This window comes from Elaeis guineensis, chromosome 1, assembly GCF_000442705.2.
Source record: "Elaeis guineensis isolate ETL-2024a chromosome 1, EG11, whole genome shotgun sequence".
Classification (NCBI taxonomy): Eukaryota; Viridiplantae; Streptophyta; class Magnoliopsida; order Arecales; family Arecaceae; genus Elaeis; species Elaeis guineensis.
Genome location: NC_025993.2, coordinates 106,310,573 through 106,382,661, shown reverse-complemented (window position 1 = coordinate 106,382,661; position 72,089 = coordinate 106,310,573). Strand labels below are relative to the sequence as shown.

Genomic DNA, 72,089 nt, shown 5'->3' with positions numbered 1-72,089 from the left:
TCAATCTGATCCTGATCTTGTAATGTCACCTCCTCCTGAGCTTGAATCTGTGCATCTATCTGTTGTTGTTGTTCATTGTAAGTATCTTCACTTGACTGCTGCTGTTGTGATTTAACAGTCTGATCAACATCTACAACAGTCCTATCCTGCTGACCCCGATCCTGATCACTTTGAGAAGAATTAGGCTGTAGCTGCCTTGAAGCAGTGGCTGTCTCATGAAATGTCACATCCCTGCTGACTAGAAATCCTTGAGATCCGGGCTCTATGCACCATAATCTATAGCCCTTTACCCCATATGCATATTCAATAAATATGCACTTTTTAGCCCGGGGTTCCAACTTTCCATCTCTTACATGTGCATAAGCTGGACACCCAAAGATTCTGAGTATTGAATAGTCTGCAGGTCTTCCTGTCCACATATCTTTCGGAGTCTTCATGCTTAATGCTGATGCTGGAGATAGGTTTATAATATAGCAGGTTGTGTGAGCGGCCTCTGTCCAAAAATCTCTACTTAATCCAGAACTAGATAGCATAGATCTGACTCTCTCTAATAGTGTGCGGTTCATGCGTTCTGCCACACCATTCTGTTGAGGTGTACCCACTGTTGTTCTATGTCTAATAATGCCTTCTGACTTGCAAAAGTTATAAAATTCTGTAGAATAAAATTCTAAACCATTATCAGTCCGAAAAATTTTTACCTTCCTTTCAGTTTGCCTCTCGACCATAGACTTCCACCATTTGAATGTTTCAAATACATCACTCTTATTTTTAATGGTGTATATCCAGACTTTTTGGGAGTAATCATCAATGAAAGTAAGTATATATCTTGATCCACCCTTGGATGTAATTGGGGCAGATCCCCATAGGTCAGAATGAATATAGTCTAATATACCAGTTGTCCTATGCATGCCTGTAGTGAAGCTGACTCTGTATTATTTTTCAATTATGCAGTGCTCACAGAATCCAAGTGCATCAATCTTCTGACCACTCAACAGACCATGTCTGCTCAGCTCCTGTAGACCTCTGTCTGAAATGTGTCCTAGTCTCTGGTGCCATAAATGTGTCAACTACTCAAGAGAAGATTGTACTGCTGATGTCTAACCAACAACTGTACTGCCATTCAGGTAGTAAAGGGTGCCACTTAATTTACCTCTCAATAAAGTTAATACCCCTTTATTGATAGTTATAGATCCTCTACCCCATCTGCCCTCATATCCTGCCTGTCAAAGGCATGTATTGAGAGAAGGTTCTTTTTTAATTTAGGAACATATCTGACATCATCCAATATCACCATGATATTTAAATTAGATTTAATTTGTATCGTTCCAATACCTTCTATATTACAGATACCATTATCTCTAAGAAGAACAGTACCACCTTCACAAGATCTAAAGGAAGAGAACCATTCCTTGTGAGGTGTCATATGGAAGGATGCTTCAGAATCCACGATCCAAGTATCAGCATGACTAACACTGCAAGCAGCTATAAATATTGTATCATCTGGTATACTGCTATGACTTCCTGAAGAAACTGCAATTGATGCTGTATCAGAGATTGTTCATTTATCTTTTTGTTCCTTTTCCCTTTTAGATTGTAGAAGTCTACATTCAGATTTTCAGTGGCCTGGCTTTTTGCAATGGTGACAAATACCTGATCTTTTGGGCCTAGATTTTGATCTATTTTTGGACTTACTTATACCCTGTCCCCCCTTTTTCTGTTCATCTCTGCCTCTAACAGTAAGACCTTGAGCTGGAGTCTGAGTCTGATACTGAAGCTGTATTTTTAATCTAAGTTCATTGGATAACAAAGTAGTTTCTACTTCTTCAAGATTTATTGTTTCTCTTCCATAAAGTATGGTAGTGGTAATATGCTCAAAGGACTTAGGCAAAGAGTAAATTAGAATCAAAGCCTTATCTTCTTCATCTAAATCGACACCAACATTTACTAGATCAAGCAGGAGCTTATTATACTCATCCAAGTGATCCTTAAGTGAAGTTCCTTCTGTCATACGAAATGTATGTAATTTTTTCCTCAAATATAATCTATTAGTCAGGGATTTTGCTATATATAAACTGTCTAATTTTTTCCAAATACTTTTGGCTGTATCTAGTTCCACAACATTGCGTAGGACTTTATCACTTAAACCTGAAAACAAGGTTCCTAGGGCTCTCTCGTTAATTTCTTCTTTAGCAGCTTCATTATCTCCCGGGATTGAATCCATACCCTTAAGGGCTTTTGCAACACCTTCTTTAACTAACAAATATTTCATCCTTACCTTCCATAGTGAAAAATCTCCCGTGCCATCAAAGACGGCCACTTCATGCCTGATGGTGGTGGAGTGAGAGACAGACGTCGGATCATTAGCCATTGAAAAACTTTGTTTCTTGTCACCAGCCATCCAAGAGCTCTGATACCAATTGTTGAGGTCACGCGCATCGGATTGGATCGACCTAGGCTTTTGATCTAAAATCTAATCTCTTTGAGATAATTCACCAAAATATTACAGGCATAAATAAACAATGACAAAGAAACCAAGATTTACGTGGTTCGGCACAAGATGCCTACATCCACGGGGAGGAGGAGCAATCTACTATAAATCCATCTCGAAAAAATAGGTACAATATGAGGTATAAGATACCTTTAACCGAAACCAACAAGAAGGCAACAGAGTATCGAATAGAAGGCAACCAAGATCCAATCGGATCTATCAATCTTAGCCTCGGCAATAGATCAAGGTAAGATAATACCTGAGGTGAAGATACCTGTCACGCCTCCGACCCGAGATTCGTGGATCGAGGGTCGCAGCAACCGCCGCATACTCATGAAGAACTCTCTCCATAAGCATGCAAGGCATCTCATCACGATATCAACGCATCGCAGCGGAATAAAATCAAATAATTATTATTCAACTGTAATTCAAGTAATTAAATCAAATGTCTTACATCCAATAAATTTTTTTTTAAAACAATAGATCTATAGATCTAAGTTCAATGAAGTTGACAATGCTAAATCTCGCCTCTAAAAGCTCTGTCCCAATATTTCTTCCCACGTTCGAAATTAATTATCTGAATCTGAAAAATAAAAAGAAAGGTAATGAGCTAGACAGCCCAGTAAGTAACAAGTATCTCTACCAGATATTCAGATATTATTTAATTTTCAAGAACAATGCTGCAAATAACATAAAAATATATTTCATACTGATTTAATGCAAATCTAATATTTTCAAAAAATTCACACATAATATAATCATAAATCTGATTCGATTCAAAACACTCGTAACTCAACAGCCTCGACTATGACCAACGTTTAACCCCCATTGGCGGGGTCCACAGAATACCAGCGCACAACCCCCACTGGCAGGGTCCAGAAATACCAGCGCACAACCCCCACTGGTAGGGTCCACAAATACCAGCGCACAACCCCACTGGCAGGGTCCAGAAATACCAGCGCACAACCCTCACTGGCAGGATCCACAAATACCAGCGCACAACCCCCACTGGCAGGGTCCACAAAGTACCAACGTATAATCCCCATTGGCGGGGCCCACTAAAACATAGTTAGGCTGAGAGCATAAATCCGATCTATATCAAAACACTTAGTACCACAATATATATCATAATTTTTCACTAAACATGTGCATAAATCGATATACCATAACATTTCAAAAGTACTTTTCTTTCAAAACATAATTCCATAAATCATGCATAATTTCAGAGAATAATTATTTATTTTCAGAATAAATATGGAATATCTCGAGAAGATGATTTATTACTTACCTTTCACGGAGCACTGAACGAATAGATCGACTAACTTCTAGGAGATTCTTCCGTGCCTATTATCCAAAATTATATTTTTATATTAATTTAATTCAAAATTAAATCTAACAAATCCCAAAATTAAAATCTCGCTTAAAATCAGACTCGTCTCTAAACTCGATCAGAATCATCAGATGAAGCCTTCCCCTATGCTAATCCTAGAAGGATAATTTTAGAGAGAGAAATCCATCAAGAGAGAGAGAAACAAGCTAGAGAGAGAAAATTCTAGAGAGAGAAAGTAGAGAGAGAAAGTCCAATTCCAGAGAGAGAAAGTCAGGGTTCAGACTGAAAGAAGAGAGAGAAACTCTCTCTCTCATCAATTTCAATTTTTTTATTTTATTTATTTATTTATTTATTTACTTATATATATATATAAATATATATATATATATATATTTATTATTATTATTATTATTTTTCTTTTCTTTTCTTTTTCTTCGTTTCTTTTTTTTTCTTTTTTTTTTTCTCTTTTTCCTTCTTTCTCTTTTCTTTTCTTTTTTTTCTTCTTTTTCTTTTTCTTTTTTTTCTTCTTTTCTTCTTTTTCTTGGTTCTTCCCGTGCCGGAACAGAGGACGATAGTCCTCCGGCCTTGACCGGCCGTTCGGGCCACGACCGCCGCGGCGGAGGCCGGCGGCCGACGGGGGCCACTCCCCCGGTCACGGAGGAGACATGGCCGGCGATCACTTCCGATCGCCGGTGCCGGAAAATCCAAGGAAAAAGGCCCAAAAACAGGGCGTCTTTTCCGACCGAAAGATCGGCGATACTCGTCGCCGGCAATCGTGCACAGGAGCATGGGAGGAAGGAGAAGAAAGAGGGGAGGAAGAGGAAAACTTACCTCAGCCTCCGGAGACCTCGCCGGCGAGCAATTACGGCGAGAAAATCGGATGGTGTCCGCGGCTCTAATTCGAGGAAATCGGAGAGAAGGATAGAGGAAGGAGGTCGATGTTGGGTCTCAAGAGGGAGGGGGTCTTCTTATAGAGAACCCTAGGACTCCGAGGGGTCCTAGGAGTCCTAATTTGCCCGGGACTCGCTGGAGAAGAAGACTCCTATCGGGAGTCTTCTTCCCGGTTTTGCATCCCCTGTTTTTTTTTTTTTTTTTTTGGGCTTTGATCTGCTGGCTGGGCTGGGCTATCACATTCTTCACTCCTAAAAAAAAATTTCGTCCTCGAAATTTTTCATACCTGTCACCATTGTATTGGAAGCCTGTGGATTCTGTTGAGTAAGCGCATAAACTCTTCCCTGGGTTTTAGAAATCTATCCGCCACCCTTATGTTGTCCTTCATGGGTTCTTTTGCCAGCTTGATTTTCAGTATTTAGCGGGCAGCTAGCAATTTTATGATCCTTCTGACCACATTTGAAACAAGCACCGGTATTCCAATAGCAATCCTTGTCTGCATGATTTTTGCCACATTTGGAGCACGGCTCACCATCAATCTGTTGAGTCTTATTGTCTACTGCTCCCTTAGCTGATCTTTTGATGTTTTTATTATTCTGCCCTTGGGGATCATTTGATTGTGTTCTCTTTCTTTGCCTTCTTTCCTTTTCCATGCGTTCTTCATTGACTTCCCTTTCAATTATCAGTGCTTTGTTTACCACATCTGCATAAGTTGTCAATTCATATGGAACCACTTATTTTCGAATCTCAGTTCTCAGTCCCATCTCAAACTTGTGAACACGTTCTTGCTCACTATCCACTAATCTCGGAGCAAATTTTGCTAACTCTGTAAATTTTGCTTCATATTCAGTCACACTCATACCCTTTTGCTTCAAATAAATAAACTCTTGCTCTTTCTGGATCCTTATACTCCGAAAAAAATACTGATCATAGAATGCAATCCATATCTTTCCCAGGTAAGTATTTCGCCGTCTTGTTCATGCTTGCGCTGTAGTCGCTGACACCAGTTGTATGCTTCTCCTTGTAGTAAATAAGCTGCATATCGAATCTTTTCTTCATCAAGACACTCTTGGACAGCGAAAGCCTTCTCCATCTCCATTATCCAGTTGTCAGCCTCCAAAGGTTCAGTAGTCCCTTTGAAAGCTGGAGGAGCAAGCTTTTTAAATTCTGAAATATTGTTCCGTTGTACTGGTTGCTCTCCATGTTGTGGTGGTGGATGCTGATGTTGTTGTGTATCTCGTTGTATCTGCTGTTGTTCAAACATTTGCTGCTGCATTTGTTGTTGTGCTTGTACCATCCTGATTAGGGTCTGCATTAACTGAGCCATATCTGGTTCTTGACGTGCTCTCGAAGTACTCCCATTAGGATCTACAACTCCCTCCTCCTGAGGGGTGCCACTGGTCAGATGGGGAGTGCCACCATCCCGTGGTTGTGATGTCTCTCTTGCAATTCCTTGAGTAGTTCTTGTCATTCTACGGGGAGGCATGGTAACCTTGTAGTAGTAAAACCTTATTAGATTCATTTATCTATTTGTTATGATGGGTTTATTATGATGCTCATATTCTAACGTCCCAATATTCCTAATGTTTACCCACCTACACTCATACTATGTCAAATTCTATGTGTCATAATTTATCCACTTATGCTCTGATACCATATTAATTGTCACGCCCCCGATCCGAGATTCGTGGATCGAGGGTCGCGGCAACCGCCGCATACTCATGAAGAACTCTCTCCATAAGCATGCAAGGCATCTCATCACGATATCAATGCATCGTAGCGGAATAAAATCAAATAATTATTATTCAAATGTAATTCAAGTAATTAAATCAAATGTCTTACATCCAATAAATTTTTTTTTAAAACAATAGATCTATAGATCTAAGTTCAATGAAGTTGACAATGCTAAATCTCGTCTCTAAAAGCTCTGTCCCAATATTTCTTCCCATGTTCTAAATTAATTATCTGAATCTGAAAAATAGAAAGAAAGATAATGAGCTAGACAGCCCAGTAAGTAACAAGTATCTCTATCAGATATTCAGATATTATTTAATTTTCAAGAACAATGCTGTAAATAACATAAAAATATATTTCATGCTGATTTAATGCAAATCCAATATTTTCAAAAAATTCACACATAATATAATCATAAATCCGATTCGATTCAAAACACTCGTAACTCAACAGCCTCGACTATGACCAACGTTTAACCCCCATTGGCGGGGTCCACAGAATACCAGCGCACAACCCCCACTGGCAGGGTCCAGAAATACCAGCGCACAATCCCCACTGGTAGGGTCCACAAATACCAGCGCACAACCCCCACTGGCAGGGTCCACAAATACCAGCGCACAACCCCCACTGGCAGGGTCCACAAAGTACCAACGTATAATCCCCATTGGTGGGGCCCACTGAAACATAGTTAGGCTGAGAGCATAAATCCGATCTATATCAAAACACTTAGTACCACAATATATATCATAATCTTTCACTAAACATGTGCATAAATCGATATACCATAACATTTCAAAAGCACTTTTCTTTCAAAACATAATTCCATAAATCATGCATAATTTCAGAGAATAATTATTTATTTTCAGAATAAATATGGAATATCTCGAGAAGATGATTCATTACTTACCTTTCACGGAGCACTGAACGAATAGATCGACTAACTTCTAGGAGATTCTTCCGTGCCTATTATCCAAAATTATATTTTTACATTAATTTAATTCAAAATTAAATCTAACAAATCTCAAAATTAAAATCTCGCTTAAAATCAGACTCGTCTCTAAACTCGATCAGAATCATCAGATGAAGCCTTCCCCTATGCTAATCTTAGAAGGATAATTTTAGAGAGAGAAATCCATCAAGAGAGAGAGAAACAAGCTAGAGAGAGAAAATTTTAGAGAGAGAAAGTTCAATTTCAGAGAGAGAAAATCAGGGTTCAGACTGAAAGAAGAGAGAGAAACTCTCTCTCTCATCAATTTCAATTTTTTTATTTTATTTATTTATTTATTTATTTACTTATATATATATAATTATATATATATATATATTTATTATTATTATTATTATTTATTTTCTTTTCTTTTCTTTTCTTTTTCTTCTTTTCTTTTTTTTTTCTTTTTTTTTTTCACTTTTTCCTTCTTTCACTTTTCTTTTTTTTTCTTCTTTTTCTTTTTCTTCTTTTTCTTCTTTTCTTCTTTTTCTTGGTTTTTCCCGTGCCGGAACAGAGGACGATAGTCCTCCGGCCTTGACCGGCCGTTCGGGCCACGGCCGCCGCGGTGGAGGCCGGCGGCCGACGGGGGCCACTCCCCCGGTCACGGAGGAGACATGGCCGGCGATCACTTCCGATCGCCGGTGCCGAAAAATCCAAGAAAAAAGGCCCAAAAACAGGGCATCTTTCCCGACCGAAAGATCGGCGATACTCGTCGCCGGCAGCCGTGCACAGGAGCATGGGAGGAAGGAGAAGAAAGAGGGGAGGAAGAGGGAAACTTACCTCAGCCTCCGGAGACTTCGCCGGCGAGCAATTACGGCGAGAAAATCGGACGGTGTCCGCGGCTCTAATTCGAGAAAATCGGAGAGAAGGAGAGAGGAAGGAGGTCGATGTTGGTTCTCAAGAGGGAGGGGGTCTTCTTATAGAGAACCCTAGGACTCCGAGGGGTCCTAGGAGTCCTAATTTGCCCGGGACTCGCCGGAGAAGAAGACTCCTATCGGGAGTCTTCTTCCCGATTTTGCATCCCCTATTTTTTTTTTTTTGGGCTTTGATCTGCTGGCTGGGCTGGGCTATCACAATACCTTTCTCAATTCTCGGCAAAAAATCAAGATGAATACCTCCTTACCAATCGAAGAAGTGTTCGGTCATCAGCACAGGGCATCCGTGAAACCGAGAAGGAAGAAGACAGGTAGAACACCAACAGAACACCAGCGGGAGAAAGTCAGGGAGCAAACCCGCACAAGAGCACCAGCGGGAGAAAGTCAGGAAGCAAACCCACACAAGAGCCCCTAGAACCTCCTCCGAGCACTCGCACCCTATTCCCAAAGAAGGATGCCGCAGCCTTCTTTTAAAGGAAAAACAAACTCATCGAAATAGAGATTCACCGTAATAAGAATTCTAAACTGTCATGGGAGATAAACAAGGAAAGAGTAATTTTGGAGCAATATAACAGAATCCATAGAATTTTAGGTTTATTCATCCAAACAGACCCTAATTAACTAATGTGTAGGTATCAATATGATATGTTAAGAGCTTTAATGTTATAATAGTCATGCTGAGTTGGCAAAGTTGTGAAGTCTGTTAAGCTGAGTTGGCAAAGTTATGAAGTCTATTAAATCTATTATAAGTCTGTTAAGCTTGTTAAGTCTGGACTTTTTTTTGGGATAAATACCAGAACCAACTATACATACAAAAAAATAAGAATAATAAAATTCCTATCTTCTTCTTCTTCTTCTTCCTCTTTTCTTAGCTTTTATCAATTTGTCTGTATTAATTGGTATTAGAGCTTGATCTTGGTACCAAATGGCTGATGGAACATGCTCTCAAGACTTGAAGAAAATGGATTCCATTCTCAAGAATCATGACAAATCCTTAATGGATTTAGGAAAGCATATAGATCAATTGAGTGTAGATATGAAGAAGCTAAAGAAATTGATTGCTAGGTTGAGCCTGCAATGCACACAGGCTATTTGTCAGAATAGGTGTGTGGTACCACAGACTCAAGAAACTATTAGTAGTACAGCTACTGCAGGGATAATGGTAAACAACAATGCAGTGGGGTATCAAGCACCAACAAGATTTGTCAAAATAAATTTTTTCAGATTTGACGGTGAAAATCTAAGGGAGTGGGTTTATAAGTGTGAAAGATTCTTTGAACTTGATAAGCACCAACAGAGGCTAGGTTAAAAATGGCAACCATTCACTTGGAGGGAAACGCTATGCAATGGCATCAAAATTATGTTAAGACCAAAGCTGGCGAGGAGAATGTGAGATGGAAGGATTATGTACAGGCTTTGGAAACAAGATTTGGAGAACAATCATATGATGACCCAATGGCTGATTTGAAGAATCTCAAACAAGAGGATAAGCTACTCAACTATCTCAATAGTTTTGATCATTTGCTTAATAAAGTAGAGTTGAATGAAAAGCATGCTTTGAGTTGTTTCTTGAGAGAATTGGTGGAGGAAATTCAGCTTCCTATTAGAATGTTCAAACCAAAGACCTTAAATGATACAATTGCCTTAGCCAAGTTACAAAAAACCTCACTATCTATCCAAAAGAACCAACCTAGAGTACCTCCAAGATCTTTTCTGTTACCAACTCTAAATCCTTCTTTCTTGAATAAATCTAACACTGAAAAGATTTCTGTGAATTTCCAAAAATCAGGCCTTCTGCCATTACTAAATACCACTTCTTTGAAAAATACCAATCAGCCCCCTAGATATACAAAACAGGTGACAAGAAAAGAAATGGACAAAAAGAGAGCCAAAGGTCTGTGTTTTTGGTGTGATGAGAGGTTTGTATCTGGGCATAAGTGTTCAAAGAAACAAATTTTTATGATAGGAATGGAGGAAGAAGATGAGTTAGAAGAAAGTAATGAAGATGATGTTGCAAAATATGAGATTGCAGAGGATTTGAATCCCTAAATTTTACTTCATGCATTGTCTGGAGAGGAAAATTTCAAAACTATGAGGATAACTGAAAATGTAGGCGGAAAGATGATCCAGATCTTGGTTGATTCTGGAAGTACACATAATTTCTTAAATAAAATATTAGCTAAGAAGTTGGGATGCCGAGTTGTACCTATTAAACCTGTGAATGCAATGGTGGCAAATGGGAGTAAATTGAGCTGTGAAACTGAATGTAAGAACTTTAGATAGAGAATGCAAGGGCAAGATTATGAAATTAATATCTTCTTATTACCTTTAGATAACTATGACATGATCTTGGGTATACAGTAGCTTACAACATTAGGAGATATTCTCTGAAATTTCCAAAAGTTGCAAATGAAATATAGTGTGAATGGGAAGGAATGTATACTTCATGAAAATCCTGCAACTACTATAAAAAATATTGGGCAAGAACGATTGGGCAAATTACTATAGAAAACTTCTCAAATTGCAGGAGTACAGTTGTGCAGTATACAAATGATTGCTACAAAAGAATTGAGATCTCAAGCTATTGTTTCTACCGACAATGAAGTCTTGGATCTAATATTGGAGTGTCTTACAATTATTCACTGATGTTTTTCAAGAACATAGAGGGTTACCTCCTCATAGGAAGCATGACCACAGAATTCTACTTAAAAAGGGGGCACAATCGGCAAACATGAGACCATACAGATATGCTTCTTTGCAGAAGAATGTAATTGAGAAAATAGTAAAAAAATTGCTTAAATCTGGAGTTATTCAGCCTAGCAATAGTCCCTTTGCCTCTCTTGTGGTGCTGGTTAAACAAAAGAACAACATATGAAGAATGTATATTGATTATAGAGGCCTCAACAGCATCACCATCAAAGATAAGTTTCCAATTATCGTTATTGAGGAACATTTAGATGAATTGTATGACTCCAAAATTTATTCTAATATTGATCTTAGGTCTGGTTACCATCAAATTCGTATGTATCCACCTGATATATATAAAATAGTCTTCAAAATACATGATGGTCATTATGAATTTGTAGTCATGCCATTTGGATTGACAAATGCACCATCTACTTTCCAGAGTTTGATGAATGATATATTTAGACCTTATCTTAAAAAGTTTATTTTGATATTTTTTTGATGATATATTGGTATATAGTAAGAGTGTTGAATAACATGTAGAGCATTTGTCCATAACTTTACAGCTATTAAGGAAGCACTTATTAATGGCCAAAAGGAGTAAGTGTGTTTTTGGAGGAACTGAGGTAGAATATTTGGGATATTTTATTTCAGCTAAAGGCATAGCTACTGATCCTAAAAATTATAAGCAGTGCAGTAATGGCCCATCCCTAAAACAATTAAGCAGTTGAGGGGATTTTTAGGCCTCACGGGCTATTATAGAAGATTTGTCAAGGATTATGAAAAAATTTGCAAGCCTTTGACTGATTTGCTTAAAAAAGATTTCTTTGAATGGAATGCAGAATTACTATCTCTTTTGAAGTCTGAAAGCAGGCAATGACCTCAGCTCTAGTACTTGCTCTTTCTGATTTCTCCAAAGATTTTATTGTAGAGATTGATGCATCAGGGGTTGGCATTAGAGCTGTTCTTATGTAACAAAGTCATCCCATTGCTTATATCAGTAAAGCTTTGTCAACTCAACATCAGCACCTATCAATATATGAAAAAAAGATGGGAGCACTACTTGAGAGAAAGGTATTTTATGATCAGAATAGATCATCAAACTTTGACGTATCTTCTGGAGCAAAAGGCTAATTTTTCTTACCAATTTAAATGGTTAGCTAAGTTGATGGAGTCTGACTATAATATATGTTATGGGAAGGAAAAAGAAAATACAGTTGCGGATGCTTTATTAAGGTTACCTGATTCTGATTTACTTTGTCTGTCCATTTCAAGTGTTTCTATAGATTTATTAGAAGACATTAAAAGGAGTTGAACTTTAGATGAGGATTTATAGCAATTGATCTCTCAATTACAGCAAAATTTTGTATCTAACCACAAGTTCACATGGGATAATGGGTTGCTGAGAAAGAATGACAAGCCTGTTGTGGGAAAAGATGAAGGCTTGAGGACAAAGATTGTGGGTTTATTCCATAATAGTAGTATAGGAGGCCATTCTGGTAGGTTTGCTACTATCAAAAGAATTGCTGCTATATTGTATTAGAAAAGGATGATGATGACAGTCAGAAATTATATCAGAAAATGTCTAGTTTGTCAGACTTGCAAATATGAGAATATAGCAATATTCAGTCTCTTACAGCTCTTACCTATACCAGAAGGAGTCATTACTGATGTTTCTGTGAATTTTATAGAAGGATTGCCTAAATCCAATGAAAAGAAAGTTATTATGATAATGATGGATAGGTTAAGTAAGTATGCTCATTTTATTGCTCTTTCTCATCCATATTCAGCTTCTACTGTTGCACAAGCCTTTGTGGATAACGTCTAAAAATTTCATGGCAACCCTCAAACCATTATAAGTGATAGAGATGCTGTATTTACTAGCAAGTTTTGATAGAAGCTATTCAGATTGCAAGAAGTTGATATGCATTTATTCACTTCATGTCATCCTTAGATTGATGGCCAAATTGAGGTGGTTAATAGGCGTTTGGAAGGCTATCATAGGTGCATGATTACGGAGAGGCCTTATAACTGGAGCAAATGGTTATCGTTAGCTAAACATTGGTACAACACCAATTTTCATTCAGCTATTCAGATTTCACCTTTTGAAGTTCTTTATGGTTATCCTCCTCCTATTCATATTCCTTATTTTCCTGAGGACACTGCCATTTTGTTGTTGATCAACAGTTACAAGATAGAGAAGATATGATTAAGGTGTTAAAGCAACAATTATTGAAGTCTTAGAATAGGATAAAGCAACAAGTAGATAGACATAGGTCTAAAGGTAATTTGCAATTGGTGATTGGGTGTACATTAAGCTACAACCTTACAAACAAAAATCTGCAATTTCTAGATTGGTATAGAAAGTATCTCCTAAGTATTTTGGGCCTTATCAGATCATTGATAAGATTGGCACAGTGGTATATAAATTGGCACTCTTCGCATTCCATGTATCCCAATTGAAGAAATTTGTTGGCAATCCAAACAATTCAAGCACATTGCTTGCCACTTTTTGTAATTCTAACATACTTTTAAGCCTTTAGCTATATTTGACAGAAGATTGGTAAAACGATAAGGTCGATCAGTTACTCAACTTCTTGTTTATTGAAAAAATTATTCTCCTGCGGATGCTACTTGGGAGTATGCTGAAGAGTTTCAGCATAGGTTTTCAGATTTCAACCTTGGGAACAAGATTGTTCTTTAGGGAAAAAATTGATACGTTAAGAATTTTAATATTGTAATGATCATGCTGAGCTGGCAAAGTTGTGAAGTCTGTTAAGCTGTTACAAATCTGTTAAGTCTGTTAAACATACAAAAAAATAAAAATAATAAAATTTTTATTTATTTATTTTTTTTTATTTTTATCAATTTGTCTGTATCACAATACTTCCAAGAATAAAAAGAATATGAAAGATTTTTTATAGACTTCAAAAAAAAAATATCAAATTGCACGTAAATCCCAGTCTTATGAACATTGGAGAGCATCCCGAAGTATTCGACTCCAATGATTTGGGGTCAAATCCTGCCCTCACCTTTAATACCTGTTTGGTTGGCCATTCTTGTTTCACCAATGCCTTGAGATTCGCGTGCATGAATCCTTATGCCCCATTGATACTTCGTAAGAACATCTAAATGCAAATGAACGACCAGTAATTAATCATTACCACTTATTCCCACTCTTTTTCTAAGCTGGCTCCAAATCATCATTATCGCTGTGGTCTAGCTGTCTTCCCCTTTTTCTAGTCCGACGTCTTGTCCAACAGGATCTCAATCATTCGCCGTTCTTGAAAACAAGGGAACACAAGTTCGACGGCCATGATGCTCTGCAACACGTCGATCCAGCTCCGCCCAGTAGAAATCCTCCACGTGTCAATAACCCAACTTAGGGTTCGGGTTGTATCTTTTGCGCAAAACAATGATCATGTTCTTTAGCGACATCGGCCGTCCGCGAGGTCCTCAGAGCAATCCGAAGATTCGGGCTGTGCAGATCTCGGGGCAACTATTGCGTGATCCAACGATTGATTCGCCTGAAGGAAGATGAGTCCTGCTTTCGCGTGGATGATACAACCCTGTCGCAAACCTTAAACACCCCGACAGAACAACACCCGTCTCTCCGTTCCGTTTCGTGCCGTTACGTCAAGCAACTCGGCTCAAGGGTATTTTCGTCATCAGATGCGCGTAAAGACCGCCGAGCTCTTCCAATCCCATCTCTTTCCCTCGCCTCCCAGGGCAGCGATAAGATGTGAGAATACTGGTCTCCCGGCGATGACCGGAACCCCTATACCCGGGCCCTCGAACCCCAATCTCGTGTCTTGAGGTGTCAATAAAAATTCTGGGCCCTCCTCCGATCTTAGGATTCTTTTCGTTCCTCTTCGCAGCGATCGATCGTTCTGATCTCGGCGGAGAGCGATTGGCCTCGAAGAACGCTGATCGTGGAGGGTCTTTCGCTTCATTTGGGTCGGGCGAAGGGGTGAAGGAGTGGAGAGAGGGATCTTGGAGGGAACGGCACCATGAGGACGATGGAGACGTTACAAGATCTGATCGAGGAGGCCAAGGTTCGAACCGTGTGTTGGGCCATCTGCGTCTTTGCGATCACTTACTTCTTGTCGCGTACGTGGTTCTTTTCTTCCCTTTAATTGCGCAACGTTTTTGTTCTTTGATACGTTTTGGAGCAAAGAAATCTTCTCTAGGTTTTGTATTCTTCGATTATAAAGCTAGCCCTGGAATTTGAAGTGAAAAAGGTTGAGCTTTTGGTTTTTTCTTTGTTTTTTTTTGCCCACTCGACTACTTGGCGAATAACATAAAGAAATCAATTTTATGCAAGAGTTCTTTCTTGAATGAAATTTGGAATTAAATGAGTGCAAAGAATTATACTATGAAATAATAATACGGAAAGGTCGTAATCGAAGCTGAATAGTCACGAGTTGGATATAGTACCAAGAATGCTTCTTTAACATTAGAGAATGCGCTTCTTGGGAAGTTGGTGTGAATCTGCAGTGTACCACTCGCGGGTAAGTCAAGTGCATCTCTCTCTCTCCCTCCAGAAAGAAAAGGTTATCTTTAGGTGGAGTATGCATGAGTGTTTTGTTGGGGAGGAGGGTAGCACCTCAAAAGGAATGGGAAAAAGTAGCAAGGTAGCACTATTCTCTGTTTGCAGTCCCCCCTGCAAAGCAAGTTTTGTAGTGAAGGCATGCAAGTTATTTGCCAGTTACAGGGAAAGAGGGGGAGAGAGAGACCTTCAACAATAAATTAAAATTGTTCGTGCCAAACTTCCTTTACTCTGTTTTATTCGGAAGTCACTGCTCATATAAGTCGCTCTGTCATTCTCCCAAGTAGGTACTTGATGTTATGGCTAACAAATACTTCATCTTGTAGAATGAGGAAAATCTAACCAAAGATTGCTTAGTGATGACCTATGAGAATCTGAACAATATGCCATGTAAAATCAATTTTTGGAACATTTTGCTGGGTCCTTGCCCTATGTATAATGGACCTTGTTTTGCCAAAATAAAGAAAGAAAAGAAATTATGTGCATGTATGTGCACATGTGACTCTGTGTTTTAGATTCATATCCACTCAAATTCTATAGTACTTGAAATGGATAAATAGAAGTATGGAAACTTATGAAGAAGAATATATGTACATTACCTATCAAATGGAAGCAACTTGTACGCTTGGCATCTATTTTCCTTGATACTTCAATAAATTTTGTAATCATGGAACTCAAAGATATGCATAGGTGTTTCTATAAAAACAGCTAATTTGAAACACAATTTTTAAGTAATTAAGAAGAAAGTATAATGCGAAACCTAGATTCTTTCTTTCCTCATTCAAATAGATTATTCATCATTTGAGAGACTGTGTGATCATATGGACTTGGTTCTTTCACCTAAAGTCTTTCATGTGGTGCATCCTCAGTGTATGAACTATTTTCTGTACATAGTGGGGCATTATAATGACATTCAGGTTTAATCCACTGTTATGCCAACTTGATCAGGTGAGTATACCTACATGTATATGTATCCCAGCATGCTCATTTTGTATTAACAATCTGATTAGTCATTATATGGGATAAAAGTATCATATGAATGTACAAAACAGTAACATACATAATTGTACATGAGTACCATATGTTACATGTATAAATAAATATAAATATAGCATGTGGATATATGTTTTAGAAACTTTACTAAATACTTAAAAACATTGGCATGTGAAGTATTTGTATATTGCTGCAAAAGGCCATTGGTCTTTAAGGTACCTAAGTTTGTTTTCTCTAATGGACTATGGCAAATTTACCAGACATATTCTGTAAGTGCGAGGAAACGAGCTTGCAGATTCTAAAGGAGACATTGTTGACTTCACTAGAGGTATTTGTATGTGTGTGCCTTTGTTTGTGTGTGTATACCATGTCCCTAGAACAATAAAATAGTGGTATGTGACCCTGTTTATTCTATTTGATTATGTGCAATTGCTACTATCTAGGATAATTTCATAATTCTTCTTTTCTCCATTCACCGCTCTTTCTTTATGGAAAATTCCCCAGAAAAGTTTTTTTTAGTGTCGTTTTCATCATGGGCCGTTGTTTTTTGTTTTTCACAGATACAAGTAAATCGATGTGGACAAATATTCCTATATCAATTCTCATACTTTCAGTCTTCCGGTTTCTGTCTTATGAGGTGGAGCTCCGCTGGAGGGTGCGTCCTGCCCATAAGCAAACATTTTTATCTCACTTGGAAAAGAAGCAATTATCTCTAGATGATTTTCGTCTTTCTACTGTGCCACCTACTTCAAGGTGGAGGCGGAAAATTGATTCACCCACTGTGGAGGCTGCCATGGAGGAATTCATTAACAAAATCTTGCAGGATTTTGTTGTAGATCTTTGGTATTCGTCTATTACTCCTGACAAGGAGGCTCCGGAACTTATACGTACCATCATACTTGATGCACTTGGTGAAGTATCCAGAAGAGTTAAACAGATCAACCTCCTCGAGTTGTTAACAAGGTGCTTTTGAATTACTTTTGTAAGTCTCCAACAAGCTTTCTGTAACTTATTAACATAGCTGAGATCTCCTTTTGCAAACAAATTCTCTTTATGTTCCAGGGAGATGGTTGACTTGATAGGAAACCAATTAGACCTTTACAGAAAATATCAATCAGAGATAGGCACCGATGTTATGGGAACTCTTTCCTTTGAGGAAAGAGATGAAAGGTTAAAATGCCATCTAATAGCTTCCAAGGAACTTCACCCTGCTCTGTTATCTCCGGAGTGTGAACATAAGGTGCGAAATTGAGTATAGCTTGCTCTTGTATTCTTATATCGATGTCTTTATAGCGTTGTATGTTTTATCTGTTGTTAAATCCAGGTTCTTCAACGTATTGTTGGAGGAGTTCTGGCAATAGTCTTGAGGCCACAAGAAGCTCAATGCCCATTAGTTCGCTGTCTCAGCAGAGAGCTGTTGACCTGCTTGGTTTTGCAACCCGTCATGAACTTGGCCAGTCCTGGGTAAGCTTTTTACTAACTTAACAACTCATTCATATTTAGTAATTTTGTTCTGACTCATGTTCTAAAAAATTAATAAATATCTTGAGCATGGTTCACAACATCGGTTTCAGTACTCATACCAGTATTATGCTGGCCTAGTTGGTACAAGTCAGTTTGTCGTACCAACACTTAGTATCGTTTCACTACCATGATCTTAAACAAACTTATTGGCAATCTGCTCAGTATTATCAAAATTTCAAAGTTGTTTTTTTTCATTTTGGTCAGAAAAAGTGGAAATTGCAAGCAATGATAATATAATTCCATACCAGGGGAACAGAAATTTAGGAAAAAGGGTGTTAAAAACACAAGCAAACACAGAGACTGCTATGAACTGAGGGCATGTTATTTATGCCTTTAAATTCTTAGTGATTGCCAAAGGAATAGTTATTTGAAAACTCTATATAAATGATACAATCTCTTAATGATAGTGAAACTAGTAAGGAAAATGAAAAAAAAAATGTAGTTAGAATGGCCCAACGATAATTGCTAGAGTTGGGAGTTGGTGTGGGTGCAGATATCTTAAGTAAGGAAGCACTTCGAAAATGGGTGCAGGATTGAGTTTCCAATGATTTTCTGAAGCAGGTACATTTCCCATATGAATTTTCTTGCTGCTAGGGTCCAACAGTCCTATGGCTTTAGTTGCATTTATCGAGGTAAAAATGATGGCACGATCATGTTAAATGAAGATCTAAGGAGGCTTTAGTTAGGCAAGGTGCTTCAATCCTTATTAAATGGTTTAGACAGAGAGACCTAAGCTGGCATGTATGGCAGCTCTGAAGATGGATACGAAAATGCTCACATTATAACCATAGGTAGCTCTCACATGATATTCATGAGGCTAAACGCAACTAGTTGATCCAGGCTTGATGAAAGTTGTGGTTATCAAGAAAGCTTTTGTTGTGGAGGGAGAGCAAATGAAAACTACCCTCCTAGGCACTATTTAGCAGTTTAAAATAGAGCATGTTAATACAATCACCCTGACAATGGAGGAAGGATTTGGTGGCACCAAAAATCTTCCAGAAAAGATATCGAAGCATCAAGGTGCTGGCCAATTCCAGCATAAATACCATGTCCACTGTTGGAAAGTTGTGATGTAGGACAGTCTAGATGTTGGAACCTATTTAGGTTGAGGATAGAAGGGCTGTTACAATGGTTTGTTGGAATGTTATATTTAAACCTGAAGTTTCAATAAAACTAAGCTAGAAAGTTAATGTCTTTGAAGGAAGGTAATGGATGATTATTGTGCAAACCAGAATTTAGGATTCTAGGTCTAGACTGTTTTCTAATAGGGTTTGTGTGATTAAACAATCAAAATCAACTTTGCTGGAATTTTCTTGTGAAAAATCAGAACATAGGAAAAGAATCAAATCAAGAAAACAGAATGATACCTACCGGCCTAAACACTAGCATGCAACCCACATCTCACACTCAGGATTTGAGGGTCTCACACCTTTGCAGAATCACATCACTAGAGAACAAGAGGACAATGTTTAAATCATCATTTTTCATGAGTCAACCATCCAACTAAAAATAAATCTAAGACCAACCATATTTATAGACTTCTAGAACTGATGGTTTGATAGGAAAATAAACTAGAAAGGAAATAAAACATATATCTAACCTATGCCTCTCATCGCTTAAGGGGATGGGTGGCCAGGATTTATTAAAGGACTGGCTGGTTTACTTTGTTTTCTTTCATATTCTTCTTATGGAAATGAAGAGGCTTTAAGATGGATACATGGGCTGAAAATATATGCTTTCATTTTCCTTTTAGAACTCCTAAAGAAGGAATCTTAAGTTCTGGTTGCAGTTCTTTGTGATATATTTTTTCCTTTGACTTTATATTGGAAGTACACTCAATGTTGGTCTCTTTTACAAATGATGATTCTCCAGCATGACCAAGCAACACCTTAGAGTTCTCGTTTGATTTTCAAACTGTACAGAAGTCCTAATGAGATCCGGTTCTGCAGTGACACCTTTTGATGCTGAAATGCTGTGAACTATAACTGGCCCTTTTATCTTCATTTTCTCCGTTCATTTGATCTCCCTTTATTTTTCTTTCTTGTATTATTTATCTTGGCTGCTTTGCACACTTCAATTCAGAGAAATTACTCCTGCATCAGGGTTTGTAATAGCTCAATGATGTACTAGATAGGGTCAAAAGCCCAATATATAATACAAGAACATATCATGTTCTTATCCAATTCAGGGATATGCATTGTAGATACATGCATGGTAATACTATGGATGATGCTATATATCTTGGGCAATAAAAGTCAAATGTCCTGATATATGAGCTAATCTTTTTCTATGGGTACCTTTACAAAACAATCTAACTTCATTGCTATTTTTCCACAGTTATATCAATGAGTTGATTGAATATATATTCCTCACCAATAAAGATAACAGAATCGGAGAGGCAGACTCTGATAGATTAACCAATGAAGATATTCTTGCCCATGATAATAATGTTTCTGGAGGAAATACTTGGATTGCTCAACCTGAGTCAAGAGCTACAGCTTCTAACCAATCGGATGTTTTGATAATGGCTAAAAGTGGTGGCGAAAAAGCACTTGCTAGTTCTGAGCATGGTCATCCGAAAACATTACAGGAAAGTTCTGAGCATCATATACAGCCTCATGCAGCGGAGTGGGCAATGATACTGGATGCTGCTACAAAAAGAAGATCTCAAGTCCTTGCCCCTGAAAATCTTGAAAACATGTGGACAAAAGGAAGAAACTACAAAAAGAAGACTGCTACTCTTATGAAGGCAGGAACATCATTGGGGTATCCGAGTACTGTGCCAGGAAACGTAGATAATACTGTTCATACAGGAAACACAGGGAAGGGAATGTTGACCAATATGAATGAAAGTACTATAAGTATAGATGATAAATATATGGTTCACTTAATGCAAGGATCCAATAATAACAACCGATCAAGTGTAGCAACAAACCATGAGCAGCATGTTTCTCAAGATCTGGTTAGTATGCAATCTAAAGAGGGGGGTCATTTTGGTGATGGAAGTGATGACAATGCCAGGAAAATTTTTGAAGGTAACAAAGGTCAGCTAAAGCGATCTAGTAGCACACCTGATATCGAAACAACATTAATGGGCAAAAGTGGTGAAAGTGGGATTACTGGTTTCAGGGAGAACTATAGTCAAAACTTGAGCAAGCATAAGGAAAAGAAAAGCTCTGAATTAGTTTCCAAGAATGAAGGATCTTTCTATGTTCCAAAGATAAGGTGCCGGGTGAGTATTCCTTTCATTTATCTGTGTCAATTGTGCAGCTTCTATGGCTTCTTGCAGAGTTGATGTTTCTGTCAATCTGTACAGTTGTTAATTTATCCTGCATAAAAAGGTTTAGGTTATTTTTGGATGTTTTATTTTGCTTACCATATGACACATATAGTCCTTCAAAATATTCATACTATGATGGATCTGTCATTTTGTGCTTTATCTTCTGGTTTCTCATAGACTAGACATCTGGTCCTCCTTAACTAACCTCCAAAATTTGCTGCTTATTTGTGCTTCAAAGCTTATTCAATATGTTGCTTCTGTAGAGGGCTGGAAAGTTCTTCACAGTCTTGTTCTCTCATCTGTTTTCTAAGAAGTATATGCTAGCTAACTTTGACATCATCCAAGGTAATAATTCTGCCTTCTTTGTAGTATCATCAACTTGAGATCATTTGATGTTACCACTAGTTCTATATCAATTCAAGCGGACTGGTGCAAGGAGGAGCAAATGACTATGTTTGGCCTTCTTTTCAAGTAGGAGGATGGCTTGTGCTTAAAATCGTGAAGCTGAATTCTAAATTTTGGTCACCTTGCATTTGCATCTCCCCCTCTGGGTGAAATGTGTAATCTATGTAGTCTTTTGTGTCATCCAAGTTTCATATCCATAAGCCACCACCATAACTCTTGAAATGTTTTCTTCATATACTGTGCCAATCTCTGTGAGTTCCCAATAGAGTTGCATAGACAGTATAACTTCAGAAACAAACCTCCACCCCCTTTCTTTCTTTCTTTTGGTAGCTGGATCTTGCCATTAAGTTTATACCTCTTTCCAGACACTTAAATCATTAACTCTTCTTCTGGTCCAACAGTTGTTCGCTTTCATATAGATATGATGTTATGGTTAAAATGTGTTATATATATATATATATATATATATATATATATATATATATATATATATATATATATATATGCATGCGGACATTATATGTAGATGTATTGCTATAGTATGCACACACACACAGATACATCTACATATAGCTATATGTATACATATACACATATACATATATATGTATATGTATGCATATGCTTGTGAGATTAAATGAGGCTTTATTTTTTCTGTTAGATTTGATCTGTTAGATTTTTCTGTTATGCACATTATAATATGTCAGATACTGCCATGCTTATCTAGTTACATATTTTTGCAAATACGGCCATCCTGCTTTTTAGTAGTTGAATAATTTAATCTCTGAATACCTCATGATTAAAAATGCAACAAGCAAACAGGTGCAGTGACATTTCACTGTGAGGAACATGCATGTTCTCTGTAAAATACTTGTTTAACTATGACATGCTTTCTACAATATTTGTTGCTAATTTGTTCCTGCTTGCAAAAGGAAGCACGATATGCAATCATATGGTGGAAATGATGGTCAAACTAGAAAATGTTTTCTATAATCTTTCTACTTTTGTTTTCTTTGCCAAATTTTAACTTATATCGTCATTGCATTTAAAATGTTTGTGCAGGTTGTTGGAGCATATTTTGAAAAGCTTGGATCTAAATCTTTTGCAGTTTATTCAATTGCTGTAACTGATGCAGAGAACAAGACCTGGTTTGTGAAAAGAAGGCATGCTTTTACCAAGACATCCCTGTAGGCTTTTGATATATTTGCATCCATTACTTTCAAAAAGAGGCATTCTTCATATATATTCATGTTTCTTTATGTATTCTCTATTGTCTTTGCCAGCTGAAGTCTGTTAATTGTGTAGGTGTTTTGAGACCTTGCTTATATTAAATTTCTCTTTATATATATTGGTCTACCTGATGTCAACTTTTCACCCTTTTCATTGGTTGTGTTCTATAGATTCGATAAAGTAAGAAAGAAGGTTATTTATAGTTTATTTTCTTAGCATATTGCTCCAAACCCTTCATGTCAGTAATGAGATTTTTTTTTTTTTTTAAATAACAAGGGCTTCTATTTATGAAGTTGCACCATTCATGTATGTGTACTCATAAATCTTGTTCATAGCATATTTTTGGGAAAATATGTTAGTAATACATATATGAATTAAATGTCTTGTTAATTCGAAAAAAATTCTTATATAAGATTCTTTAAAAGCAGAAACATTAGTTGTCATGTGTTATATGGATCGACTAATTTCTTGTATTTTTCTATATTGATAATATTGACAATTGGATTGCAGATACCGAAATTTTGAACGGTTGCATCGGCATCTAAAGGATATACCTAATTATACATTACATTTGCCCCCAAAGAGGTTTCTTTCATCCAGTATCGATGATTATTTTGTGCACCAGCGATGCATTCTTCTTGACAAATATTTGCAAGTATGGTTTGATGCTCTAGTTTGCAACTTTTTTACTTGGTATGTGATATGCCAGCTTGACATGTTTCTAGTTCATCTGGCCAGGATCTTCTGTCAATTGCCAATGTTGCAGAGCAACATGAAGTATGGGACTTTTTAAGTGGTTCTTCAAGGGTATAAATTTTCTCAATACATTTCCAAGGAAAGTTTGTTACTGTTAGTGGAAGTGGGGTTTCATTTTTAGACACTTTCAAATTCTCTGAGAAGTTGATCCCGTTTTTGTTGTTGTTTTTTTTTTTTTGAAGAATTACTCTTTTGGAAAATCGACCTCAGTGATGAAAACATTAGCAGGTACATGGATCTCCAAATCCCTTAGTTCTGACAGCTTACAAAAGAAAGTTTGATTTCGCCTTTATTTTATGAAACCAAGATCAACTTTATTAATTTCTTCATTTCGATTTTTTTATATGTTATGATGGTACAGACTTGGTTCTAGCAACAAAATATGATTTTTTCAATAATTTCTTGATCTTGTTTTTGCCCAGTTGTTTTGTACTAGCATATGTACAAAACATTCTTTAATGTTGTAACTCTTTGATGCTTATTTTGAATTTTTGATACTAACTACACTGTTTGGAGAATGTTCTATTTATTATATGCAACGTCATGATGTGTGATTGTTTGTCATTTTCATGCATCATAGCTAGATACAATAGCTTTATCCCTATAAATTGAGGCCAATTTATTTCTTTGCTGTCAAGCTGAGCTGCACATTAGTCGGGTATGGCTGGAAGTTGGTATTCATTGTTCAAAATTGAAAGCAAGCATAACTAGTAAGTAAGAGACATAACATTTACTTGATCGATTGAACAACTGCTGACACTGGACTGTGAGAAAATTAGTATAGTTGAGTGGGTTTAGCTCACTAGAATATCACTATAACATGTCGATCTACTGCTATGCTCCTGTATGATGAATCAGTAAAGCCCCTTTAGATATGTTGAATTTTAGAGTCCACCTATGCTTTTGAATGTTTGTAAAGGGACTCTCTCTTCAAATATTTACTGATTTTGGCTAATTATAGAAACATTAAACATGGATCTAGCAAATGATCACAAGCAGCTTAATGCGATCCATATAGTAAGTGCTTCCTTGTAAAAGAGTTTAAGTGACAACAACAATCCTTTCATCCTCTAGCCTTCAATTGACCCAATCAAATTTCTCCTTCCCACATATGTCACTGTTTGAGTCCTCATTATCCACAAGTTGTTTTAGAGAATGATTCTTATACTATCCTGTTAAAGTGCTAATGCAAAAAGATGGATCTTGGGAGTGCTGCACTCTTTTGTCAATTACAAGGGCATTATGATGGTGCAATATCCAAGGATTTATAAACACTTTTAACTGAGTGTTTATTGATTTTGGCTATTTTTATGTAAAATTATAGAGGATCTAGCAAATGATCATAGGCAGCTTAATGTGATCCATATAGATAGTCCTTGTAAAAGAGTTTGTTAAGGGATAGCAAAGCTCCTTTCATCCACCGGCTCTTAAATTGACCCTATCAATTTTCTCACACATTTATCTTATGCTTTGAGTCCTCGTTCTGTAGAGCTGCTTTACTGACTGATTCTTGTACTATACTGCTAAAGTGCTAATACAAAAAGATGGATCTTGGGGATGCTGCTCTTTCAACAATCATGTGGGCATCATGATGGTGCATTATCAGAGGATTTATAAACATTTTTTGCGGGTAGATTTTTCCAAAAAACAATCAAATGATGTAATTTAAGTGCTATGGTTATGGTTGTAAGCAAGATCCACAATCTTGACATATAGGTTTAGCACAGTGTGGTTGATATCATACAGTATGTACTTCTTACTCTCTTTTTTTTTTTTTTTCAAATCAATGGTACTGGACAAAACCTGGTGATACGGTTCTGTACTGAGTGAAGTTGCACGGTTCTGCTGGTTCAGACTGATTCACATTGGTACGGACTGGTTCCATACCGAACCAGCAAACTGATCCTGTTCCACAGCGGTTCAATATGGCATGCCTGGACTAGGCGGTTCGGGTTGGTTTTGCAGTCTTTGATTTAAGTATCTTGTTGTAATGTATGGTATGGTGGAGTCTTTTCCTGCAATGTCTTGCTGTCTTGATACCCAGCGTAAACTTGTAGGGCACATTATTAATTGATTGCCACTTTGTTCAAGACTTCTATCCTAAAACCTCCACTTAAGCTTTGATATACCAAACATCTTGCTGACTTATTTGAAAAGATTCAAATTACAACAATTTTTTTATATTTGCCAACATGCCCTTCATCCAAGGTTCGCAAAACTGGTATCAAGAACTGAACCGATATTTCACCAATTCGGGTATGATCGGTATAGTATTGTATGCACCTTGGATTGAGACAAGCTCTCAATGTTTTCTCAAGGACTGCAAAATTGACTTGAACCATTGGTTTGGGGCATACCATATTGAACCATTGCGGAATCAAGACAGTTTGTTAGTTCAGTATGGGAACTGATCTATATTGGTCCATACTGGTTCGAACTGACCGAAATCACCTGGTTTCAACTCGGTACTAACTTGTGCTGCCTTGCTTTGGATAATAACTTTGATAAGAAGTGAGAAAAAAGGGGCTAGGAGTTGTCTCAATGTGGGGTACATATTGTATCAACCATATTGTAGCGAACCGGTAACACATCGGTATGGTAATTGGTGCCAAGATTGCAAACCTTGCTTTTCTCACTCCCAGCCATGGTACTGCCCAAAACAAGGTGATATTGGGCGTTCATGCTAGGTTAGGGCCGGTCCAATTGATATACTGAATCGAACCTCGATATTGTGCTAGTACTTTATTAATATGGTATAGTGTAGTCAATAAGGGATGGTATGGGTCGGTATGGTAGGCCTTGCCTTCATTGTTAAGAGGTGATGATGTGTTGTCATATTACACAATACTCTTTTTTTTTTTTTTTTCAAAATAATATGCAGATGTGTGACTACGTGATGCACCATTCACATGTTACAGGTGAAAACCAGCTGCATGAGTAATTGTATTTTTAGGCTAATTTCTTGAACAGTAATTTGCTTTATTCCCACCTTCCTAAGATTTGCTCCTTGAGTTTATTAATGATTAGATGGATAATCTTGAAATCTTTTATATTGTCTCCAACCTAGAAGTGAAGAAAATAGACATTTGGCTTCAAAATCAGTCATCTCAATCAACACTAAATTGTTAATTAGGATCTTATTACTTGCGTTGGTGCAATAGTCTCTCCTTATGCTGAGGTTAGTCTGCGTACATCTGACCTCCCCAGATTATGCAATGGAGGTAGCCTCGTGCATCAGGCTGCCCCGTTTTTAGGATTTTATTACCTCTGTCCTAAAGCATTATTCTTGTCTGGTTTAACAACCTGATTGGATATCCATCTTGACAGCATCAGTTTGTACCTGTTTCAGGTAAAATTCTTTAGTAATATCACAATGAATCTTACGAGAGATAATTGTGTTCCCAAAGTGCTATATTCTCTTGGCTAGTGTCCAGGTACTAGAGTAGATCAATGGCTTATTTGATAGGTATCCATTCATGCACATTTATTTTGAGAAAGAATCATGAAAGACCATCCCCAACTGCTTTCCTCCACCAGGAATCCTAGTGAGACTTAAATATTTTGGCTTTTTTTCATTAAAAAAAATCTTGTGGCTTTTACCTTTGCCTAGTTTTTCTCTGGAGTGACAGTTTCCTGCTGTTGTTGACATGTATAGAGTTGCATGTGAGCATGCTTGCATGTATTCACACTTTAGTGGTCTGCAGATGGTGGGATCAAGAAAGCCACTACTAGAGGATGGTGTTGTAGCTTTCTTATTTGCAGGTTAAAGTAGATAAGTCTGATAAGCATCTTTACATGGAGGAGCCTAGTGAGCAAGAAATGTTGTCTCCAATCATATCTTATGTTTACTGTCATGCTTCAGCACCAGAAATATTTCTAAGTTCATCTGCTTATGTTTGTTCTAGGCAAAATTTAATACTGTTTGGTGTATGTTTCAGAAGCTGCTTGTCATGATCCTATTTCTTATTTGACAATATTCGATAGTTTTGTCTTTAATTGGATGGCACATCCTGTCTAATATTCTTGTTTGTAGTTTATCTTAACCGGTTGGTTTTGTTTTGACAGTCAATGTGGATGATGCTGTGGATGATATAGTTCGTCAATTTAAAGGGGTTTCTGATGGTCTGCGTCGTGTTGTTGGCTCGTCACCATCTCATGCAACTTCTGCCCCTGGAGCTGAAAAGAGCATGGCATTACCATGGACTGAAGAAGTGACAAATAAGCTCTATCCAGGCTATAGTAATATAGACACTTCCCATAGTTTGTCTGATGATGAACCCCATGATGAAGACCGATCTTCAGCAGTAAATAACGGATGGCACTCTGACAATGAATTAAATTCCAAAGGTTTTCCACCTCGTGTTGTCAAGCGCATTGAAGAATCTTCAAATCTGGATTCTCAGAGAAGCCAACATTCTGATAAATTTGACAGACTTGTATTAAATGCCTCAAAAACTTCAGTAGCATCTGAGATTTTTGAGGATCCGGTTGGAATGCCACCGGAGGTACAAATAGCTTGCAATCTCTATTTTTGACATATTATTTCTTTATTACAGTCTCTTTTTTTTATGTCACTTGGCTTCTGATATAGACACTTAATATTAATAATCCTTAAAATTACTCATGTAAACCTGCTAATATAATAATTAGCTATTTGCTACTTGGCCATTCAAGTGAAGGATTTGCTTGTTTTTATGATTTCATATTTTGCTATTGCATCAATTGAAAGAAAATTCATCCCATGTATTATTTTTGTTTAGATTCAAATGCTTGAGTAATTTATGACAATTTTAACCATCCTTCCACGTCCTTTGTCCTGAAACTTGGATTTGTTGGCACTTGGCAGAATTATGTCTCTTTGGCTGTGCTATGCTTTTAGATAGCGGGATTGATATTTCTGCATGCTATCCAAGAATAGTTAAAATCTTTCTCATTTTGTCACCCTAATCTAATGATATATTTGGTGGTTCATCACTGCTTGTCAGCAAAAAAAGAAAAAAAAAACTTAAATCAAGTGTTATTTTGATGTGCTATTCAGGGTCCTGGCCCATGATTCTATTCTTGGATTCTGATCATTTGAACTCTTCCACAAGTAATTTGTAATTATGGAAAAGACCACATTTATCTAGTCTCAAATGATTTCTGAGCATCCCATGGGCTGGTTGCATAAAATGAGATCCAACAACTTTACGGTTGATAGAAGAGAGTGGCTTTCTATAGGGCGATCATATCAGTGGCATTTGGGTGGTCTCATCTTTCAATCAGAATATCAGGAAGATGGACTTGCAATACTTGGCGTAGTGGCATAACAATGTTTCTTTAAGGAGCCTAGTTCTGCTTGCTTCATGATGGATGAATTGATGAAACCTCTTTCATTCATAAAACAGCTGCAATGATCAGAATCAACATAAGCAATGCTCTTTTACATGGTTGAAATATGCATTTGGATATCCTTGGCAGATAGAAGATTTGGTATTAACATTATGCTGACTTCAGAAATTAGAGAGGTGGATGAACAAGCCAAAGATGCTATCATTTAAAAAAAAACAATGTTGTTGGACAGTTGGAGATAACATCTTCCCAGCAATTGTGGAGGATGAACAATGATGAGTGATCTTATAAGTTATTCTTTTTTAATTTTCTGTGTTTTAACTTTTTAGCCTTCCTTCTATCTTTTTGTCTTGTATAGTGCTCTCTCTTCCTTCAAGCAAGATCATCTTTGCTGATGATTAAAAGGAGATAGTTTAATTTAATAATCAATTTTGGATTCAACTTTAAAACTTTCTAGAATTTGAACTTAATAGTATGGAAACTGTACCATTACTGGCTACCTTTGAAACAGAGTAGCAAGATATTCATACATGTCTGTGACTTGCTTTTGATATCCTATTATGACACATGCTAATTGAGGATTGTTTGATAACTTACTGACCGAACGGTAGAACTATAGAATTTTATCCACTTGGTGTCAGTAACAAATTTCAATATTTCAATGATTTTATGGATTTACTTATTATATTTGTTTTTATACCATGAAGATTTAGTAGTTTTGACATTTTTCTTTATGCCTTCCCGTCGCTATTTTGCAGTGGACACCACCAAATGTTAGTGTGCCACTGTTGAATCTAGTTGATAACATATTCCAACTGAAACAGAGAGGTTGGCTGAGGTGCGTTATACATTGCATTTTTATGACTCGTTTCTTCTAATGAACATCCTGAAAATAACTTTTTGCAATTTGTTCCTGCATTCTACACCTTGACTATTGTTGTTGTGTTTGTCGTACTCTCAATTACTATATTTTGCAAGGGCTCCAATTCAATTTTTCAATATTTTCAGCATTATCTTCGAGCAGATAGGGTAAATTTTAAGTTTTATTATTTAGAACTACTACAAAATGATTCACTGGAGTTTCATTTCCTATTTTCTGCAGAAGACAGGTCTTTTGGATTTCAAAACAGATTTTGCAGTTAATTATGGAAGATGCAATTGATGATTGGATTCTTAGGCAAATTTCTTGGCTACGGAGGGATGATGTTATTGCACAAGGGATTCGATGGGTTCAAGATGTAAGTAGAGAATTATATGTTTCTTCACCTTGTTTGCAATAGAATTCATCTCAAGTAGCAACTTTGTTGTACTTTAACAACACCCCTACCCTAAGGCATATCTAAGCGCTTTGTTCCAACCTCAAAAATAAAAGTTCCTAGAAATTGTGTTATTATCTTTGGCAAGGGTTGGCGGCTCTCTAAAATGCATTTCTATTCTTAGATCATATGAAACTTGTTTTCAGTGAAGTAGAAGATGCTTAAGTGAAGCATGAATTTTTGATGTGCTTATTCCTATTTTTATATATTAGGCTTTTTATTTTAGTTTAAATGCAATTATCAAAGTTTCAAATATTAATGAGATGGTGGGGGATAGAGGGTGAGCCTTGGTGCAATAGCAAGGATGCTTCATTGTGACCTAGAGGTCACGGGCTAGAAACATAGAAATGATCTTTTCAGATATAGGGGTATAGTTATGTACATCTGACCCTTCATAGACCCCACAATGGCAGAAGCCTCATATATACTAACCCACCTTTTTTTAGGATGGTTGAGCCACCCTTTTTTTGGTATGGTGGAGTGTCCGACCATCTTGAGTTTTGAGATGGAATGAGTCGGGAAATGAATTGGGGAGAGATGAGTCGGGTTGAAAATGGGTTGGATATTAATTGGGTCATGTTACCATTTCTGTAATTTTTTTTGTGATTTTGGTTTCTGTAGAGAACAATAAAGAAATGAAAGTCATCCTTGTCAGCATTATTGCTGATGATTTCCAGTACGGTTGAAAATGGGTTGGATAAAATCCAACCGCATCCGTTTCCCTATCCAATTCGGTTTGGATTCGGGTAAAAATTCTGATATCCGATCAGATCTGGATTTGAGCTCAGATATCTACTTATTAATCTTGCTGGATCTGGATTTGGATTTTAAAGATTTTTTGGATCCAGATCCTAGTAAAAAAAACTATAAAATAAACTGTAAATCCTAGGATTCGATCTAGTCTCCTAGTTAAATGACGGGCACTCAACCACCAAGCTACAATGTAGGTGGTTTATTTTGTTTATTCTATGTACTTACAGCATTAATTATTTAATGTTTTAATTATTATTTTTATGGAAAAAAAAAATCTCTTCTCTTTGATAAGAAAATAAAAAAAATATTATTTATGATGTTTGAAAACTTAATTGCTAAAATAGTTAAAAATGTTAAAAACTTTTTTGTATTCTTGTGTTTATATATATCTTTTCTTACAAGCTCAGTAAAAGTAGATAATTCATGATTATTTTTTGTTTATGCTGTAACTAAAGAGTAATTATAGTATTTGATGTAAAAAATATTTATATATTATATATTTTTTAATTTTAAATAAATTTTATTTTTAATATTTTAATACAAATTGGGTCGAATTATTGACCTGGATAATTGGCTTGGTTAAATACTTAGTTACTTGTGTGTCCTTTATGATTATATAATTAGTGTCAGTTTTCATCATTGATTTCTGCTCAAACCAAATTTATGTCCGAATAATATCCGACTTATATCTGTATTTGGATAGAAAAATATTTGGATATAACTAATATCAAATTCATATCCATGTGCATTTAGAGCAAATATGGATATTAATTTTGTTATCCATTTAACATCCCTATCTATATTCATTTTCCCTGAAAAAATATGGATATGAATAAGGATATTCTAGTATCCTAGCTGTTTCCAGCCATAATGTCCATTGATTTTGTTTCTGTCACATTTTCCTGTAAAGTATTGCACTGTATATTCTTCATCACATCCCTTTCTAATTTGCTTTTTCCTTACCATTAGTTCATTTTTACATTTCTCTGCCTTTCTTCAATATACTTTATCATATTGTTTTGAGAAATTTGAATGTTTTATATAACTGTCTTTAGTTTGCCTTCTTTCAGAATTTAAAAAAAAAAAAAATTCTGAAACTTGCATAAGTACTTATTGGTAAACCTTCGATAGTGAATCATTGAAAGAAACATACAAGTTTTTATATCATCTACATATTTCATTATATTCTTTGTAAATAATTTATCGTTCTAATTTTTAAATATAATTGATTTTAATCTAAGCAGATTCTGTGGCCTAATGGTACATTCTTTGTAAAGTTGGAGAGAAGTCAAGGGAATATGGATGGCAGTCATTTTAGTCAGAAACCAACTCAAAGTACCAGTCAGATGTATGGTGATAAGGTGACCAGGCCAGGCTCTTTTGAGCTCCAGCTTGAGGCAGCTCGTAGAGCAAGTGATGTTAAGAAAATGATACTTGGTGAGACAGCATTCTTTTACAGATTCTGAATGTGGGTTAGTGTGATTTCTCTATCAGTTTCAGTGTTTCTCAGTTAGCACATAATAAGCGTCATGTATTTTTTGATCTGACCTATCTGCATGACCCTGACAGTTTTTAGCTATGATCTTGTTCCTGTCCTTGCATTGATTCTGTAAGCATATGGAACTTAGTTTTTACATATAACTAATGAAAAGTTAAAAATGCAAAAAAAAAAAAGAGAGTAATCTAGGCATATGTCTTGCAGTGATACTAGTCATGAGTTACTTTGTTTCCAATTCCTACTGCCAACTTAGTCTTTATTTCCATGCATGTTTTGAATGGATAGAACCACAATATTAAACAGAGAAACTCTTGAAGATGCTATTGTAGGAAATACAACATTAAGGGGCTGTTTGTTTTCTTGCAATTCAATTACAGGCTGTAATTCTTGCTTGCAGTTGGAATTGCAGTTGTAGAAAGGGGCTTTGTTTGACTATTTGTAAGTGAAATGCAACTGCGACTACAATTTAGTTATGGTTGTTTGGTTGCTTGATATTGAATGGGATATGGGTACCCTGTACTTGAGCTGGTAGCATTACCCCCTCCAACAAGTAAACTTTTTATTTTTCTATTATAGTTTATTTAGTATATTATTTTTATAATTGTAGTAGAAATATACATTGTTATTATATTATCATTGGATTAATATAAGAATAGTTGTTGTATAAATTATATCAATAAAAATTACTTTAATATTATAATAGTTAGATATTTTGTAATCACAAAATATATATTTATAATGTGCATTATAATAACAAATAATTATTATATAATATTCATTATTATTGTTATAATAACATTATGTATTGATTAGAATAAGAATCATTATGATACAATAATAAAAATAATAACAATACTTTGATTATAACAGTAATAATGAACTATGTACCTGGCTACTTTCCAAGTAGTGAGCTCCTAGGCTACTTTCCAGTTGCAAGGAATCTTGTAATTGGAAACTAAAGTTGGCTGCAGATCTAATTGTAACTGTTGTGCCTCTTTTGCAGCTAAACTGCAGCCTACAGTTACAATTGCAGGCATCCAAACACTTGTTTTTGGTGCCTGCAATTCAATTGTAGCTAGCTGCAGTTGCAGCCTGTCAGGTGCAAGCAAACAGAGCCTCTGACATAATGAGTTGTTAAAGCTAGTTTTAGACAGGCATTGTCATTGGTCCCTTTGCTTTTGAGTGATTCTGGACCTGTGATGCAGTGCCTGCATTTGTTTCACACTATGGATGCTTGGGGTATTCAACATATAATGCGTAGGTTTCTACATCAAATGCATAATATTTGTAGTCTTGGGGAGATATTTAACCTCATGGTGCAGCCGTACAGGTTCAGCATGCAGTTTCTGATCTGGTTTTCGTTGGACCAAATGGGTTTCAGTTTCTGCTGTTTCAACTTTCAACAATTTTGGTGGTTCTCGGGTTATTTCGGTTCAAATTTATTAAAAAAAGCCAAAACTAAGGAAGAAATTTAAATAAGACAAGAAAATAAATTAGATATTGTTTAAAAGTATGAATGTTTAAATTACTTGCTTGGTGGTTTTAAGCTAGGGTAATGAAAAGTACTACTTGATGCATCATTTTTCAAAAATTATATTAGAACTTTTAGCTGACCCAATTGAATGCTTTTGTCAGGTGGAGCTCCAACTGCATTAGTCAGCTTGATTGGGCGTAGTCAATACAGGCGGTGTGCAAAGGATGTTTATTACTTTATCCAGGTTAGCTTATCTGAAAACTCTGGTATATCTGAGTCAATGTGAATCAAAGATAGAACTGTTTTCTAATCCCTGAAAACATCTGTGTTTGTATCTGCAGTCTACTGTCTGTGTTAAGCAGCTAGCATATAGCATGTTGGAGCTGGTGCTCGTTTCGGTGTTCCCAGAATTACGTGATCTAATACTTGATATACATCAGAAGGCATGTAATCAGCCAGTGTAAGGAAAGTATCATGGCTAGTCAGGTTTGTAGATTCTTTCACCATGCGGTGTCTCTTGCACTTCAGCAGTTGTGAGCTTGAACCTGAAGAAAACTTGAGAGTTCATCAGTTGGCATTTTTCTCTCCCCCTCTGGTTGACATTTTGACAGGTCACCAATCTGCTGCAGTTGAATTTGAGGAAGAAGTCTTGGATTTGGAGTGGTTTTGTATACTGCCATTCAAAATGTACAGTTGTACATTGAAAGCATGTATATTTATTACCTGAGTTACACCAAAAGGATGACATTATACAAGATATTCAGCCTAGACGCTAGCTAGTCCAGCGAAGTCATTAGCTGTTACAAGTGTAAGGTTTCATGTAATTCTTTTCATTGGATTTATTTCTTGGGGTTCCATCTATGAAGTACAAATCGTATGGGTCTGCCTGCCTTTTTTGGATATTCTTCTCTTCTTCCACATTTCAAATCCCTTGCTCCATAAGATGATTGTACAATAAACAATGCCCTTAGTTGAGTATGATAGAACTTTTCTAATGTCATCGCCAATAGATTTTTTGATTTAGGACTTGCCAATTCATTGGAGCAAAAGTTAAAGGTAAAACGTGGAGCAATGATTGTCATATATTCATTTACCTGTCATGCAGATATGTTTAGCTATTAAATCCGACTCTTACCGGGACAGCTGTAATGGCATTCTCAAATTATGATCGACACTGGATATCAGTCTGCATTTGATGTTCCAGAGCAAATTCTACTGATTAAATGAGTGTGGTAGGACCGTAAGCGAATGCTGGGAGGCCTCACCGTTGTGCATTGATAGCATGCTGAAGTATCCAAATCAATGGAATGATTCAAAGGTAATTTGTGGAACCCAATCATACAGTTGTTTCATATCATTCTGATTATAGAGTGTCATCGGTAAAGACCTGATGTCCTACATGTGTTTTTAGTAATGGAACAGCAGAACATCCTCTGGAGGCTGGGTTTGGTTGCATGCCATTTCATCATATCTCTTTGCTTCTACAAATGAGTGCCCATGATAGCATTGTGTTTAGAACTGTTTCTTGTGCGGTGGTGATTGTTATTCTTGATCTTTGATATATTTCAGTTATCTGTTTTTTTTTTTTTTTTTTTTTGCTTATTTGTCAGCACTAATACGGGTACCTTGTTTATTAGCTTTGCCTACATTATCTGACTCGTATCTCAACACTAACTACCATGCTTACCAGTAATTGTCACTAATTTTAATTCCCAAACTTCCTTGCTTCATTGGTGAAAGAAACGGGCTGCTCCTTAAATTTACCCAAGTGGATAGCTCCAGTGGCACATGCAGCACTTCACCTACCAGTGCTGTTCGCCTTTGTGTTTAAGATGGAAAATCAAACAACTGGTGCAATTAATGTGGGCAAATTCGGATGTGGAGCTACGACTCGTGTAACTTGATCTTCTATTATAACAAACCGCGGCCTTTACAAGGTTAATTAAATAAATAATCATCTTAGAAGGAATTTTACACTTCTTATTTCTAGCAACTTTGCCTCTAATACCCTATCAAATAAATAGTAGACTTCAAAACTTAACCTACTAGGAATAAATCAATTGACCATACATCTCGGCCTTAACATTCTAAACTAGTGAGAGCTACATGAGAAATTTTCCCTACCACCATTATGAGAACATCTTTACATGAGAACCAAGTTGACACATGCCTTGCCACCTCTAGGGAAAAAGTAATGCCCTAAAGAAACACCATTTCCGGGCTGTGGGTCATGTTGAAGGGGCAAAAGGCCCTGTTGCCTACGAGAAATTTCCATGTACTTGATCTCAAACATTCCACACACACGTAGTTCAAAAGGAGAAAAGAGACAATACGGTCTAGTGGCACAGTAATTACGAAACTTGCACGAAAAATTAACGTATCTGCTGCATTACTTTTCCATTGCTCTACTGGTCATCGCATAACCCTCTTCCTCTATTATTACACGTGCTTGTCGTTCACCCGATCCTTCCGCCGTTCCCACGCTGCTCTCATACGTACGCACGCGTGAGATACCTTGCTGTATCGCCTCCACACGCCACGTCCGGCGGGCCGGAGAGCCCCGCTCACACCGACGTCGGAGCTCTCTTCAGTGAGATTGGCCTTCGCGTCGGCTAGCTCTCGCTTGGCCCCCGCGTTACATGTCGCGTGAGAGATCCCTACCGTCCACTACGGTGGGCCCCATGTAGAAAGATTGAATCACAAGGCGATTCGGCAATATTTATTGAATGGATCAAACGAGCTCAACCTATGTTTCATAAGCTCCATCACTTCATTTTTTTTATTTCAGAATTTTAAAGCAATTTATGTGTTTAGAAAAATAAACTCTGCTGTAGATTGGTTAGCTGGGATTAGTACCAATGTTCATGATGCCTCTAGTCTTCATCCTGATATTATCTTCTTGTTGAAAGCTGATGTTAGAGGGATTCTATACTTTAGACCGTCTTGATATTTTTTTACTGTATCTATCCCACCCCCCAACCAAAAAAAAAAAAAAATCACCGTCGCCTGGCTGCCGTTCCCTCTTACACCAAGGGAGTTGGTGTCATCGGACGACCATGAGGCTTTCCATGCTCTGTTGGCCTAGTGGGACATGTTACAGATCTCTCACATGTTTTAATAACGACCCGCTCGTGTTGAAGTGGTAATTGTAGCAGCAAGGCTGAGGAGGAATTATATATATTCCATGACTGCATCATGGTCATGCATGCTATCAATCATAATCATTTATTTTTAGAAGCTCCATCACAAGCACTCATCTAATGCACTGCTTCGGTAACGGCGACTATGATTAGCAGCCTGTGCATGATACGGGCCAAATCCGGACGTATGCTGAGCGAGTTTGAGGAAGTCACGCATCTACGTTTCATCCATGGAGGCATCCAACCTACTTTTGACCCGGTCACCTTCCGTCGTCTCCTCCCAGGCTCTAATGCTCATACCCTGTCTACAAAATAGAATATTCGTACGCACATGATGGGCACTAACCTCAAGCAATAAATATTGTAATATCATGATTATTTTTCTTCTTAAGAAAATTAGAATAAGAGTACATTAAAATCTTGTTTACTAGTTTGACTAGTTGGCACTCTTAAAATCTTAATAGTTGATATTAAATTCTTAGTAACTTGAGAAACAATTTACTCATGAAGTTTCAAAGGAAGGCCGTGTCCCTAAAAATTTTAAGTAAAATCAATATCAATTAAACAAATTTGCTATAGGATAACAACAATATACGTATATTCCTATAGAAAGTAAACGAAACAATACATGAACAGTAATGGCTTTGATCCATGGCATGCGCTCTTATGTTATCTAGAACAATGCAAATAAAGGATCTTAGAATTAGCAACTAAACTAAACTCATGATTCTTTTGTTTTTTATTTCTTCGACTCTTAATGCAAAGAGTAGCATCAAATGCAATGCTAGATAAACTCAATAAGATGATTGATAATTGATAAGTTTTTTTTCTTTTTTTTGGATTGGTGCACCCGGTCAAAGTTCATATGCGTTCATCTCCGCTGCGTACTGTTCAAAATAAACGGAGCAAAAGAAAAATTAGAAGTCAGGAAGGGGGAAAATTTCAAGGTGTAGCAGCCGGGTCTGGGTTGCTTCTTTGGCGACGTCAACCATTGGATCGCACCGCGCACAACTCTCAAAGCACTTTAAATTTCTTTGGCGCGAAAGATTCAACCGTTGGCCGTAGAAGCCGGCCGTCATGGACGTATAAAAAACATAAACAAACTCGCTACGGTTGTCCACCTTTGAGCAATTCCCACTCTCTCCGCCATCTGGAACAAGAGAAAGTTTTGTATATATATATAAAAAAAAAAAGACTCTATACAATTAATAAATACATAAAATAAAACTACTCCCCCACCTAAAAGAACCCAGCGTGGACTTTTTCGCTTTTTGAATCTCTCCAATCCTGGCCTCTTCTCCCCTTAACTCTATAAAGGGAGAAGTCCATCCTCCACCCCTCCAACTCCCAACAACATCCTCTCTCAATTCTATAACCAATTGCACCAAGTATTCTTACTTCTCTCCCAATTAATCCGGCAATTTTCTCGGATTTTTTGCTGACAAGATCCATCTCCTGAGCTATCTTGTTATCACTTTAGTAGCCAAAACTCCGTTCCTTTTAGTTTGGTTTCAATGGAACAAGTCGAAGTCCCATCCTATTTCCTATGTCCCATCTCTCTTGAGATCATGAGAGATCCGGTGACCCTCGCCACCGGCATCACCTACGACCGCGAGAGCATCGAGCGGTGGATATTCTCCGAGAAGCATGAGACGTGTCCGGCAACCAAGCAACCATTGCCGGACCTCGAGCTCACCCCTAACCACACCCTCAGGCGTCTAATCCAGGCTTGGTGCACCGCCAATGCCTCCCATGGCATCGAACGCTTCCCGACCCCCCGCCCTCCGGTCGACAAGGCACAGATCGCCGCCCTCCTTGATGAGGCCAAGCTCCCTCGCTCCCAAATGAACTCCCTTCGCAAGCTCAAAGCGATCATCTCCGAGAGCGACCGCAACAAACGGTGCGTCATCGAGGCCGCCGGAGCGGTGGACTTCTTGGCATCACTCATAAAGGAAAGCAGATCGAACGAAAGAGAACAAGAACAAGAACAACACGTGTTCGACGATGGAACTGGATCCACGACCGCTACCGATGAAGCTCTCAGCATTCTATACTCTCTCCAAATCTCCGAACAAAGCCTTCTCCATCTCATCGAAAGGAATAATGGCTTCATCGAGTCGTTGACGACCGTTCTACGCCGATCGAACTATCAGTCCCGAGCTCATGCTATGCTGTTGATGAAATCTCTAGTCTTGGTGATGGCTCCGGCCCGATTGAAGAAAGGTTTCGGGAAGGAATTGTTTGAAGAGGTGGTGAAGGTGCTACGAGACCAGATATCATACCAGGCTACCAAGGCGGCACTGCGGGTTCTCAGGGAGCTCAGTCCATGGGGAAGGAATAGGGTGAAGGCGGTGGAAGGTGGTGCAGTGGGGGTGGTGATCGAGTTGCTGCTTCTTGGGAAGAGGGAGACGAGGGAATGCGAGATGATGGTGGTGGTTCTGGAGCAGCTGTGCAGGTGCGCAGAAGGGAGGGCGGAGATGGTGGGGCATGCGGCGGGGATCGCGGTGGTGTCGAAGAAGCTGCTTAGGGTTTCAAGGGTGGCGAACGAGAGGGTGGTGAGGATATTGCACTCGGTGGCGAGGTACTCACCGACACCAGCTGTGCTGCAGGAGATGAAGCAGGTGGGAGCCGTGGGAAAGCTTTGTATGTTGCTTCAGATGGACTGCGGGGAGAAGGCAAAGGAGAAGGCGAAGGAGATACTGAGGTTGCACTCCAAGGTTTGGAGGAATTCTCTTTGTTTAGCTTCTCCATTGCTGGCTTCATATCCTTATTAGCGAGAGAGAGAGAGAGAGAGAGAGAGAGAGAGAGAGAGAGAGAGATTTGGCTAATAGCGAAAATTATAATTGATTAGAGGGCATTGGTGTGCATTATAATTGATTAGAGGGGATTGGTGTATATTATAATTGATCAGGAAGGCATTCAAATTAATCAGTAATATGCCCACAACGGCAGATTAGAGATTCTTCTGTTTAATTAATTCTAACAGACTTCTTTGCTTAGATCTTGTCTTCAAATTGTGTACTACGTATATTCTTTTTGAGAGTAGCTAATCTGCTCTCTGCATTATTATTATTATTATTATATTTGAGCTTAGTGTCTTTTGATGGATGCATTACGGCTGTCATTCATGAATTTGTTTGTTTCTCTCGTACAAATGTCATGCGCTTGCTTATTATAAGCTGTAAAAATTTTCTCAAAAAAAAAAAAAAAAAACTAAGCTATATTGTATGATGGAGCCTGGAATAAGAATGCCATCCTTGAATAATTTAAATAATTTTATAGGCTTCCGTAGTAGAGCACATCTCTTACAAATATGTCAGCTCCCACCGCGGAAGCCCTAAAAAAAGCTCAATAAAAAGAGCAACAATGACTGATTTGTGATGATTTGTGGCATACCAAATTACAAGAACCAGAGGAAATATCGCACCATTAAACTAGCAGCCTCCTAATGCATATTTCATGCACGGGCCTTTGCCATGCAGGCTCATTACAAATATAGTCTTATGTAGCACTAGGTTAGAGGTACGCAAAGATCGAAGCTGAAGCAATCAAATCGGTAAAATTTGATTGATTTTTTATATATAAAAAATATATTTAGATTGATTTAAATTTATCAGTAAATAAAATAACCATTCTCAAATCAAACCGGATGATTTTAATAAAATGACGTCATTTTGATTAGGATGTTGTTTATGTTAGAGTATTAATATATTAAAAAATAATTATAAATTTATGATATTGTTTATCAATTTAGTTTTGTATTGATTAGTCTTAAATTCTAAATGACTTACTTACTGAATTTTTATTTTTTTTGTAATGTATTGGAGATCTTTATCTTAATCTTTTATGATGGTGTTTGTTTAAGAATTTTATTTTGTTGAATGACAATATCTTATGTCAATTTAAATTATTTTACTTGATAAATTCTCTTGGTGATACTCTTATATGAAAAAAAATAAGTCTTCATGAATCACAAAAAAAAAATCAGTAAATCAAATCAAACCAAACCGTTTAAATCATGTTGGTTTGGTTTAGTTTCAATCTTCTATTGGTCAGGTTTGATTTTTAGAAATGTCAAATAATTTAAAACTGATTTGACTTAGATTTGAGCATGAAACCAGTTCAAACCATGCTTGCAATGAATTGCATGTTATGATTGATTTGAGCTAGTTCAGAATAATTATCACTGATCTCCTTAATCATTTTGTTCACCTACAATGCTGAACATGCATTCTTTGATGTATATATATATACTTTTAAAGATTGCCATGATGAGCCATAATAAGCACGTAGATTCTAAATCAAATATGAGCAGCGACATCGGTGATTTAATTTTGGAAAAAAAAGTATATATATATTTTTTATTTTTGACTTCAAGAAGATGTATGGTGTTGTGAGAAGACGACATCTTTAATCCGATTGCGAGTTAAAGAGGAGTATGCACTACAGTAAAAGGGAAAATTAACCACCACTTTTTGTCGATGTTTTTCGAAAGCATCGGCAGGTCAGCGCAACCTGCCGATGCTTTTAAAAAGCGTCGTGTTTTCAACGATGCTTAAAAACGTCGTAAAATTTGAGCATTATCAACGCCGACGCTTTTAGCAAAAGCATCGTTAAATAAAGAAAATATCAATTTTTTTTTTTTGCGTCATTATTTAACGACGCTAAAAAGTGTCGTTAGGTTCGCTTAATCCGACCCCCATTTTTTCGTGCCCTAATCTATCTGTCGCCACCCCCTTCCACCCATTCCTCCTGTTCCCTCGTGCCCTAATCCCCTCCCGACCCCCATCTCCATCGATTCTCCGCCGCTGGCGCCGCACACGCCGTCCACACCACACTGCCGTCCATCGCTCCCCTCTGCTGTCGCATCCGTCCACGTCGCACCCACGCCATCCACGCCGTACGCCATCTGCCCTCCTCGAAGCCACCCCATTGGCCGTCCTCCCCTCCCCCCTCCCGGCGGCCATCTTCGCAGGCCCAAAAGACCCCCCCGGTCCCCCTCCCCGATCCGGCCGCATCCCACCATCTCCCTCCCCGACGTCGTACCCCACTGCCCCCCCGCCCCTCCGGCCCAGCCACCGACCCAGCCGACAGGTGGCCCCCCTGTCCTCCCTCCCCGACCTCCGACACCCATCCCCGATGCCGCACCCCACTGCCCCCTGGCCCGGCCACCGACCCAGCCGACAGGTGGCCCCCCTGTCCTCCCTCCCCGACCTCTGACACCTATCCCCGGCCCTCCCAGCGGGCCGTGCTCCTTGGCCCCCTTGCTCCCCAACCGCACCGCCTCCCTTCCAACTACCGGTGCTCCTCCGCCCCCTCACTTTCCGACCTTTGGTATATAATTTGAATTTTTTTTAAAAATATATTTTGGATAATTTAAAATAGATAAAATATATATTAATTATTGACTGTCATATTTTTTTATTGAATGTAGGTATTTGACGAAAACAATATCATCCAGTATTTTCTCGTATTATTATCCACTGTAAGTAATTCATTTCTCTAATAATGTTTTGTTTTTTAGATTGGAAGATTATTCTCGTGTATGGCATTATTTGGAAGTGTACATAGTAGTTAGAGGATTTAGATAATATTTTAATTATTTTTGTTAATTATTTCTAGATTTAATTGTGATGCCTTAGCTTTTGATGGCTAGACTGATTTTGGAAAAGAGATTGTTTGTTTTATTGTATATGAGAATTTTGAATGACTTGGTTAGGATGCATGCTAATCCTAAGGGTTTATTTTGTTGATTCTTTTATTATTTGTTGCCATCGAATAATTATCTAATTTAGTTGTTAAAAATTTATGACACAGTGCACAATATTTAATTAACATGCACGAGACTTGGGTCTCGGCCTTGCGCGCTCGGGTCTTTGGTCCCAGTTGGCACCGAAGGCATCCAGCCCTACGCGCTCAGGCTGATGAAAGATACCAGGCAATGTTAATTATGAATTAAATTTAAAAAAAATTACATTGCATAGAACCATAGACTCCTCTTTTGATTAATGTACATATTCTATTGTATCCGTACATTTATTTATTTTTGTACGGATAAAAGAATTATGTACATTGGTCAATTGATTTAAATTTTATATTAGATATAATGTTCTAAATGATATATTTATATTTTATGTAGTGAATTTTTAATTTATCATAGACGAGCCAATCATAACATTTGTCCTAATGCAAGGATTAAACAGCGATGGTTGGTCGAGTTATTCCCTATGTGGCTTTCGAATCAGGTGTGATTTATATTTAATTGTGGGATACATTAATTTTTGATATATATTTAATATTAGATAACTCAACAACACTTCATATCATTTTTTTTAGATATCAAAGATGATGGAGATAAATAATTCAGATGAACTAATAGCTCTTGCTTGAGGACCTAACAAGATTGTGAATAGATATAACGGTTTCATAATTAATGACTTTAAATTTCATACTAGAGAACGGGAGAAATTTAGAAAAACACAGAATAGCGGTGTTATGGTAGAAGCGGATGGAAAATCCTATTATGGTGCACTTAAAGATATCTATGAGTTGCATTATTATGAAAAATTTAAAGTAGTATTGTTTAGATGTGATTGGGTAGACATAAACTCACCAAGGAGTTTGAAAGAAGATGCAAATGGATTTACACTTGTAAATTTTTCTAGGTTGATACACACTGGTGTGTTATTGAAGGATGACCCATTCATTTTTTTATCTCAAGCTCGTCAAGTATTTTATGTACAAGACGCAAAAGATAAAGATTGGTTTACTGTCATCAAAACAAAATCTAGAGACTTATATGATATGGAAAATCAAGTAGAGGATGATGACGATGACATTTATACATAATGTATGCCCTATAATTTTGTGCCAGTTGATGATTTAAATGCTACGATGACGTTGGTTAGGACAGAATTTGAAGAAAACACTACTGCTTGATTGTTACTGGTCATAATTATTTATGATGTATATGATTTGCATTAATTATTGTGTTATTTTACTCCATATATAAACTGATTCTATCTTTTATTTATATAAATGCTAGGTGACATCATGCGTCGCAGGGGACGATATGCTAGTGTGCAGTTCTAATTTTCACAGACAGAGGCCGGTATATTTTTTTCAGCACAGCAGCCAGAGGCCAGTTCAGCTGCACAGCATTCCAAGCCCTGTCCTTCTTCATCATCAGCATAGTACGATCCTCCTGTTCATCAGCCAGATGATGAGATACACGTGCAGGATATATATTATCTTTCATGTAATTTTATTTTTATTTCATTTTATGTATATTTATGATATCGTTACTTTTATGTATTTTTTACAGACGGATCCGAGAGAGTACGCCCCAGACGCGGATCCATAGTAGTACGAGATGTGTGGCAGATGCATAAGGGCGAGAGAATTATTGTGGAGTGCAATCAGCTAGGTCAGCCAATTAAGAAAGCTGCCTGCTTATTGACTTCATTTTTGGGGACTAGTGCTCGGAGGCCTCAGCTATATCCGTTGGGCTATGCAAAATGGAATGACATACTTCTAACGTACAAAGTTGAGCTCCTCCGAGTTATAAAGGTAATGAATTGATGTTCATACTGTATATTAATTGTTAATCACTTATATAATTTATTTTATATAATTTTTTTTTTATAGAGCAAGTTTGTTCTCCCTCCATTCACTCATGATTTTGTAATGAAGTCTCTCAACCGCAAATGGAAAGAATATAGAGCACAATTGAAGAGGGACTATATGAGACAGGGTATGACAGAGGAGGAGGTTGCTAGGAATTGTCCTCCTGATGTACCTCCTCATCAGTGGATGGAGTTGGTTTATTATTGGTTCTCCGAGAGGGCACAGATATATTATCTGCTCATTATCTTTTTTTTTAATATTTTATAAAAATATTAATTTATATTGTATATTATATATTATACATATAATAAATTTTTTACTTTATTTTACAGACTTATTCTGCTATTGGTAGAGCTGCACGAGCAGCTCAATCTGTTCCTCATACATCGGGGTCGAAGAGTTATGCACGACTCCGACAGGAGTTTGTATGTTCCTTAAACTTTCATAATTAACTTCTAATTTTTATGTTGAAACATTTATATAACTAATATCATTATATATCGTGGACCATGTCTATATCATGATACTCATATATTTTTTTAAATTGTTATAACTGTTTGCTTAAAATTAAAATTATTTGTGTAGGTGGATGAGCATGGGAGGGAATCCGGTAAAGTGAAGTTTTACCGGATGACTCATACTCATCAAGATGGTACTTTTGTTCGAGATGAGTCGAGAGATTTATATGTACGGCATTATTAATATTCTATTTTTTGCAATGATTTTAATTTAATTTTGTTAGCTATTAATGTATAATAACTCTTGTTTTCAAAATAAATACAGGAGAGGGCTACATCTCTCATTGCGGAGTGTGACGATGAATCCGCAGCATCTACGCAGCAGAGCCGTATCGAGGCCGAGGTGTTCACAGAGTTGATGGGACCAGAGTGCTACGGCCGAGTGAGGGGTTATGGAGTAGGAGTCACCCCCACTCAGTTATCTGAGGTTAGTAGATATACGCAGTATGCTGCAGTAGATGCTCAGGATTCACGCGTCCGTAGACTCGAGGTGGAGATACAGGAGATTAGACAGAGTCGTGCCACTGAGATGGAGGAGATACGACAGAGCCATATCGAGATGCAGGCCATGAGAGGACAGATTGATCGGCTTACATCTTTATTAGAGATGTATGGCCCATCTCAGGTAAACACATATTATTAAATATATATTTTTATATTAATTTAATGATCTATATATTCTTATTTATAGATATGCAAATCAAGCTTTTTATATGTTTCTTGTAGGCTCCTGGCACATCAGGCACCTGTCGAGACGGCGGTACGTCACGTGGAGACAGCGACGATCATCTGCTTGCAGATTGACATCATTTTATTTTTATTGTAGTCTTATATTTTCGGTATGCTTTTAGTTAGGTTGAACTCTTGATTGTAATGGATGATTAGTACTTTATTTTTATTTATATAAAACAATGTCTTTTGGTTTGGTTAAATTTGCTATTGAAGTTTGCTTTTGGTGTGAATGGTGGTGATTGTACAGATTTATGTTTGAATAATTGATATAATTTTGTACAAAAATGTATGTATTCTTTTTTTTTGTATATAAAATATGTATATATTTTTTTTCTGTTAAAAAAATTAACGATGCTTATAAGCGTCGTTAATAGACTGATTAACGACGCTTATAAGCGTCGCTAGTGACTTAACTGCCGACGCTTCGAAAAGCGTCTTGGTAGAATGGAGGACGCATTGTCATTAACGACACTAAAAAGCACCGGTAAAATTTAATTTTACGGTACTTTAAAGCGTCGTTAGAAAATATTGCGACGTTTTTAAAAAGCGTCGGCGCTTTTTGTCTCCACTCTTACAGAGGCGACGCTTTCGCGACACTTTTTGAAGCGTCGTAAAGCTTATTTCCGACGCTTATTAGCATCGTAAAATGCCTTTTATAGCGTCGCTTTTTACCATTTTCACTGTAGTGATGGCTTATATAGAATGAAACATTATTCTCTCTCCCATGAGGTATCTATTAAAGGACAAACCATGAGGCCCAGTGCTGTGGGTCAGAGATGCATGCAGGAACAGAGATCGATCTATCAAAGCCATGAGCCCTTAATTGTAATATATAGCTAACATCACTCGCATAAGATCAAATATAGCTAAAATAGAAGACTTTTAAATGATATAATAGATGACACTATCAAAGATATATGGACGTTGAGTCATTGGCGTTCAGATATAAAATGGAGAAAAGTTGATTATGCAAGGAGTAATGTGCTTCTTTTCTCTTTCTTTATGTTTATCTTTTGTTTCTTTTTTTCTTCTAAATGATCGAATAAGTCAAAGTAAAATTAGCCACAAGTTGCTAATGAACATACCATCATGGTCCATCAACTAATATACAATTCATTGAATTATTCCAAACTAAATTGGTTGACTGGAGTCAGATTCCACAATCAACCTGCATCAACTTTTTTTTTTTTTTTTGCCTATTCTAGTCCTTATAGAAACTTCACTAATCAGGAATCATTCTAACAAAATTGTTGTGGTGAGCAGGAAGAATAATAAAACAAGAAGAAAAAAGAGAAAAGAACAAGATAATATTTATGTGGCTTAGTCTATTGACTCACATCTATGGATAGAAATAATGTAAAAACTTCACTATAAAAAAAAAAAGGTCACAAAATATAAGATTTTCATGCAAATCCTGACCCTCATACATCCGATTTTTAGGACACTTAATTGCTCTCTTTCTTTATGTTACAATATATATAATAAAGCAAGTTGATTTAGTACTTGAATCAGTGTCCTAAGTCGATTTGGACTTCAACTGATGTCCTAAGCTGATTGGGACTCATAGAATTAACCTCCAGAAGTTTTGTAAAATTAAGATATACAAACAAAAACAACTCTTTCCTACTCATCAATATGATACTCTATGATGAACCCAAGTTTGGTGCCATAACGCCACCCTTGGAATTGGAATTTAAAGAAGCATCTATATAATCTATTATATACATTTATTATACCATGATTGACCATCTAAAAACAAGGTAGACAGCCCGACTGGAGCTGGTAGTCCAATATTCAAACACATGGCTGACTTCTTTGAACAATGAATCTATGACAAAACGACGCTCCCAAGTCCCATAAGAGTTACTTTATTAAACGAGTCCCAAAAGAGCTACTTGCCAACTATACGATATTTTATAAGCACACCTAGCATATAATAGACCTGCGCTACTTTTACTAGGAAAAGCACAACTTCTAGCTAGATCTATGCAAAGACTTTTGTCTTGTTGCTTACTTCCCAATGTTTCTGACTAAGACGCCTCTTCCATGCTTCTGTTTGAAGTTGATACATCACAAGAGTACCGTCAATGATGATGAGTTAATATATATACTGTTTAAAAATCTTGGAAGCAGACTGGCAGAGCATCCATTATACTAATTATAGCCGTTGAGCCCATGACTTAATTGGCATGCCAACCTGTTCCAAGTTCTAACGGATCTCACTCCATATATAATATTAAAGGTTTTGAAATATAGATTTTTCTTAGAAACTAGCTAGCACTATAAATCCATACTTTGGGAGGCCATGGGCAGCGCCATAATCACTCAACCTAGTATTAGTAGATGCCAAGCCAATTAATTTAGACCTACATGGTGAAGAGTTTGGGTTCGGGTCGTATCTTCCACGCAAAAGAACAATTCACCTTCTTTGGTGACTCCAGCCATTGGATCTTGCAAGGCGGCTTTGGGATCTATGCAAGTGGATAGAAGAAGATGATTGGAGTGCTTTGAGAATTGTGCAATGCGGAGAAAAAAAAGGATGAATCATTTTTTCGTGTAAAAGATACGAATCTGAAGAATTTAGGTGCATTTTACGCAAAAAAGAGTTTAGGTGCAGAACAGCATCAAACCTGCTTTGATACTCGTACCAACTAACGGATTATGGATGCGTGAGACGTGTTCCCATGCAAGATGGTTGCCAGATCGTACGTATATATATAGAATGGATTAGGAATGCATATATAGATCTTGTCTTTTAAGAAGCAAAACACCCAACCAAATCTTCGTCTGTTACAAATATTCAAAACCAATTCCGCTTGGATTGCATTTATTTATTTATTTATTTTTATGAATTTTTTCCAAAAACGTAACACCTACATTTATATTTGTAAATATATGGTTCTTTGAAATTCTAGATTATCTCGGGGTAGTGCTATTTTATGCAAGGTAGCATATGCATATTTATATCTATATCTGTGAAAGAAAAATGGATATGAATATGGATAAATAATTATTCAATATGAATCCAAAAATTTAATTTCATTTGTAATTTTACTTAATTTTATATAGCACTCATAAATTTTGAAGAAAAATAAATGACCACTTAACATACCATCATACTATTAACTGGATTTATTATGTACTTAGTAATTTATTTGGTTCTGTAGTCATAAGATTTAATTATTCGACTTATATTCGTCTTTATATTCATATTTCTAGTATCAGATTTATAAAATAAATATAAATATAAATATTTAAATTTAATTAATATTTATATTCATATTCATATCTATTAAATAAAATAAATATGAATATTAATATATTAATATTCGATCTATTTTCATCTCTAATTTTTTTGTGCCGCTGCAGGTTCTATGATCCTGAATTGTATAATCATAACCAATAATCGTCACTAATTTTTTCACCGGAACAATAACATTGCATGCATGGTAATCCCATCCACAAGTGAGAGGGTGGCTTTTTTTCTCGAGTACTGCAATGGTAACACAGTAATAGATCACATAAACATGATACACAGCTGATAGCCGGCAGCCGACACAGTGAGGACGGATGAAAAAAGAAAATTACACTTCAACTATATAAAGTTTCAGAGCAAGCTAGTTTATCAAACAGAGTTGTAAGGACCCTGTCATTAAGTTAGCCGGCATAGATTTTGTCCTTCTCCTTAAATTAGTGATAACGTGACCTGAACTCCAACCACAGAGCTGTCGCTTGACACATTAGGATGGATGGCAGACGAATTGGATGACTCTTTAAACACCGGGGAGTTTCATGCATCTGGGCTGCACGAGGGGCTGACCCTGGGAACGTCAAGAGGGAGAGACGCGCGGGATTTGTCCATCCAATGCATGTTGGTGGCGTCACGTCACAGGTGAGCCTATCAAACCATCAAAAAAAAAAAAATAAATAAACGACAAAGAAAGATGGCGAGAATTGGACCAGGGCACTCTGGCTGTCTATAATCACTTGTTGGAGCCGAAGTGCCCCACAATTAACTAGAGCCCCTTATTTAAATAATATTAAATTTTTTAAAAAAAATTAATATAATTTCAAATTTATTTATAAAATTAATATAAAATTATAAAATTTTATTTGAAATCATATTTTTTTATAAAAAAATTTATTTCAAATGATGTTTTTTTCGGATCCACGCCACCTCTTTCCTTCCTCGTGGAATGAAAAAGATCATTAAAAAAATAAAAATAAAAATAAAAATTATTATTTGTAACAATGTTTTTGAAAGTGCCATTTTAAATAGCATTTTCAAATAAAGCGCCACGTGCAATAACATTTTCAAAATCCTTTTTTGACCCTTCAAAAAAAAAAAATCCATATCATTCCCTTACCGATCCATACCAGTGCCATACCAACCTATATCAGTCCAAACCATACCGTACCGAGCGGTTAGTGTCTGCACAGTACCATATCGATGCCGTATCGATATGTACCGACCCATACCATATCGTACGTAGCAATTCGTATCCGTACCGTATCGAGATGTACCGGTCCAATCCGATTCATTTCATTTGCCGAAAAATTGGCCTGAACCTTGCTGGTTCCCCATCGATACGGTACAATATGGGCCGTATCGGTCAGTTTGGGCCGGTATGAAATACCATGCATCCAACTGTAGCCCTAATAGATTTGGATCCAACACAATCATCCCATCATTTCTTATCAACTTGGAATCCTCATCCTCACCATGATTTAGAATGCTCTTTTCATCAAAATCACTACAGTCCTTCATCATCCAGTTGTCAGGCTTCAATCCTTCATCAAAATAAGCTCTCACCATCTGCTCCGCGATACACACATAAAACTATATCACACCCTCAATGAAAGAAGATGAGGAGAGAGAGCAAATGAAAACAAGCGTATAGGCGGAGAGAGAGGTGTGAATATCAGATGCCATTTTATCGCAGTGCTCCTTCATAAACAACTGACTTGTCTGATTTAACTTAATTTTAGCTATTTCAAGAGATGTAATTAAATTACTCGATATATTATTATTATTTACATTATAATTTTAATGGTCCTTTTAGCATAACTTTTTTTCTCCTAATCTTCTGAGACACATGAGATTACGTATATCCATATCCACAAAGCATAACATTCGATTACTTGAAATTAAACTAATTTCTGATAAAAATAATAATTAATAATATAAAATAGAATAAAAATATCAAATGTACAAAAAATAGTACAATAAAAGTTTCAAAAATATTAAAGTACAAATCTAAAAAATACTGTCCCACAAGGACGTCGTGGTGGCCGTGATCGCTTGGACCTTCTCAAGAAGGTCTTCAATAGCCGCTCCTGCTCCTGTATCAACTGTGATGGTTCCTCCCCCATATCAGTGGACGTCTGCTGGTCATGCTGCTCAGAAATAACTGGTGCAGTCGGAGTATCTGCGGGCTGAGTGACCCCCTCAACCCCCTCATCGGATATAAGGATAGGCTTGGAAAGAAAGTGTTATACTCATGTGGCCAACTAATACCCTGTGATGTCATCTACGGCATGTAGGAAGAAGAAGGCCCTGCCATCTATGGATCAAAAGGTGGTGGCATTTGTGCAGTGTACAATGATGATATCTGCAGAATATACGATGATGGCATATATGGAACACATGGTAACGGCATATATCTCATATTTGACGCATCGGCTGCTTCATGCTAAGGCGCACAGCTATTTGGGTCAATGCCAATCGCCATCAATATTTTCGAACATGATCTCTTCATCTCACACAGTATCCGGATCCGCTCGTCCTCATCAGTCGTAGATAAAGCACGAGAGTGTCCAACATAAGATCTGACATAGAATCAGTCTACATAATAAAAATAAAATTAGCAATATAATGTAAAACATAAAACAAAGATATAGAGAAACTACATAAAATATTTTACAATCTTAATTATTAGAAGTAAAGACATTGATATAAAGTATAATTTTCATGGTTTTATCAAAAGACCCACAGCAGAACTCTCACCCTCGTATTCTGAAATTGCATACCAAGGCTGTCCAATGACTCGCACTGTAATGCTAAAAAATCAAGCCATGTAGTCCTCGGTATATGGACGACCTATCAAAATATGATCACCATGAACTATGTGATCTCGGTGTGCATTCCAAATGATGATATACTTTGCATGTCTGATATGCCAGTGAATACGAGCTCTCCCTCATCGATCCATACGGTGAAGTCTCTGACTGGTATCAAACTACTCCGGGATGCCCTGAATCTAACCAAACTGCCGCAGCACACGATCGAAAAGATGCCACTCCACCACATCAAAATAAATAAGTGACACCCTAGCAGTCCATATGTCATGTCCAACAGTACACATTTGCGGCAATATAGTCAATATTTCATTTGTATATGGCTCCCAAAAAAATTGATAGAGCTAAAATAAAAAATAAATTAGTAAGCTAAATTTTTAATAGATTATGAATACTATAAAATAATATTTATAAATAAATCAAATTTACCTGTTTATGTGTATCAATTAATGTATCCAGTTGGCACCTATAAATCCATACCATTCTCATCGATACATGGTGAATGTTGAATGCAACGTTCCATCTGCTTGACAGTGTATTCATGTTAAATAAATTTTATCGGATTTAAAACAGTACTAAATTTCAAGTAAAGGAAGTAATATTTTTATACCTATATCCCAACGGTCCGTCTAGTCTGAATGGGATATCAGGATCATGCTGCTCTAGTGGCATCTTGAGTAACTATCACCGTAATGGACTGATAGTTGGCATCCTCTCTCATGTCCAAATCTGTAAATTTTAAAAAAATCATATATGATATATTCAATCAGAGCTACAATAGAATATTAAAAATATAAATTTTTAATTCATATATCTATAATAATACAAGATAACCATCAATCTCGCTCTGATCAGCATAAGAATCCTGGCACATAGCCCTGTACAAGCAAGCTAGTACTGCACTGCCCCAACTGAGCCTACGAGCGAACTCTAAATCCTCCAATAATGATAAAAATATCAACTTGATCTTGTTCGAGAAGTATCAGGTAATAGAACACCACCTAGCAACCGCAGCACCTGGTCCCTAATATACTGCTGTATCATCTCCTCTGGTGTATCATCTTCAATATGAAAATATTGATAACGATCATCCAAACTCTCTATCCTTAATCGTGAATGATCGAAAAACTAGACCTCAGGCTCAAACCCTAGCAATCATAAGTACAAAGCTTGCCACTCCGAAATGATAAGCGTGGGATCAACTCCGATAACTGGATCACCATCAACTGGTAGTCCGGTGAGGATGCTAACATCCTGTAACGTGATGGTCACCTCACCAAATGAAAGATGAAATGTGCGTGTCTCTGGACACCATCTCTCAAGCAAGACAGTTATAAGATCAATGTCCATTTGTATGTGACCAATCCGATACACTCCATAGAATCTCAGATATCGTAAATAATCTAGTACTCTAGGTGGAATGTACTCTGTCCTTCAAAAGTCAGCATCGGATCGTCGTAGTCGAAGGTGTCTGGCTCCTGCAATAAGATATAATAATTAGATCATATATATGACATTAACAAGATTTTTTTATAAAAAAATATAAGTAGGAAGAGTAGGATTGGAATGCTTGCACCACCATCTAAAATAGTCTGTGATCGATGGTGCTCCTACAATGTAAGAATATTTCTATCTCGAGGGTCTGGATGCCGCGGATCGTAAGCCATAACACGCTAATGAATCTAAAATAATGATATATATCCCAAGTGTATTAGAGCATGAGAAATATGATAGCCATTTATTTTATGAGAAATATAAATTTCAATCCATAAAAATGAAGATGTCACTAATTCATTACTAGTAAATATCTGGTAGCACAATATTGTTACATAATACAACTTAAGCACACAATACAATTCATCTTTGGATATAAAACAATATTTAAAATACAATCCTACAAAAATACATAAAACAATATTGAAAATACATTTTCAGAGCCTTTAATTTCTGCCACTACTTGAAGTTGAAGTGTATTGAAGTATCCTAGGATAGCGGCAGCGATCATGACCATGTTCCTTACAAATGCCACAGTGATTCTTACTTCTTATTTGTCTATCATCCATCTTATTTCGCAGTCTTGTTGACTTTGATCTGCTTTTCTACTTGGGTCTCAAACGATGATGATCAAGAATACATTTGAACATACGTGTATGTATCCAATAATCTGCATGTGGTAATGGATTAAACTCGCCACTCCAAGCATTCATATATGCTATAATTGTATATGCATCATCCATAAATTCACTAAAATATATCGTAATTTTTTGGTACACAGCTAAAATGTGCGAACATAGATATTTGTATATGCTCCACTTTTCATAAAAATATTTTTTTTTCAGTTAAAGTAACAGTATGAGAATTTTCTCCACCTCATAACCCTACGCTTGCTCTCCTCATAAGTACTTCATATATGCCTCTTTGAAGGTTGAACGTTATTACTCGATGCTGGTTAGCTTTAACTTGATCTTCAGCAATCTTAATAGCAATATGAAGAATACAAAGATTATTTGAATTCTTCTGTACATATCTTAAAGCTTGGGTGTGTATCGTATTAAAGTATTTCACAAGACGGTAAAATATCATTTGAACACAAGCTGTAATTGGCATATTTCTAGCTCATCGTAAAATACTATTAAAAATCTCCAACAAATTTATAGTTAAGACACCATAGTGCAAGCCGTCATCATATGCCAATGTCCACTTCTCTTTTTCTAACTCAGACAACTAACTCCAAACATCTTTATTCACTGTTCTGATCCTACTCATGATAAAGTTAAACTTGCGAACTTGATGAGTGCTTCCTACTTGCTATACTGCTCTTTAGAGCTGCACATTTTTAAAATGAGTGTTGAAATTACTGTAGATATGTCTTAAATAGTATCGGTGATAGGCACATGGCGGATTCCATCCAATAGACTCATTTGCAATGACATTTAATATACTAGGATGCCTGTAAAAAATTAAGCATACTCCATTTCTATCTTTGACAACATGTGTTTTGAGCTAGAAAAGAAACCAACTCCAACTGGCAGTCGTATCCTCATCCACAATTACATATGTGATAAACACTTAATTTAAGTCATTTAAAGTAAAAAATTAGATTTAATTTATCTTATTTATTAAGAATTTGATGCTTCTTTTTATGTTTTACAGGAAAGATGATCGTCGATACAAAGAGTCTGATTCATAGATCAAAAAGACTTAAGTTTGAAGAAATTTAGACTTAAAATAAAATTAAAATAAAAGAAAGATGCATATGGTATTATAGAAAATGAAGATACTATGCAAGAAATCCAAAAGGATATAGATGTCATTGTGAAGAAACAAAAGTTTTTTTTTGGAATATGGAAAAGCTTGTTTCACGTGGAATACTCCTGGGCGCGCGAGTGGGCGCGTGAGGCGTGGACGCGCGCGTGAGGCGTGGACGTGGGGTGAACATGAGGTGAACGTGGTGTGGACGCGGTGTGGGCGCGAGCTCGAGCACGGGTGCGGCATCACGCGGGTGTGGGCGCGCGGCGAGTGGGCGCGCGACAAACGGGTTCGCAGGAAGTTTCTGATGGCGGTCGAACATATGCTTATTAAAGGAAAAAAATTAATATTTAAAAATATTTTGAGAGAAAAGATTTGTATTTTCTTTAGTCCCACATCGAAAAATCATGTAAAACTCCTCCCTCCTAACACCTATAAAAAGATTTTTGTATTCCCATTGGAGGGGGAGCCCAAAAATTCTTCTAGAGCCTTGCATAGAGGAATAGAAAGGGACTACTTCATGAGCGGCTAGGCTAGCAGTCTCGAGAGTGGAGAAGAAATTTTGTAACGACACAGAGATGGTTTATTGTTCTAAACTTTCCTGTATTTCTTTATACGCAATAAAGATTATGCTTTTTATTTAAATCATCATGAGTTCTTTATTTGCTCTCTTTCATATGCTTTTATTTATGCTTTCCTGTTAGATTAATATTAGGAACAATTTTTACTTTTCGGAGACGCGCCGTGATCTACGAATACGGAGTGTGCCGAGGAAAGAAGAGTTATTTACCTAGTACTTTTCGGAGACGCACCGTGATCTACGGATACGGGACGTGCCGAGGAAAGATAGGTATTTTTTCTAAGATTAATCACATCAATTTAATTAAAAAAAAGAGATACAACTCTGCTAGTACAAAATTAATTCAAAACTCTCGAGTTCTTTATTTTCTTATTACATCGATTTTAAGATAATTTATTTTCTAAATAAAAAACAACGCTTCTTTCTTTTATTTTGCAATCTCAACTTAGCCCAAGATCCCTGAGGATACGATCTCGACTCATCCTACCTACGTAGTGAATAGAGTTATTTTTGGTGCTATCAACGACTACGCATCAAATTTTGGCGTCGTTGTCGGGGACCTTGGCACGGTTGAATTAAATTTAAAAAAAAGTCACTGACATTTCATAACACTTAACTAAAATAGCGTAACCTCAAATATAAAAATTTCTAACTTGATTGGACACCTTGTTTCTTTGCATTGCATCTCCATAATTAATCTTAAGGGCAATAACCCATTAACCAGATAAGGTGGAGATTTGATCACCCTTCCTTGGCCCACAAATTACTCCCTTGCATTTGCATAACCTAGACCTTAATCTAAAATCAACTAGACGTCAGCCCTAGGAATTTCGTGCTCAATAGGATAAGAAAGCTCTAGAGTTGAACCGAGTGTGGATTGGTTAATTGCTCGGTGTCTAAGGCAAGTGGTTAAAGAAAGTGATTTTCAATTGGTTCCATTGACTGACCTGGCCAACTCAGTTGGTGTCTAAGGAAAGCAACGAGCAGGAAACCTCCTACATCTTACACTTACCTGACCGAGTCAGTTAGTCAGTCTTGAGCTTGGAGTGCTTAAAGGCGGTCTTGGAAGTTAGGAGCTGTCTAAATCTAAGTTAACCTTAGGATAGAGAGTCTATGATTGTTTAAGTTGATTGCAATTAACATCTAAACATTAACTAATTTCTCCCTTTTCATAGATTTAAGATTCTTAGGTTCTTCTCTTTAGATTTTTTTCATTCTTTTCTCACTTTATTATAAAAATATATATTATAAAAAAAAAAAATTTTTGTGTTTGCTCTACAGTATAATTGTAAGGTGTATGCTTGGCCGTAGATCGTTACGATCAGAAATCCAACCTTTTGATCCAGAAATAGAAAGAACCTTTAGAGCCAACAGACGTAAAAATATGGACCGAAATCAGGAGAATGATCCACCCAAGCAATTGAAGGAGTACTTTACTCCTTCCACATATACCTACTCTCTTTGTATTCAAGTGCCCCCTGTGGAGGCCACTCAATATGAAATTAAGTCTAGTATAATCCAAATGTTACCTTCATTTTATGGACTTAGTAATGAGGACCCTTATAAACATCTTGAAGAATTTTTTGAGATATGCTCAATTGTCAAAATTCGCAACTTCTCCGATGATGCTCTTAGGTTAAAATTATTCTCTTTCTCACTTAAGGACAAAGTCAAATACTGGCTACATAATTTGGATTCCATGACTATATCAACCTGGGACCAGTTGCAAGGAGAGTTTCTCAAGAAATATTTTCCCATAGGAAAAACTAATCAAATAAGGAAAGCCATAACTAGTTTTTCCCAATTAGATGGAGAAATATTTCATGAAATATGAGAGAGATTAAAGGACCTTATTAGAAAATATCCCCACCATGCTGTACCCAAGTGGTAGTTAATCCAATATTTTTATGATGGGCTATCTGAAAGACATCGACAAATGGTCGATGTATCATGCGGTGGGACATTCATGCTGAAAAGTGAGGATGAGGCATGGCAACTGTTTGAAATTTTAAGTGAAAATTCATTACATCATATGTCTGCCTCTATTAGAGATAAACCCATGTTAAACCTAAAGAGAGGTGGAATATATGAAGTAGGAAATGCCATAGATATCCATCATAAGGTAGATGAATTGTCCCAAAAGTTAGATCGATTATTAAGTATAGGACAGTCACCTTCTCCATCCCGTCAGATACAAGATATATGTGCATTGTGTTCGAGCCCCACTCATTGTGTGAATGATTGTCCGGTTGCACCACAGTTTCATGAACATGTACAAGAACAAGTCCATCAAGCCCAAACTACTCATAGACCAGGGAACAACTCCTATTCTAATACGTACAATCCGGGCTGGAGAAACCATCCAAATTTTTTCTGGAGACCACAACCAATGGTTGACCCTACCGCACCTCGACCTCAATATCAGGATCCAACATATAGGCATGGACCATACCATCAATTTCAAAATGCTCCTCAACCGTCTACTACTGGTCATAGCTCAGCTTTTGAGGAAAAAGTTCTGAAAGCATTAGAACGATTAGAAGTCAACACTCAGATCCTTAACTCTCACACACAATCCATTGCTAAGCTAGAGATCCAAATAGATCAACTAACGACTGCATTCAGTAGGAGGGAAGGAGAAAAATTACCTAGCCAACCCGAGAGCAACCCAAGAGGGCAATTTGTGATTGAGAGTTCTAATACCCCAGAAGCTTTTTCTGAACATGTCAAATCAATCATGACTCTGAGAAGTGGAAAGATCATTGAACACACTAATAAAACCAATGAGACCGACCCTAAACCTCTAACCGAATTCAAATCACCCAAGAACAAGGAGGACCTGAAAATAGAGAAGGAACCAACTGCACCAGAATCATCTTACTTGCCTAAAGCCCCATTTTTGGATGTCCTGAAAGCCCCTATTTCTGCAGATAAGAAGGGAGGAAAACTCGATGAGATGTTGGAATTGTTTAAGCAAGTCCAAATTAATCTTCCCCTTCTAGACGCAATCAAACAGATCCCTGCTTATGCCAAATTTTTGAAGAATTTATGTACCCAAAAACGTAAATCTAGATCACAAATTCCAAAAAAAGTATGCCTCACTGAACAAGCTAGTTCTGTCTTCTAGCATGCCACTCCTCCAAAGCTTAAGGACCCAGGAGCCCCCATCATTTTCTGTGTTATAGGAGATTATCACATTGAAAAAGCTCTTCTGGATTTAGGGACAAGTGTGAATGTTTTACCTAGTTCGGTGTATGAATTTTTTGGATTCGGAGAACTGAAACCCACATCAGTCACACTGCAGTTAGCCGACAGTTCAATTAAGGAACCACGTGGAATGCTTGAGGATGTCTTGGTCAAGGTAGATGAGTTTTACTTTCCAGTTGATTTTCTGGTTCTCGACATGGAACTAAGTGGCAACCCCAGACAAATTTCCATTATCTTAGGACGACCCTTCCTAGCTACGGCAAATGCATGCATTAATTGTAGGACAGGAGTCATGGACGTATCATTTGGGAATAAGAAACTGAGACTAAATGTGTTTGGTGCTTTCCAAGGACCATCAATGGATAGTTGCTTCGAAGTAGATACACTAGAAGACATTATAGAAGATGCAACACCCACAATTCTAGCATCAGATCCCTTAGGTACTTGCTTGGCTCACTTTGGAGTATATGACTTTGAGGGATATATGAAAGAAGTTAACACCTTATTGGATACACCACACGATAAAACCACTCCTCTATGGACAATCAAGTATGAGCCATTGCCCACCTTTTGTTGGTTTTATTGCATATGACGTCTGGCTAAAGACGTTAAACTTAGCACTTTTTGGGAGGCAACCTAAATTTTTTTTATTTTATTTTAACTGATCTTCATTTTTTTTAAGAATAAAGGACTGCTCTGTATGGAAGAGTCTGTCAATAAACTTGACGTCTGGCTGAAGACGTAAAACTTAGCGCTTGTTGGGAGGCAACCCAATGATTTCATATTTTTTACTTTACCGCAGCTGCAGAAATTTAGAACAAGAGCCTATTAATCAATGAAGCTATCTTCAACTTTCGAAGCAAAATTATCCCAGGTGCACTCTCTCCTTTTATTTTCTTTACTTTTCTACTCCATTGAGGACAATGTAGATTAAGTTGGGGGGGGAAGAAAATTAATCAAATCCTCGAGTATGGTCAGAAATAATTAGTTTTGTGTATTCAAATTTTATTTTGATTAAGAGTCAATTAGGCATCCTAATAAATGAATGATTAACGGTCAAGATAATTTTAGAGATACTGAAGAATAAATTATTAAGAAAACCCAATGAATAGTAGGGTTTAAACTAGATCAAATTTTAGGAGTGATTCTACAACCCTCTTCTTACTGATCTCCATAAAGATTCTACTTCATGAGAGATTGGATGGAAAGATCGAGGTATGCAAAAATTCTCCTTAAAATATACTTTTTGTTTTAAAAAAAAAATATTGGTTTCCTACTGAGTAACCGGGCCCTTTCGCCTAAGTAAGCGTTGTGATTCACGTAAAAAGGTGGGCAATATTAAAAAAAAAAAAGATAATAAGGGGACTAAATTGTAAGAAGATAATAAACCTCTCTCACATTAAGTTAGAGGATTTAAAGAGTAAAGTGGGGAGTTGGTGAAAGAAAAGCTCTTGAAATTTTTTTTAGTTAATACTCAGCCACTAATTGGGTCAAATTGATAATCCAATGAAATATCTCTTTAATGATCTGACCAAGTATCATCTATCTTTTGGGATGCCTAACCTAATTTTGATTCAAGATCGAGTCGGTACACAATGCTGATATATCTATTTTACTCGAGGACGAGCAAAATTCAAGTTGGGAGGTGTGATAAATACTTAATTTAAGTCATTTAAAGTAAAAAATTAGATTTAATTTATTTTATTTATTAAAAATTTGATGCTTCTTTTTATGTTTTACAGGAAAGATGATCGTCGATACAAAGAGTCTGATTCATAGATCAAAAAGACTCAAGTTTGAAGAAATTTAGACTTAAAATAAAATTAAAATAAAAGAAGGATGCATATGGTATTATAGAAAATAAAGATGCTATACAAGGAATCCAAAAGGATATAGATGTTATTGTGAAAAAATAAAAGTTTCTTTTTGGAATATGGAAAAGCTTGTTTCACGTGGAATACTCCTGGGCGCGCGAGTGGGCGCGCGAGTACACGCACGTGAGGCGTGGATGCGGGGTGAACGCGAGGTGAACGCGGCGTGGACGCGGCGTGGGCACGAGCGCGGGCATGGGTGCGGCATCGCGCGGGTGTGGGCGCGGCATCGCGCGGGTGTGGGCGCGCGGCGAGTGGGCGTGTGGCAAACGAGTTCGCAGGAAGTTTCTGATGGCGGTCGAACAGATGCTTATTAAAAGAAAAAAATTAATATTTAAAAATATTTTGAGAGGAAAGATTTATATTTTCTTTAGTCCCACATCGAAAAATCATGTAAAACTCCTCCCTCCTAACACCTATAAAAAGACTTTTATACTCCCATTAGAGGGGGAGTCCAGAAATTCTTCTAGAGCCTTGCATAGAGGAATAAAAAGGGACTACTTCATGAGCAGCTAGGCTAGCAGTCTCGGGAGTGGAGAAGAAATTTTGTAACGACACAGAGATGGTTTATTGTTCTAAACTTTCCTGTATTTTTTTATACGCAATAAAGATTATACTTTTTATTTAAATCGTCATGAGTTCTTTATTTGCTTTCTTTCATATACTTTTATTTATGCTTTCCTGTTAGATTAATATTAAGAATAATTTTTATTTTTCGGAGACGCGCCGTGATCTACGGATACGGGGCGTGCCGAGGAAAGAAGAGTTGTTTACCTAGTACTTTCTGGAGACGCACCATGATCTATGGATACGGGGCGTGCCGAGGAAAGATAGGTATTTTTTCTAAGATTAATCACATCAATTTAATTAAAAAAAAGAGATACAACTCTGCTAGTACAAAATTAATTCAAAACTCCCGAGCTCTTTATTTTCTTATTACTTCGATTTTAAGATAATTTATTTTCTAAATCAAAAACAATGCTTCTTTCTTTTATTTTGCAATCTCAACTTAGCTCAAGGTCCCTGAGGATACGATCTCGACTCATCCTACCTACATAGTGAGTAGAGTTATTTTTGGTGCTATCAATGACTACGCATCAATATGCTAAGAAAAATATCTCATTCTCTACATCAATTTCTGTTGCAATTAACATTTTACCTTTAAATTTTTCATACAAGTACGTGCCATCAATGCTGATTACAGGACGGCAGTGCCTAAAATCCTAGATGGATGGTTTGAAAATTCAAAAAATATAATTTAAAATTCGAACATCGGAATTTGCAGTTTGAAAAAAATCTCATAAAACAATAGTATTGGGGTTTGCATGTTGGAGTGCAGTCATATAATAGGATAATTTTGCATAAGATGGCTACCATTTTCTATAAATATCAACCAATGCCTGCTGCTTTCCACACCATGCTTTTCTGTATGATATTGTGTATTGAAATTGATCATTAACGGTTGCCACAATAGCTTCAACTCTAACATCGGGATCCTTCTCAACAATATGTCAGAGTAGTATGACAATCATCCTTCCACTGACATGTTTGTGGTCTCGACTCAACCCCATAAACAAAGAAGTGTGAGGATCCTCATATTTTGTGATTTGAAAATATCCATACTTTTTCAACAATGCAGCATGAATCCTTCATTTGTAATTTTGAACATTACCTGACGATGCACATCGTACAGACCACAACTTTGAATGTGACTGAACTGCATTGTATGTCCAATGCTTCAGAATGTGATAAAGATCAATAGCTCTCTTTAGATAATCTTTACTCTTAAATATTAGATCTTTAGAAAATTCAGTCATCGAAGAGTCTCAAAACTGATAGTCAGAGTTCAATCTTCGACCAGCACTAACACAACCACCATTATCTAAATTTATGTTGTTAAAAAATTATGGAGGTTCATGCAAACGAAGTTGAGGTTCTCCCACATTAATATCATGCTGAACATCTTCATCACCATCTTCATCTTCATCATCATCATCATGACTGCTATTGTCCTCATCCATCCAACTGTCTTCATCCTCACTTTCATCTGACTTAAAGCCTAGATTATTATAATTTGTTCCATTGCCTATCCAGTCATCATCCCCTATATGAGTGCCGTATCCCGTACTTACTACTATTTTCACCATAGGAGAAGTCACCATAACAGAAGACACAGGAGAAGTCACCATAGGACTTTGAATAATTGGACAACTAGGACCAGCAGTAGTAGAATGTTGTTCTGCAAATACGGCCTCAACACTATCAGTTTGCATCATAGGAGTTACGAAAGGCGAGGAAAGCCCAGGAGTATTGCCCTCTTGGGTTAAAAACTGACTATAGTATCCAAAGCTCGGTACATCTTCCTTTTCAATATATAATTCTAAAAATCAACATTCTGAATATTTCAAAGAAAATATCAGTATTTCTTAGATATCTTTGTCATCATCAATTGGAACTAAGATATACTTGCTCTGCATTAACTGTCCCGACAGATTAGGAGATCTTCATTTCAATTTGATTTCATATTTTTCTTTATCTATAGGAATACTACTGTATAAATGGTCAATAATTCTTGACGTGATAATGATGAAGATATCATAATCATTCGATTTGCAAGGTGACTGTACTGTAAGCCAGCTTCGTCATTCTGTATTATGCCATCATAATACAATAGTAGACGAACCCGAGTACTGGCCATTTTTTCAAAAAAATCTATGATAATATCAAAATCAAAAATTTAGTATTAATAATTATTTTATTATTTCAAATGACTTACATGATAAATACATTCTATCATTAACTAATAGGCAAAGATAGATCCTATCTCATTCAGAAATTGCATCAATTCTATAGGTTAATTACAGCAATCAAACGATACGCAATAGGGACCGAAAGAAATTTCGACAGTATTTTTCTTTAGTTCTCCCCACACGACTGAAAATGTGTGAAGAGAACTAAAAAAAAATACTGTCCGAAATTTCTTTCGAACCCTCTGCATATCGTTTGATTACTGTAATTATCTATAAAATTAAATACAATTCTCAAATTGTCCAAACTGGACAATCAATTGACCAATGTATATATTTTACGGTATCCGTATAAAAATATATAATTAAATTATAAAAATTTCTCTGAGTTTAGGTCGAGATTATACTTAAGTCCAGTATTTTGAGAAATATACACCTACAGCCCAATATTTATGAAAACCATACAATTTAGTCCCCACCTTAGGGGGGTATGTGTAGATTTTTCGTAGATGTTAGAGACGTAGGTGTAGGTTTTTCAAAATATTGAACTAATATGGTAATTTCGACCTAACATCAGAAGAATTTTTATAATTAATTCATATATTTTTGTACGGATACCGTAAAATATCTTACATTAGTCAACTGACGGTTCTACGGTTCTATGAAATGCAACATATTTAAAATTCTTAAATTAGCCTCGGATCCATTTTTAAATCAAGTCCGAGTCTATTTCTAAAAAAAATATAGCAAACAACAATATTAACCAAATTGATGAGACATCCCTAATACATTGTAAATAAATAATAATAATGATAATAATGAGATAAAAAAATAAAAGAGTGGTGATGGTGGGGCAGGGGGTTGGCAGGAAGGCACCGGGCGAGGGTGCCACAATAGGAGGGCGTCGGGCGGGGATGGGGACCCGCCAGGGGGGGTGAGGGGGGCAGCCGCTACCAGCAGAGGGCCAAAGGGGAGGGAGGTGGTTGAGGGGAAGGGGGGCCATCGCTGCTCGGGGGGTGGGGGGCTGCCGTCGGTCGGGGACTAGAGGGGGCGGCCGTCGCCAACAGAGGAACAAAAAGGGGCGTCGCCGTTGGGGGGGGGATTGGGGGAGGGCCACCGTCGGGTGGGGGCCGTCGCTGGGCCAAAGGAGGGGCGGCCACCGTCGGGCCAAGGGGGGTGGGGATGCCCCCGGCCAGGAGCCGGGGGGGCAGCTGTCGCTGGGCCAAATGGAGGGGGCGCGGGGCTACCACCGAGCCAAAGGGGGGGCTGGTGGGGAAGGGGGGGCGGCCACCGCCGGGGGGGCCGCCGTCGGGCCAAAGGGGGTGGGTGGGGAGGCGGGGCTCCCGTCGGGCCAAAGGGAGGGCGGATGGGGAGGGGGTGCGGCCGTCGCCGGGCCAAAGGGGGGGGGCAGGGATGCCGCCAGCCAGGGGCCGGGGGGGTGGAGGGGCAGCCGCCGCTTAGCCAAAGGGAGGGGGGCAGGACTGCCGCCGGACCAAAGAGGAGGGAAGCGGGTGGGGAGGGGGGGCCGCCGTTGGGCCATAGGGGGGGCGGGGCTACCGCCAGCCGGGGGCCGGGGAGGTGGGGGGCGACCACCGCCGGCAGAGGGAGAGAAGAGGGAGAAGAGGGGGAAGAGGGACTTACCGACATAGAAAGAAGAAGGGCTTACCGGCACGGAGAGAAGAGGGGCCGCCGATCGGAGTCACCGTCGGAGAGGGGGAAAAGGGGCTGGCAGGCAATTTTTTTTTTTTTTTGATATATATCAGAGATAAACACCATATGGGATGGCATTTTCGTCGGAGTCGCCGTCGGAGAGGGGGAAGAGGGGCTAGCAGGCACCGGAGAGGGGAAAGAGGGGCTGGCTGGCAATATATATATATATTTTTGGTATATATCAAGAGATAAATGCCATATGGGATGGCATTTTTGAGAACGCCATATCAAATGACACTTTCAAAAATACCATTTCAAATGATACTTTTTTTTATTTTTTATTTTTTTTGTTCCTTTGATCCCACGGGGTACGGGAGGGGAGATGACGTGGATTGAGAAAACGTCATTTCAAATGATGTTTTATGATTTTGTATTAATTTTATAAATAAATTAAAAAGTATATTATTTTTGTAAAATTTCTTTTAATATTATTTGGGTAATAGACTCCATGCAACCAAGTGGCTACAGCTGCCGTTCTAGTGAAATCTAGAAGAAAAAAAGGGTCTCCGAGTTTGAGGCTTCTGCGTGTGAGAGACGAGGGGAATTTGAAGTCTGGGCTGTTCTTGATGATGTTTTAGGCCTTGGATAAGCAGGCTCCAGATCTGAAGTACTTAATCTATGATTACAAAAAAACAGAACAAGGATCCTGACATACTCATGTAAATTCCATTATAAGTAGCACAAAAAATTCACTACCATGAAAAGCAAAAAACATGCTTCACAAGGATTCTAGGTACTGCATATCATGATCTTCCATACAGATCTATTTTGGTTTTCTTCTGCTTGTAGCAGAGCACTAAGATAGTAACCAGAAGCAATTTGAAAAGGAGATACCATTGTGGGTGAGCTGGGTCAACAGACTGTCATCCTCAAAAAGTGAACATACTTTGAATGTGCAGTTAAGGCTGCTGTGAACCTCGTTTGCTGCAATAGAGAACAGTAGAGTTGATACATGACTGCCAATCTTTTTGTAAGATTACAGAGAGGACCCAATAAAATGTTTAGCAAGGCATCATATATAACGAGCAGAAAGGGCACAAGATCACATTCCAAGCTTATGTCAAACATGACATTATCGCATTGGTTGGGAGACAAAAATAGAATAGAAGAGAAAAAAATGAAAGTTAGTAAATTTTTTATAATTTTTATCTTATCCTTTTAATAATAACGAATAAAATTAATATTACATTTCAATCTTATAACTTATTTCAAGCCTCCCAATCCCACCTTGAAGCCTCCCATCAATCGAGACTCAATGAAAACAAAAGGAAAGACTGAAAAAATTAAAAGGTAAGATCTTTTGTTAGGTTTCTTTGTGGGTTTTTTGGTTCCTTTGAAGGGTATAATAGTAAAAAAAGATTGTGACCTTTTCTTTTTTTTCTTTTCTTCTTTGCTTCCAACCAAGAAGACAAGAAGTTATTTTCTTTTCTTTCTTTAAACTCCCAACCAAAAGGAAAGAAATATCCTTTCTTTCTTTTCTTTTCTCTCCTTATTGATATTTTCTTTTCTTTTTTTTTTTTCCTTCCCCAAACTCCCAACCCAGGTGTGGATAACAGAAAGTTAACAGTAATTTTGAAAAAAAAACTCAAAGATGTGCATATACAGAACATAAAGACTGTCTTTGATCCTTTAACATATGCCAACCATCAAGCTAATGAATTTGACATAGATAACTAAGAGGGCCATAAGTTGCATAAATTCTCACATCCTCGGGACTTGGCAGAATCAGATTCCAGGTTGTGACAACAAAAACACACAACCGACACATAGTTATTGTGGCACAAATTTCTTTTATTACCACTATTTGTTATTATCATTACCTTATAGAAGCATAGTAGGTTAGGGTCTCGTCGGAGAGACAATTGACTAATCGGTTGGCTTCCCAAATATGTGAAACCATTTGATGACTACTTGGGCATCCTCTTGGATCCAAGAGCAAGAACATGCAACTTTCCTAGAGCAAATTTAGGCCTTGTTTGGTATTGTTGGGGATGGTAAAGCTTTTCACCTATAGAGCTTTTAGAAATAGAGCTTTTGCTAAAAGAACTTTCAATAAAAAGTTGTTTGTTGTATGGTGACCATATTTCTAAAGTGCCGTAAAACTTTGACACCAGTTTGGTAACCAAATTGAGAAAATACTATTAGTGTTAGGAAATGACAATAAAGGGCATTGCACAATGGTTTCAATTATCTAATTGTTTGTACTATATAAAACTCATAATCTACAAATTATTTATTTTGATATCTTAATCTAAATAATATGAATAATATTTTACTTTATTATAAGATATAATAATATTTTGATAATCATGATATAATAATATAATAACATGATATTATTATAATAATACAATAATATAATAATAATGATAATATATTGCATAATATGATATATTGATTATATTACTTTGCACCATCAAAAATCATTATAAAAAAGTATTGTTAATTTATAAATCATTTTTATATTTTAATCTAAATAATACAATAAATAATATAATTATTTTTATGGATGCTTACCAAGTGACAAAGAATACCACAATAGTAAACAAGGTAGTTCTTAATTCTAATAACAATACAAATGTTTAACTTTATTCATCAAAATACAAAATATCAATAAAATTAATTATTTATCCACAATCATAATAGCAACATAAAATTTCAACAATATTTTTAAATATCCTTATTACAAGCATAATATCCAAAATAAATAAGTCAATGACTCATAAGAAGGGTCACAATATGATTACATAAAACATCCATTGTATTGTTATTCAATATTTGACCTCCTTTCTTCCTATAATTCACCAATCTCTAAACAATCAAGAGAGAATCATAAGAAACTCAAAATCCTTAATTACATGATTATGATAATAAAAGGATAAGAACATAAAAAATTATTGCAATAAAAATATTTTAAATTATTTGTTTTTCAAAAAATCATTTGCCAAGACTCAAATCCAAGTCTCTCAGGTGAGTTTTTGTCCATAAAATTTAAAAAAGAAAAAAAAAAAAGACTTCCTAATTCATCTCAAGTAGAGCTTTTACCTAAAAGCTCCAAAGTGAAGCTTTTTTCTTGATAGACCCTTTTTAGCTTTTGAAAAGCTAGATAGTTGGATCAAAATTTTTACCAAACAGTTCAAAATCCAAAAGAGCTTCTTGCCCTCCAAAAGTTGATTTTTGGCCCTTAAAGAGCGATGCCAAATGAGGATACCTTCCCAAGCAGTATGGATATCAACTGCCAAGGCTATACCATCAACCTGGCTTCCACTTCATTCCTCAGGTTGCCTACCATGATAGAAGATTGAGTTAAGTTCATTCCACATGAAAATCAATGCAAACAGGAATTTTACAGAGAGGTGGACTGGCAGTTGGTAGTTTACACTCATTGGAAGCATAAACCACGGTTAAAAGAATTAATTTTGGTTATGTTTATGTCAAAAAAAGGGCTAAATGCGAATGGAGCCACATCCAGTCATATTTTTTCTAAGTCAAAAGAAATTGGAATGCAGAGTCCCAAGTAAAACAAAACCTTATCCTTGTCTTTGATCGTGCGAGCTTGACAATGACAATTTCTAACCAAGGCATATATCATCTACTTATGAACAATAGCAAGTCAATCAAAACATATTCAAATCCCACAAAACTAGCTTAAGTTACTCTGAAACATATCTCTAATCATCCTCAAGCTCCATGAAGTCAAGATGTAACCTTAATGATACACTTCTCAAGAAAAAAAATTGAAAAAAAGGGAATAAAATTAATCCCCTATACTCCTGCATTTGTAACCAACAATACTTTGAAAATTTTCCAACCAAAAAACACAAAGAACCATCTAGTTGGAATAACACAGGTGCAAGGACATGACATGAGTCCTACAGACTGGCCCCCATCTAGTCAAATCTAGTCAATGAGATTTAAAATAGGTTAGATTAGTTTGATGAATGATAGACATTACAGAAGGACTAGAAGGATATCCCTACTTAGTTATGAGTAATTCCTGCTGCTAGTTGAAGCAAGACGAGTCAAGAAGAATATCAACAATGATGAACCTTTTAAATCTGTAATATGAATGGAATACTAAGTGATCATTGATCATGAAAGTCAGTCTTGTGAATGGTAACTTGATACTCAGCTGAAATCCAAAACACAAAAATTCATCAAGCTCTCAGTTAACAGCTTAAGTTGAAACTATCAAACTCTGGTTCAATAATGAAAATGAATTCATATTATTTCCACCATTTGTTCCAGATACTACTTAAAACAATGCAGCATAAAACCTCTAAGTCCAGATCACAATTCTTGAACTCTACTTTCAAAAAGAATGTTCCACAAACAGCAAAAGGACGGAATCAGATCATATAACTTACAATGGCTGGTGTTTTGAAAGATGCAATTGCAACAGCATCATGAACCCAGCGTATAGCAACCCCATGATCTCTAAACTTCTCAAAGAGCTTCTCTAAATTGATCATTCGAGTACTAGGGAGGAAATCATACAGAACAAGAACATGGCTGGTACCAAATCTTTCTGAGAGCATTGTAAAGATCACAATCACCTTCTTTTTCTTTTATTAGTGAAGAACAAGCAGGAAGCTATCGAAGAACAGGAAGTCAGAAAACTCACAGTCTCCAGTTCCGATCGACTCATCCTCAAAATGATGCCCACGAGCATCCATTTTATTCTCGAACCCCGAATTGGGTTCTAAGGCGGTCACAATGTCAGGCTGATCGCTATTCAAACAGCTTCTCCTCGCCATTTGGGAGAGCAACGCCTTATCTGGTGCCCCCGGTCGGCAATGGCTTCCCAATCTGCTCCCTTACCGCAAAAAAATAAAAAGAAAAGGGATTTTACTAGAATTAATGGAACACGCCCCACAGAAAAGAGTATTAGAATTCCAAATGAGAGCCAAGAAGATAGAAAAAGATACCATCTTCGTCTTCTTGGTTGTTTGAAGGACTGGAAACCCTAATTTCTTCTTTCGATGGTTCTTTCTCCTTGACCGTTGCACAATCCCATCGATTCAAAATAAAAGAACAAGAAGAACAAGATTTGATCAGAATCAATAAAAACCGGAACCCAAATTCTGGCGTCCAAGACCGTCGGACTGACCCTAATCCCGGAGCGGAGCTCGTCGGCCTCGAGGGAGAATCCATGGGAGGATTGGAGATCGGCGAGGCGGAGGTCGTCGGACGGGGTGGAGTGCGTTTCGAGATTGGAGACGATAGACTCGAGGTCGCCACCTCGACGCCGCCCCGCTCCACCACGTCCTCCACCGCCTCGCTCCACCCATCTCCGCCGCCGCGGTCCATCGCCGCTTCCCCCTTCTACCACTCACACAGAGGCGAGTGGACGTATGTAGCCGTTGCTAACCAGTTCGAAACTTGTGTGAAACTTGTGGGCCAGTCTGTGACGGCCCACTTAACAAAAGTGGGCCAGTTCATGGAATACTTGGGTCTTCGGTCTGTGTCGGCTACGAAATTGGACCGCATAGGGGTCTTCCATCAAAGAAATCCATGAGTTTGATTTGGTCTGATAATATGTCGGGTATTATTTATTGGTAGAAGATAATATGTTCTACCATGCATATTTTTTGAGAGGAGACAGGGATGTTTAACAATCTTTGCCGGGCAACGCACGTGACTAAAAATGTTATAATTTATAGAGGGTCAACTAATAAGATAGAGAGTCAACAGACGTTCCATCTCTCAAAAAGTAATTCTATTATTAGGCATGGCCTTGGCTTTAGATGGATTGAAGTATTTTACCCATGAAATTTATGGAAATTGGTAAATAAAGTCCTTGCTTCCGAAAATAAATTTTTATTTCTTTTCATCAGATTAATCAGGGTGTATCTGTTTAAAGTATGATCATACTGATATGGAAATGGGCTTGGGATGCACGTAATGCACACATGCTCTTATTTCAGCACTCAGCAGTTGGGATCATTAAGAGCTGATCATGGGTTGGATTTGGGCCTAAAGTATATTTGTTTATAAACAGGCTCTCGGTCGGATCTATTTAAAATTTGATATTTTCTATATCCGACTCGACCCATGATCGGCTCATTGGTTGGCCCTGCTTGCAAAGTTCTGTCTTGAGTAACCCTCTCACATTTTGTTGCTAAATAAGTGGTCTTCTCTTCCAAGATCAGCAACCATTATTTAAAAATTAGGCTTTAGATGGATTGAAGTATTTTACCCATGAAATTTATGGAAATTGGTAAATAAAGTCCTTGCTTCTGAAAATAAATTTTTATTTCTTTTCATCAGATTAATCAGGGTGTATCTGTTTAAAGTATGAACATACTGATATGGAAATGGGCTTGGGATGCATGTAATGCACACATGCTCTTGTTTCAGCACTCAGCCGTTGGGATCATTAAGAGCTGATCATGGGTTGGATTTGGGCCTAAAGTATATTTGTTTATAATCAGGCTCCTGGTCGGATCTATTTAAAATTTGATATTTTCTATATCCGACTAGACCCATGATTGGCTCATTGGTTGGCCCTGCTTGCAAAGTTCTGTCTTG

General features: G+C 37.2%; 3 protein-coding genes and 1 non-coding gene across 12 annotated transcripts; 2 read left to right on the top strand and 2 right to left on the bottom strand.

Annotated features, from left to right (window-relative positions):
- The first annotated feature begins 14,686 nt into the window (after window positions 1-14,686).
- On the top strand, window positions 14,687-35,000 carry LOC105038321 (uncharacterized). Of its 4 annotated transcripts, XM_073258592.1 has the most exons (16): window positions 14,687-15,101; window positions 17,094-17,496; window positions 17,596-17,773; window positions 17,858-17,997; window positions 20,395-21,289; window positions 22,805-22,929; window positions 23,483-23,627; window positions 23,711-23,779; window positions 23,911-23,956; window positions 27,794-28,233; window positions 29,818-29,897; window positions 30,162-30,297; window positions 32,373-32,565; window positions 34,262-34,344; window positions 34,442-34,586; window positions 34,712-35,000. In XM_073258592.1, exons 1-15 carry the CDS (start codon window positions 15,002-15,004, stop codon window positions 34,562-34,564), a joined length of 3,156 nt encoding a protein of 1,051 aa, XP_073114693.1. In that variant the 5' UTR covers window positions 14,687-15,001; the 3' UTR covers window positions 34,565-34,586; window positions 34,712-35,000. The 4 variants fall into 4 exon arrangements, with proteins under 4 accessions (XP_073114693.1, XP_010912390.1, XP_010912391.1 ...); XM_010914088.4 differs by having other exon boundaries at window positions 34,442-35,000; XM_010914089.4 differs by having other exon boundaries at window positions 14,688-15,101; window positions 22,805-22,905; window positions 34,442-35,000.
- A 3,590-nt stretch (window positions 35,001-38,590) lies between these two features.
- LOC105038447 (E3 ubiquitin-protein ligase PUB22-like) lies at window positions 38,591-40,176 on the top strand. Its single transcript, XM_029261901.2, has one exon. The coding sequence runs from the start codon at window positions 38,755-38,757 to the stop codon at window positions 40,012-40,014; it is 1,260 nt and encodes a 419-aa protein (XP_029117734.1). The 5' UTR covers window positions 38,591-38,754; the 3' UTR covers window positions 40,015-40,176.
- Window positions 40,177-57,794: 17,618 nt separating this feature from the next.
- LOC140854897 (small nucleolar RNA R71) lies at window positions 57,795-57,900 on the bottom strand. Its single transcript, XR_012137991.1, has one exon. It is a non-coding gene; the product is annotated as a small nucleolar RNA R71 (small nucleolar RNA).
- An 8,257-nt stretch (window positions 57,901-66,157) lies between these two features.
- LOC105038320 (uncharacterized) lies at window positions 66,158-70,924 on the bottom strand. 6 transcript variants are annotated; one of them, XR_012141703.1, is made up of 5 exons: window positions 70,487-70,922; window positions 70,183-70,374; window positions 69,926-70,086; window positions 68,770-68,843; window positions 66,158-66,482 (listed from the first exon to the last, which is right to left on the bottom strand). XR_012141703.1 is itself a non-coding variant. In XM_010914085.4 (3 exons), exons 1-3 carry the CDS (start codon window positions 70,866-70,868, stop codon window positions 66,355-66,357), a joined length of 702 nt encoding a protein of 233 aa, XP_010912387.1. In that variant the 5' UTR covers window positions 70,869-70,924; the 3' UTR covers window positions 66,158-66,354. The 6 variants fall into 6 exon arrangements, 1 of the variants encoding a protein (XP_010912387.1); XR_830705.4 differs by lacking the exon at window positions 68,770-68,843 and having other exon boundaries at window positions 70,487-70,553; window positions 70,669-70,920; XR_012141704.1 differs by lacking the exon at window positions 68,770-68,843 and having other exon boundaries at window positions 70,183-70,367; window positions 70,487-70,553; window positions 70,669-70,920.
- Window positions 70,925-72,089: the final 1,165 nt, after the last annotated feature.

What these genes read in the sequence shown, in the direction of transcription:
- LOC105038320 (XM_010914085.4), bottom strand. Translation starts at nt 70,868, where the DNA reads ATGGACCGCGGCGGCGGAGATGGGTGGAGCGAGGCGGTGGAGGACGTG. An exon ending in CAACCAAGAAGACGAAGATG is followed by an intron (nt 70,375 to 70,486) that starts GTATCTTTTTCT and finishes TTTTGCGGTAAG; the next exon opens with GGAGCAGATTGGGAAGCCAT. An exon ending in GTCGATCGGAACTGGAGACT is followed by an intron (nt 66,483 to 70,182) that starts GTGAGTTTTCTG and finishes TCTCTATTGCAG; the next exon opens with CAAACGAGGTTCACAGCAGC.
- LOC105038447 (XM_029261901.2), top strand. Translation starts at nt 38,755, where the DNA reads ATGGAACAAGTCGAAGTCCCATCCTATTTCCTATGTCCCATCTCTCTT.
- LOC105038321 (XM_073258592.1), top strand. Translation starts at nt 15,002, where the DNA reads ATGAGGACGATGGAGACGTTACAAGATCTGATCGAGGAGGCCAAGGTT. An exon ending in CTCCTCGAGTTGTTAACAAG is followed by an intron (nt 17,497 to 17,595) that starts GTGCTTTTGAAT and finishes TTTATGTTCCAG; the next exon opens with GGAGATGGTTGACTTGATAG. An exon ending in TTCCAAAGATAAGGTGCCGG is followed by an intron (nt 21,290 to 22,804) that starts GTGAGTATTCCT and finishes ATGTTTGTGCAG; the next exon opens with GTTGTTGGAGCATATTTTGA.